The 72,089-nt window shown below is 37.4% G+C and overlaps 1 protein-coding gene across 1 annotated transcript; it reads left to right on the top strand.

The window, feature by feature from the left end:
* The first annotated feature begins 1,373 nt into the window (after nt 1–1,373).
* Nucleotides 1,374–1,813, top strand: LOC116642486 (60S ribosomal protein L31-like). Its single transcript, XM_032420938.1, has one exon. The coding sequence runs from the start codon at nt 1,395–1,397 to the stop codon at nt 1,770–1,772; it is 378 nt and encodes a 125-aa protein (XP_032276829.1). The 5' UTR covers nt 1,374–1,394; the 3' UTR covers nt 1,773–1,813.
* Nucleotides 1,814–72,089: the final 70,276 nt, after the last annotated feature.

Here is a 72,089-nt window from a genome sequence, read left to right as displayed (position 1 = left end):
CTCTGGTCTTGGCCCAACAGAATGCACAACCCCACTCAGCAGCAAGCCTATCCTGTCTCTCTAGGGGAAGAGTGGGAATTCAACCAACACCATGCTTTTAAATGACTTAAATAAATATTTCAAAGAACAACCTGAAATGCATCCATGTGATCAGAAGCATCAGGCAAAGGTAATGTCCGAGTGATGTTCTAAATGGCTAAGTGCATAAACTATATGGCATATTTAATCACTTTTGAAGAAAAAAAATGCATTGAGCCAGCTGAAAAGTAAAAATAATCACATCATAAAAAGTTTCATTATGTGGGAATGAAAATCTTACCTTATGTTCAAAACATAACTCATGAATGCATATTATACTAAAAGTGGTCATTATTTCTCTTTGGTTGTACAAAGTGGATACAGGTGAGCAGATTCATCAGGACATCTGCCACACTTAAATAATCACATTCATTAAAGTGCTTTAGAAAAGGAATGATTATTAATAAAACCTCCCCCACTTAATATTTACCCCCGGGGCTATTATTTCTAAAGGTATTGTGATTAAAAAAGAATAAAAAATTTTGGACAAAGACTAAGACGCTTTTCCAACTCTGCCCAGAGCTGGCAGAGCCTCTTTAAATAATGCAAATACCTGTGCCGAAACATCACCGTCTCCAGAAATTCTCTTTCTACCATCCATCACCGTCATGATGTTTTCATCAGCTGCTTCTAATGATTTTGTTGCTGATTCTGACTTGAAATTTTAAGGAGATGGATGAATTGATAAATGGATGAATGAATGCATGCTAACTTAAAACTGTCTTGTTCTCAGTGGATGGAAGTCACTCAGATAGCACTGATGGGAAATGTGAGGAAGGAGAGTGCTCTTCTTTGCCCAGATTAATGCAACTCTGTAGTGTTATAACTCAGTGATTCCAAGTGATGGGAGACAGACAGCTGCAGTGAATGCTAAGGAATTTAAAATAGTTCACAGTTTAAGTTACATGGCTAGAAAATGTAGTTAGGAGTGTTTGACTTTCTAGCCTTATGGTTTTATTTTCCCTGTAAGTATAACTTTAAACTTTATGTGAACAAAAGTAATGAATTGAAGTGGTTAAAAAAAATCTGAAAAGTTTTCATGTTTTCTTCTTTGGGCCCCATGACCCTGATAGCTAAGAGTGGAACTTGTAACTCTGGTCTTGGCCCAACAGAATGCACAACCCCACTCAGCAGCAAGCCTATCCTGTCTCTCTAGGGGAAGAGTGGGAATCAACCAACACCATGCTTTTGGTGTTTCCTAATCCAAACTTCTGATCAACAATTTCACTCGTCGATGATAACCATTACGAAAATCTTTTATGTATCTTTTTAAAAATATATGTAAGCAGCTTCCTTTCCAACCAGAGCCCGGCGGAATGGCTCCCGCGAAGAAGGGTGGCGAGAAGAAGAAGGGCCGTTCTGCCATCAACGAGGTAGTGACCAGAGAATACACCATCAACATTCACAAGCGCATCCATGGAGTGGGTTTCAAGAAGCGTGCCCCTCGGGCACTCAAAGAGATCCGGAAATTTGCCATGAAGGAGATGGGAACTCCAGATGTGCGCATTGACACCAGGCTCAACAAAGCTGTCTGGGCCAAAGGAATAAGGAATGTTCCATACCGTATCCATGTGCGGTTGTCCAGAAAACGTAACGAGGATGAAGATTCACCAAACAAGCTCTACACACTGGTTACCTATGTACCTGTCACTACTTTCAAAAATCTGCAGACAGTTAATGTGGATGAGAACTAATCGCTGATTGTCAAATAAAGGTATAAAACTGAAAAAAAAAATATATGTAAGCATAAAGAAGATTATTCTGTTTAGTGTGTGTGTGTGTAAATCCTTTCTTATTTACACTAATGAGATTGCATTAAATATACTGTTATGTACTTTGCTTTTTTCAGTAAATAACATATTTTTTAAAGATTTATTTTAGAGGGAGACAGAGAGAGAGAGAGAGAGAGAGCGTGTGCATGTATGTGCACACGAGTGTGGGGGAAGGGAGGGAGAAAGAGAATCCTCAAGCAGACTCCCCAGAGTACAGAGCCCCACGTGGGGCTTGATCCCCACGACACTAAGATCATGACCTGAACCAAAATCATGACTCAGACACTTAACTGACTGAGCCACCCAGGTGCCCCAATAACATATTTTAGAAATTATTTTATATCAGCCAATCAAGACTTATTTCATTTTTTATATTTTCAAAATGTATTTTAATTATGTTCAAAGCAATGTTAAAAATTAAATTTTACCCTCCTCTTCCCACACTCATATCTAAAAGCAGCAATTTTAAAAACCTTTTTGTTTGTTTTAAATTCCTTTGGTGGTTACTTTCAAGCCACTAAATTATATGAGTGAACTTCTATTATTACCTTTAGACAATCACTATCAACTCCCTTTCATGAAACATGAGTATTTGGTTTATTTATATTGATTTTCTTCCTTCTCCTCTTTTTTTTTTAACTGTCTACAGTTAAAATGTACCTTATGTCTTTTTTACTTTATTGAGATATAATTGACCTATAACATCATGTAAGTTTAAAGTGTACAAAATATTGATTTGAAATACATATGTTGCAATATGATCACTACAATAATTTTAGCTAACACCTCCATCACATCACATAATTACCATTCCTTTTTTGTGGTGAGAACATTTAAAATCTACTTTCTTAGCAATTTTCAAGTATACAATATGGTACTGTTAACTATAATCACAATGTTGTGGTTTATTCATCAGAATTTATTCATCTTCTAGCTGGAAGTTTGTACTCATTGACCAACATCTCCTCACTTTTACACCCCCCAGTTCCTGGTAACCACTGTTCTGCTCTCTATTTATACAGATTTGGCTTTTGTAGATTCCACATATAAGTGATATCACACAGTATTTCTTTTTCTGTCTGATTTATTGCACTTAGCATAATGCCTTCAAGGTCCATCCTTGTTGTCTCAATTGGCAAGATCTCCTTCTTTCTCGTGGCTGAATAATATTCCATTGTAGCTAGACACCACGTCTTCTTTATCCATTCATCAGTTGACAGATTGTTGCCATATCTTGGCTATTATGAACAAAGCTCCTATGAACATGGGAGTACAGATATATTTTTGATATCCTGTTTTCATTTTCTTTGGCTATACACCCAAGTGGGTCTGCAAAAAATAAAAAAAGAAGAAGAAGAAAAACAATCAACAAATGAAAAAACAACTTATGGATGGGGGAAAATATTTGCAAGTCATGTATCTGAGAAGTGGTTAATATCCAAAATACATTTTAAAAACTCATATAATAACAAAAAAATAATCTGATTGAAAAATGGGCAAAAACCTGAAAATATACTTTTCCAAAGAGGACATACAGACGGCCAGCTGGGACAAGAAAGGGTGCTCAACATTGATTGCAACATCAATCAACAGGGAAATACAAATCAAAACCATAATGAAGTATCACCTGACATGTCAGAATGGCTAGAATCAAAAAGACAAGAAAAAACGAGTGTTGGTGAAGATGTAGAGAAAAGGGAACCCTTGTGCACTGTTGGTGGGAATGTAAATTGGTGCAGCCACTGTAGAAAATGGTATGGAGTTTCTTCAAAAAGTTAAAAATAGAACTAGCATATAATCCTCTTTTTTTCCCCTAATTTTTGATACTTATATTAATTGTTTTTGCAACTTTGAATACTATATTTATAACAATTTCTTGTTCTCATGAACTTTAATCTGTATCTGCAATCCCCTTTAGTGCTCTTACCTTTTGAGCGAGAAACGACCCTACAATCTATCCTCCTTTACTTTCATGGAGAAAAAGTTTTGTTGGAATGTGGCTTCCCAGCTATGAACAACAATTGCCAGATAGCTTGGTTCCTAAGTGTTATCATGTGACAAAAATTTTGCTAATATTACATAAGCAGAAATGATGTCTGTTAGCTTCAATATCCTTGCGTGTGAGAAAATCTCTGCCTTCTGTCCTCTTTCCCTTTCCCTGGCTGAAAAGGTGATTTTCAGTGTGGCCTTGGAAACTACATATTGAATATTGCAGAACTGTCATAGGCTTGCCTTCTGAATGACTACATGGAGAAGAACCACTTAGTGACCAGGAACTTTGAGTGTGACATGAGAGGAAAATAAGCTATCTCTTTAAAGCCATGGCATGTGGAAGTGTCTATGCAATAATATCTTAGCTTTTTCTTCTAAGAAATAAAACCTTTCCTGTGCCCATAATTTCCCCACTTTCCATCAGCTATACTGTGTGGAGCATATATAATCAATGCTATCCATGCCCATATCCACTTGTCCCTCACTGTGCCCGCACATACCACAGCGCCCTCCTGCAGGTTCCTGCCACTTTAAATCTCAGGGCTTCTCAATTTACATTCAGGGCCTCTGGAAGTACCAGGGGAACTAGCAACACGGGAGCAGTCCCTAGCCAATGATGGATTGGAGATCAAAAATAAATACTCCAGCTTTCCTCTCCATTGGGAAGGACGAATTTGAGCCATGTTTTACATTGTCTCCAAAAGTTCTCTCCAGCGAGATTGCATTTTAGTTGCCCATCACAGTAACTTGCTTAATAACACACTCTTTATTTGGCTTCCTTTCCTTATTTCCCTCTTTCCCCTGCTAGTACTTTTTGGGCACAACTCTCAAATAAGCTGCTTATCCTCAGGTCCTTTCCTTAGGGTATATAGGGTTTGCTGTTGAGAAACTCAACATAGTACCAGAAGTTGACCCCTTGATGTGAGATTCTGGAATTGGAGAGCTTATCAGTCAGAAGGCAGTAAGAACTCTCTCACCAACTCTCCCTAAGCGCACAGTGATGGCCTCTTGCGGGGTTCCTTAGGCTTAGTTAGTGAAGGAGCAAACACCTGGGCCTGGTTCAGGGAACACTGATATGTTGGCACAAGTGGAAAAAGAACTGTTGTCACACTACCACTGAGAAGTAGCTCTGCAGGACAGCAGTGAGGGAAAGGCCTCCCAATGGGCACAACTTCATTCGGTACAGCTGGTCATAAACCTTTGAAAGGAAGAGAGTGATCTGGGGTAAGCAAACTTCTGGGAAGTGTGCTTCATAGCTTGGTAACTGATGGATGCATACCCCAATGTGCCTAGCATCATGATTACTAAAGCTCTTCCCTGTGACAAATTGTGATAAGGCACAGGGGGAAGGGGTTGCACTAGGGCTTATGTTATAGCTCTAGCTCTTGTGAGACACGAGGAAAAGAATTAGTATATGAATCCTGGAGTCAATTTGCTATTGCTAGCTTCCATAGAAGTCCTGAAGGAAGAATATACAATGCTCAGGTCAGCGACCATATAACAAAGGGATTGTACAAAAGCCAGAAGGTCTCCATGGTGATAAGAAAGAGAATCTCAAATCTTGACGGGGAGGGGCTAGGATCTGCTGAAAAAATCAGGTCCAATACCTGAGTTTCAGAGTGGCAATGTCACATAGGAGGTTGAGTTACCCGTCTTCTTACATCAAGACCTGAGATGGAAGGAGTGGGACCCTTAGAGCTGGATGAAGATATTTGGGTAAGTAGACTTGAGCTCAATTTCCCATATTTCCCTGGATATTCTAGGTTAGCTGCAGTTCCATATTCCCCTCTTTGCAAGAGGAGAAAGCCTCTCCTGGCCTTCCTCAGGATCTTGCCCTGCCTCCTGTCATTGCCTTTAGACCAGTAAATAGGGTTGTCTCAGCTTGGCCTCCGAAGTGAAGAACAGATCCTCCTCAATATGTTTATGTCCCCATAAGCCCACCATAAGTTGAAAATATCATAAGTTGAAAATGTATTCAATACACCTAACCTGCTGAGCATCATAGCTTAGCCTGACCCACCATAGAATAGCATGCATGGGGGAAAGGAGAAATATCTAGATCTTTTGAGATCACTTAGATACAGGTTCTGAACTGGCACTCATACCAGAAGACCCAGACATCAACTGGCCACCTTGTGGAGAGGGATATATAGAGGCCAGGTTATAAGTGAAGTCCTAGTCCATGTTCACTTTACACACCTGCAGTGTAGTCATTTCTCTGGCCCGGGAGGGAATATTCATGTTGGATAGACTTGTTAGATGGTCAAGACCTCACATTGGTTTCTTGACCACAGCTCTTGGTCGCCTACCATTGTAGCAATAACTCTAAACTCACAGGTACATCCTCTTTGAGAATTCCTTAAGGCCAGCAAATGGAGCTGCAAAACAGCTGGGCCTGGATCATGGATGGATTGTTTGATATGTTGGTGCAAAGGGAGAAAGGACTGACACCACATTATTACCACTAAGGGTGGCCCTGGAAGATAATGGTGATGGGAAAACTCTCCTAGTGGACGGAACTTCATTCGGTACACCTTGGCATCAACTTTATGTGAAGAAGGAACAGGTGGTTCAAGACACACAAACTCCTGGAAGTGGTGCATAGCTTTGCAGGGTGTTCAGGGATCTGAAAAGTGTAAGGGCAGAAGATTGGACAAGATATGGGGAAGAGGCATGCAGATGGAGACATGTGGGAGTGACACAAATGTTTGCAGTTCTTTTGTGTTTTATGACAATTCTTACTACAGAGTATCAGTTTCAGAGAAGCACTCGAATCAGATGGACATAATTATTTGTCTAGTATATGTTAGCCTCTATTTTTCCACCTTACTATTTGCATGATTGGCTCATGAACAGAGAAGCTGTGTTGGCAGGGGGTTATCTATGGGCCTAATAGCATGAATTCTTTTTCAGCAAGGTAATCTACTGTTGACTATCTGACCAGTCAGCCAGACTCATATTATCATGTCATCTGAGAACAAGGTCAATTTTATTTATTTTCAATCCTTATTCTTTTTATTTATTTTTTCTGTCTTATTGTATTAGCTAGGAGCACTAGTATGATAAATAGAAGTAATGATAGCCTGTAAAGGCAGCCTTGTCTTAGTCTGAATTTCTAGCAAAAAGATTCAATATTTTACCATGTTTGAAATACGCTTTTTTGTAGGTGCTCTTTTTCATTTAAAGAAGTCCCCTTCTATTCTTAGATTGCTAAGTATTTTTATCACTAATGGGTATTCAGTTTTATCAAGTTTTTTTTGCATCTATTAAGATTATTTTTTCTCTATTATGTTAATGTAGTGAATTACATTCATTTGCTTTTTTAAATTTAAGCAAACCTTATATTCTGAGAAAAAATAAAAAACTGGCTTTGGTATAGGATCTTGTCTGTATATAATGACATTTGATTGGCTAATATTGTGCTTAGAAATTTTTTTTTTCCTTTTGAGAAAGAGGTTGGCCTGTAACATTGTTTTTTTGTAATATCTTTGTCAGCTTCTGGTAACAAGGTTATTCTGTCCTTATCAAGCCAGTTGGAAAATGTAAATTCTTCCTTCCTCCCTGCCACTCCCCCGCCTTACCCTTGACAAACTTTGTGTGAGATTTGTTTTATTTATTCTTTAAATATCTATAAAAATTCTCTGGTGTGGCCATCTGAGCCTGGATTTTCTTGTGGGAAGATTTTTAATTACAAATTCTATTTTTTCATATTCAATTAATTATATCTTATAAGATCAGGCCCTGGTCACTGAAACTGCTCATTCAAATTATCAGTGAACATGGAAACAGTGAGAAGCAACTTGCTGAATGCCCTGAGTCCTAACAAACTCCTTACTGCCCCAGTGTCTACATAAGAATAAGATCAATTACTCCTGCCAATGTAGTCACACCTTTATCTGCCGGCTGTTCTGCTGGCATGAGGAGCCCAAAATGCCTGGGTAGGCAGCTTTAGGTTTAAATTCAGTTGAACATTACTGTGTCCTTGGTTGGAGTTTCCACCCCACTCCACACCCTACTCAGGTACCAAGATATTTAGTCTGTTAGAGACTAAATGGCAGGGACAGAAAGCACAAATTCTCTAAGTGGATAAATAGGAGTCATGATGAGTTGAAGACATTCTACTTCCACCATTTGTTTCACAGGCCCGTATCTTTTAGCTATTTACCCTACAGTCTCATTGATTTGAAGTATGTAGTACAACTTGAAGGACAATGCTCTAATACTATGGAGTGTCTTCTCCAAGCTGACACTCTATGTACACTTTTGAGAGTCCCTTCCAACATTCTTCTATAAGATCACCTGACCCATCAACTCCATGGTCAAATGCCCCTTGTTATACCTCCTTAATCCCAGAGTGAGTCCTGAATCCTAGAGAGTGGTATGTAGGCATCCCTCAACACTAAATCAGACACTCTGTGAACCCCTTGACAATTCTGCTAGCCGAGGCTCTATTGGCAGTGATACATATCAATCTCAGGAAAGATGAATTACTGTCAATATAATCAACTAGCCATCAAGTGACTGGTTGCATTCCCAAAAAGATGGTACTATATTGAGAATTTAGTGTTAAGTTCTATGGCTGACTGGTCAGATAGTCAGCAGTAGATTACCCTTGCTGAAAAAGAATTCATGCTATTAGGCCCATAGATGGCCGTAGCTTAGCATACTTAAGATGTTGCCAGCATAGCTTAAGAAAATCTTATAAGAATATTCTTCACACCAGTCAGAATGGCTAAAATTAACAAGACAGAAAACAACAAATGTTGGTGAGGATGTGGAGCAAGGGGAACTCTCTTACACTATTGGTGGGAATGCAAGCTGGTGCAGCCACTCTGGAAAACAGTATGGAGGTTCCTCAAAAAGTTGAAAATAGAGCTACCCTATGACCCATCAATTGCATTACTAGGTATTTACTCCAAAGATACAAATGTAGTGATCTGAAGGGGTATCTGTACCCCAATGTTTATAGCAGCAATGTCCACAATAGCCAAACTGTGGAAAGAGCTGAGATGTCCATTGACAGATGAATGGATAAAGAAGATGTGGTATATATATACAATGGAATATTACTCAGCCATCAGAAAGGATGAATATTTATCATTTACATTGACATGGATGGAACTGGAGGGTATTACGCTGAGCGAAATAAGTCAATTAGAGAAAGACAATTATCATATGGTTTCACTCATATGTGGACTATAAGAAACAGGACAGAGGACCATAGGGGAAGGGAGGGAAAACAGAATGAGAAGTCATCAGAGAAGGAGAAAATGCATGAGAGCCTCTTAACTATAGGAAACAAACTCATGGTTGGTGGAGGGGAGGTGGTGGGGGGATGGGATAATTGAGTGATGGGCATTAAGGAGGGCACGTGATGTGATGAGCACTGGGGGTTATATGCAACTGATAATTTATTGAACACTACATCTGAAACTAATGATGTACTATAAGTTGGCTAATTGAATTTAAACTAAAAAAAAGAATACGTCCATTTTTATCTAAACTTTCAAATTTTTGGTATGATTTTATAATATCTTTCTAATATTTGTAGAATCTATAATGATGTAATTATGAATTCCTGATTTCGTTATTTTTTTAGTTATTTTTAAATTGATTTTTACAAGTTTTTATTTAATTTTTAAATCTGCATTTTGAAATGCAACTTCTTCAGTTCCATTCATTTTTGCTATTATCCTTTTTCTAACTTCTTGAGAAAAATACCTAAGTCATTGTTTTGAGCCCTTCTTTTTCATGTATGAATTTAAGGCAAATTTTTTTTGAGCATGATTTTATCTTTTTTCTCCAAGTTTTGATGTTATATTTCCATTATTATTCATTTCAAAATGATTAAAAAGTTTCCTAGTGATGTCCTCCTTGACCCAAGGATTATTTAGAAGTATATTGCTTTATGTTTAAATATTTGGTTTCTGGGTATCTTTTTTAAATTGAATTTTAACAGTTTCACTATGGACTGGTCACAAAATTTGCATGATTTCAATCCTTTGAACTTAATTATATAGTCCAGTTTATGGTCAATTTTGGTAAATGTGCAGTTGAAAATAAAGTGTTTTCTTCAGTTCTGGATATAGTGACCCAAATATGATGCTTAGGTAATTTCTTAATTTCATTGTTCAAATGATCTATATCTCACCTGTTTTTGATTTTTGTTTTTGTTTTGCTTTGTTTTGTTTGATTAGCTTATTCTGTCAGTTTCTGAGAGAGGTGTATTAAAATTTCCCAGTTCAATTTTGGACTGTTCTTTTTCTTTCCATTTTTGCTCTGTGTTTTTCAGATTATATTATTACTTGCAAACAAATTGTTATATCTTCCTGATGAGTTGCCTCTTAATGTTATAAAAAAAAAAACCCTTTTATCTATCAATAGTTTTTGTCTTTTTTTTTTAAGATTTATTTATTTATTTTAGAGAGCAAGAGAGGGGGAGAGCGGGCAAGTGGGGGGACGGGCTGAGGGAGAAGGAGAGAATCTGAAGTGGGTTCCCCTCTGAGGGGGGTCCCCCTCCCCTACTCAGGGATCAATCTCATGACCCTGAGATCATGACCTAAGCCAAAATCAAGAGTCAGATGCTTAACTGGCTGAGCCACCCAGACATCCCATCAATATTTTTTGTCTTTATGTCTACTTTGTATGATACCGATATCACTACCCTCATTTCCTCTGGTAATGTTTTCATCCTCTTAATTTTCCCATCATTTTACTTGGAACTTTTATGCATTTTTATATTTGAATTTTATCTCTTACTGAGCATATAGTTTGCATGTTTTTAAAAATCAAGCCTAACAATCCTTGTCTTTTAATTTTTTAGTCAAATTCACTTAAACTATTGATTGATATGTTTCAAACCAAATCTATCAACATACAATTTGTTTGCTATTTGTCCCATCTTGTCTCTATCATTTTCTCTTATTTTCTGGATTAAATATTTTTTTAAATGTTCTACGTTCTACCCCTTATTTGATTGTTATATACTCTTTTACTATTCTTATATTGGTTAACCTGAAGATAACATCATGAATTCTTTATCTATTAAAGTATAAATTATTACTGTGACTACTTCCCAGATAATGTGATGATCATAGAAATCATTAACTACATTATTTCTCTCTCACCTTTTGTTCTACTATTTTCATGCATTTTAATTCTGCATGTATGTTAGTTCCCATTAGACATTATCATTGTAATTTTGTACAGTCAATATTTATTAGGTTATCTTCATAATCACCTTTTCTAGTATTCTTCATCCCTTCCTACCTCTCCATGCTTCTGTCTGAGATCATCATCTTTCCTAAAGATCTCCTTTTGGTATTTCTTTGGTGTAGGTCTATGGGAATGAATTCTTGTAGTGTTTGTTCTTAAAAATATTTTTTTATTTTCACTTTCCAGTGATGTGTGTGTGTATGTTTAGAATACAATATTGGCAGTTATTTTCTTTTAGCAATCTGAATATTTTCCAGTGTTCTGTTTTGTTTTCTTTTTTTAAAGATTTTATTTATTTATTTTGACAGAGAGAGAGACAGTGAGAGAAGGAACACAAGCAAGACGCCTAACGACTGAGCCACCCAGGCACCCCTTCTAGTGTTTTCTGCCTTCTTTTTGTTATCACTTTCACTGTTGTTCTTAGGATAGTTATTCATATATTTTTTGCTCTATATTCTTTTTTCTTTATTTTATGGAATATGAGAATTTTAAATAAAATTTACCCAAGTATTTTATTTTGTATTTTTAAAATGTATCATATTTACTATTTGTAAAACTTTTGAATACCCGGCTTGATGCCTGCAGCCATTAGTGTACCAAATATTGATTCTTCCTATTTTCTCTTTCATCTCCTTCTGTTAATCTTTGTCACCATTTCTATGTATCTCTCATATAATTTTCCAAATTTTCCATCCTTTTTTATTTGCTTAAGTATAGGTGTTTTTTTTTTTTCCAAATCTCTTTTCCATTTCATGAGTTCTCTCTTCTACCATGTCTGATAAGCAACTGAAATAAACATCCATAGAGTTCTTATTCAATGCTGTAATTTTCACTTTACTATATTCAGAAAAATTTAACACTTCTTCTTGGCTGGGAGTGGGGAAAATGTTAGTTTGAAACAAGGCACTCTGCTAGTAAAGAAATGAAAAAATTTAATGAATTTTCAGTATCTATTGAAATAATCATATTTTCCCTTTGACCAACAAATATAGTGAATTGTAAATTTAATCTCTTGATATTTGTGGAAGGATTTTTGCAATTGTGAAATTAATTTGATTTAATAATGGTATACTGTTGCTTAATTCATTGTTAAATTCCCTTTGTTATTAATTTTAAGGTTTTGTACCCATGCACAAAAGTACAATTTATAGTTCTGTGTACTATCATTTTTAGGTTTTGGTTAGCATCTTTACTCTGATTTTGTAAGATAAATTTCCAAGATTTCCTTTTTTTTTTCTTTATGCTTTTGGAAAGTATACATAATAAGGAAGACTAAATAATTTTGCTCATTATTGAAAGTAAGAACAGGGAGCTGTGTTTCTCTACAAGAGGCAATCTCCCCCAGCATGGGATGTTTGCCAATATCTGGAGAAATTTTTGGTTGTCAAAACTGGAGGCCAGGATGCTATTGGAATCAAATGTGTAGGGCTGAGGATGTCACTAAAACACCTTACACTGTACAAAACAGCCTCCCAACAAAGAATTATCCTTGTTGAAATATTGATAGTTCTGAAGTTAGTAAATCCTGCTCTAGAGATAGAGCACTTGGCCCAAATTGTGTGCGTAGTGTGTGTGTGTGTGTGTGTGTGTGTGTGTGTGTGTGTCTTGGGAAAGGTGAATCATGGAAACTTTCCACTTGAGTATAAAAGAAGTAGAGGTAGAGGAAATGAAACAAATGAGGAGACATACTAGAAATAGTATTCTCTGTGAGCAGCATGTGCCAAGATAAGAAAGAATATAATAGTGCACTCGAGAAACTATATAGTTTGATAGATTTTTTACTATTAAAATACTATTAAGATACTAAAATACTAGGGTATTAGGATAGGAGTTAATACTGACAAGAGGTTAGCTAGTGTCAGGTTATGAAAGACCTTGTATCCAATGCCTGAGAATTTGGCAGGAGACACAAAGTCCACATAAAATATTTAAAGGGTTGTAAGTTGGACAGTGACATGATGAGAAGACTTTTTTTCCCCTTTTCTTTTTTGATGTATAATTGATATTCAATATCCTATTAGTTCCAGGTGTATATCATAGTCATTCATTATGTTTATGCATTACAAAATGATCCCCATGATAAGCCCAATTATCATCTGTCACCATACAAAGTTATTACAAGCAACAAAAGCTAAAATAAACAGATGGAATTACAACAAACTAAAAAGCTTTGCATAATGAAGGAAACCATCAACAAAACAAAATGGCAACCTACTGGATGAGAATCACCATAAGCAAAGGGCAGCGACTTTACTGGAGGTGGGCAAGACCAGAATCAAGGAAAAAAAGAAAAGAGGATGTTGAAGTAATTTGAAAGAAAGAAGGTAAGAGAGGTGGTAAAGAGAGAGGGGATCAAAACTTTTGCACATATTAAAATTGTAGAACTGATATATATTCTTTTTTTGGGCATGGTAGGTGTTGGAGGTGAGGGTGGATTTTTGACTAAGAAAACTACATGAATAGTCATGACATTGGATAAGATACAGAACACAGGGGAGCCAGCAGATTGTTCAGCAATATGATCCCTTTCTTGTTTTGTTTATATGGAGGCTCAAGTGGAATTATCCAATGTGTGGTATGATTAAAAGGTCTAGAGTTTACCAGAGAAATCAAGACCGGAAATACGGTTTTAGAAATAGTAATTTAGAGTGGATAAATTCACAAAAAAGAATTGTCGAGGAGAGTTGAGAAGTAGATCTCATTGAACACCAAACCAACACTGAGCATTGACAAAGAAAGAAGGGGAAGCTTCAAGAGATTTTGTGAAGAAGCAATCAGAGGGGCAGGAAGAAAATCAGAGAAGAATGTTAAAACAGAACTCAAGGGAGGAAAATTTTAAAGGGACGTTAATGGTTAATAATATCAAATGTTTTAGAGAGGTCGAATTAGGTAAGAACTATCAAGTACTCCTTAAATATGTAGCACCTAGAAAATCTGAGAGAACAATCCCCGTGATTGACAGATTCAAATTGTAGTGGGTTGAATGGAGGTGAGAAAGTGCTCTGGAGATGTTAACACTGCTATAGAGGAAGAGTAAAGGGTAGTAGTTCCATTAAAGGATTTGGGAATCACCAGGGGAGATAAAAATTGAGCAGAAACAATTGCAAATCTTTGCTACATACATTAGTTTTTTATAACAAAACAATCTTCAGGTAAAATGTTACCTCCTGTCAAGATCTAAGAGGAAACATATCTTATTTCTTTAAGTCACTTGTTTTTTAAATTTACATCTTTAAATTGTGTGTAAAATTTGGCCTTTTGATTGTATTTCTTCTTGGGCTTTGCTAGAAAAATGTGCTTGGAAATAGGTGTTGCTGAATTAAATGCTGCATTTTCAGTTCAGAGATAGCCCATTGTTTTTAATCCATTACACACTGAGAAAAGGAGTAAAAAGGTGGAACATGTAAACTGATGTATTTTTCTACAGCTTTACAAAAAAATTACAAAGCCTGGTTCGATAGCACTTAATTGCAGTATCTCCACAGTAGAATTCAAAAGTTCAAATTTACGTTTTGTGTGTTTTTTTTCTTAAGCTCATAAGAGTGATTACGAGCATGAAGAAAATTCCAATAGGCGGTTTATCATCAATATACATTTAACACAAAATGAATACTGCATTGATAAAACAAAAGTAGAAAAATGCAGTCTTCTCTCAATTACCCATGTGGACATTGTTTTGTGGGTTATTGTCACAGATGTGCATTCCCACCAGCCAACATCACCATGCTCCTGCCTTCCGTCATTGCTTTTCATTGCTTGGAATGTGCTGCTGGGCAAAAAAGTGCATTATCATATTAATATAAGAAACTTAATTAGCAAGATAAATCAGTTCACCATATATGTTCTAAAGGCAGTTGTGAGTATATTTTGCATTATTGATAAAATGTTTTTTTCCCTCTGTGGGTGTGTGTGTCCTGTACGTTTAATCGGTGTGATGCCAGCAGCTTTTACTAGGAGATATAGCTACTGGGAAAGATCACGGGCTGTGAAATTAGGTCATTATTTGTTTTTGTCTGTACCCCTTACTAAACTGTGTGACTTGGGAAAAGTGAACTTAACTTCTCTGGGTATCATTATTCTCAGTTGTAAAATTGAGACCGTGAATAACATTGGGGGGGTTTCGTGAACTGAAAATTAGATAATGCATTCATACAAAATGCTTATCATAGTTCCTAGAACTTAATAGAATAACAATAAATTAAATTTCATCTGCCACGTGTTTTCCTAATTTTACAATATGTCTGCTCTTCCCCATGTAGAGGTTAGAAAAACAGCTCGTCTTCAGAACACTGCAGTGAGTCATGCTCCAGAACCACAGGAATTTTTTTGAAAGCTCTGCGTCCTTTCTTTCTTTCTGAGACTATTATTCTCTATCCCTTGGGGACTAGTTCTTGTCCTGATGCCTGGTTCCTGTTTTCTGCCTCACTACCTAGTTTAATGAAATTGATGCTTGAGTTTTAATACCAGTTTGGCTTAATTCCTGCTCTATCCTTGGTTGCCATCATCTAGATCTGCCTCAGTTCATGCCCTGTGTCTCTCATGTCAGCCCCATCATCACTGCCAGATTTAGTTCCTTGGACTCCAGCCTTAGGACAGCACTACATTTCACTTTTCCAGGAGGGGAGTTTGAATACGAGTATTAATGAAATTCCATAAAGCAACTTTTACCCAGAGAGTCTCATTGTACTGGCTTGCTTCGTATGAGTTTTCAGGAATATTGTACCTACTCATTATATAATTCTCAGAACATGACCTCCATCACCATTTACTTGTGCCTCTCTGTATTATTCAGAATCTCATGAGCAGGTGCTGATTAATAGGAGAAACTTTGAGGAGGACATACTCATTTTGCCTTCTCAATAAATATTTATTGTGCAATTTATATTATGCTAAGGGCACTACATAGTTGTTTATTGGTTCTTAGCTTCACACTTGTTCATTTATTCTCTTCTCTGTACTACTAAAACTAGAAGGCTGCAAACAACATTTTCCAGACTTCCTCAGCAGCTAAGCTCTAGTCAAGTTTTGCCAATGGATACCCTGACCAGAGAGTAAATGGCAGAAAGAAGAGAGATGACATTTTGGTTTTGACTCCAGCAGGAACATACTAGTCATATCTGAAGAGTTAAAGGAGTCCAGTATAGCTGGAATAGAGAATGAAATAGGGGAAGAGGTATGGAAAGACTTCTTATTGAGCAGGCACCAAATCATGTACTCAGGGCCATGAGGGTGTTGGTAATGGCTTTGGATTTTATTCAAAGTATAATGGGAAGGCATTAGAAGCTTTAGAACAGAAGACTGATATGGTATTTTATGCATTAAAAGAGCAATTGGCCGCTTTGTTAGAAAATAGTCTATAGGGATGTGGAAGCAAGAGCTTATCAAGGAGATCAATTTGGAGGTTGTATTGCTCAGGCTAGATAATGACACATGCAAAATGTGCTGTGGTTTGAGGCAACTCTCCATGTAGTATTATAGGTTCCTTCAATTTTATGGCATCTCCCCATCAGCAAGTACTTCTACAGTTGATAAAGGAAGGAACGTGAGATCGAGAGAGTCAGCGGATTACAAAGAAGTGACTTCATCTGAAAATGAAACAAATCATAATCTGCATATAGTTCTTTTGCTGGGCAAATCACAGCAGGTAGACAAAAGCACAGCTTCTTTGTACACACAGTAGACCAGAACAAGATATTGGCTAACATGTGTTTTCCACAGAGGGTATTTCAGTAATCTAGAGGAAGGATAATGATAGATGACAGTGGAAATGGTGGGAGATGGTCAGACTTGAGATGTATTTGGAATGCATTCTTACAACAGAATTGAAAGATATGCTGATGAATGGGAGGTGGGATGTTAGAAAAATGGAATAGTCAAAGATGACTATGAAGTTCTAGACAGGCATAATGAATGAACAGAGGTGCCTTTTACTGTGACAGGGAACCTTGAGGAATTGCAAGTTTGGATATGTCAAATTTGAAGTGATGATTAGGCATTCCAAGTGGAGATGTCATGAGTCTAGAACTCTTGGGAGAGGATTAGGCTTGAAACATAAATTTCTGAATCAACAGTGGTCCAGGGCCTTTAAACAAATAGACAAGAGGATGACTACTACAGGGCCAGACAAATAATTGGATTTGAGAGGTCAGTGAAAAGGAAAGATGTTGAAAATGATAGGACTTTTTTTATAGCCACCAAATAAGATGATAATGGTTTCAATTTTAATAGTGAAAAAAGTAGGAAGAACAATGTAGGGTTAAGAAAATGTATTCATATTTGAACATTCAGAATGAGGGCTCTCTGGATGTTGGGATCATTGAAGGAGAGAGAGTGAAACAAAATGTTGGAAAAAATCTACACTTAGAGAGGAAGAAAATTTAGAGAAATGTTCAGTGAGGCAGAGAAACCAGTCACAAGTTGTCATAGAATCAAGAGAGCTGAGAGCTTCATGAAGGAGGAGGTGGTTAACAGTGTCAAATGAAGCAAAGTTTGAAATCTATAGCAAAAATATAGAGTTTGGCTTATCTGATAACTCATGGTTTTGAATTATCTCTATTTCCTTGTCCCCAACTCAGCTGACTTTAGTCATCCCAAGTCAAGGTGATTTCTCTGTGTTCTGAAGATTTCTATTTCTATTCTCCTAGAATTGCCTAGTTATTCAGAGATTGAGAAGGAAAAGGACAGAGTTGACTTTTTGCTGTTTTATGGAAAAGAATTTTAGTGAATAATAAATAATAATATTTACTGAGTTCATACATGCCAGGCTGTATTCTATTTACCTTATATGTATTATCTTATTTAATATTTACAACAATCTCTGAATTAAAAAAATTTCTTGATCACACATCCTCTTTTAGTCACTATCCTTTTTCCTTTTTTCCTTTGTAGCAAAATTTCCTGAAAAAGTTGACTAAGAACTATTGTCTCTTGTTCCTCCTTTTCTGTTTTCTCTGGAACCCATCCCAACAGGGCTTTTGTCCCCACCATTTTACCAAAATTCCTCTTGCACAGGTCAACAGTCATCTCTTTGTTACCAAATTCAGTGGTTACTCCCCATTACTCATCTATTGATAGCATTTGAAACATTTTATTTCCTAATCCTCTGGAGTTCTCTAAGTGCTCCTCCTTCTTTACTAGCCATTTCTTCTCAGCATCCTTTCCTGGTTCCTATGATCTTCTCTAACTTCAGATGTTGGAATTCCTTAGAGCTCAGTTCTCAGACCCATTATCTATCAACACAACTACCCAGAGAATGTTATTCAGTGTCATGACCTCAGATAATAGCCATACACTGATTGATTCTAAGTTTATATTCCTCTGTGACAAACTTCAGACTTCTGTAGGAAACTACCTACCAATGGGCATCTTTAATATATCATGTTCTTAATATATAACTATATATTAAAAATAATTAGTATATTATATATAATATTACATATTAAAGACATAATATATTGATATGTAATATTATGTCCTTAATATATATTATGTCCCTTAACTTCTCCACCAACAGTACTCCTCTAATTGTCATTTCAGTAGATGGCAATTTCGTCCCTCCATACGCTAAGGCAAAATACCTTCTCTTTCCTATCTCATAGTCAATATGTTAGTAAATTCATTTAGGTCTTTCTAATTATATCTAGATTCTGATCATTTCTCAGCATGTCCACAGAGCTACTGAATTAGTTGGAGCTATAATTATTTCATTTCTTAATCTCTCTTACATTTCTATTCATTCTTTCCTATAGTCCTTTGCAACATATAAGTCATGGCTAGTCTATAAAGCAAAAATATTTATGTCATTGCTTTAGAGGACATACTCCAATGGCTTCTCATCTCACTTAAGGTAATAATCAAAATCCTTACCTTGACTCAAGGCTCTATATGATTTGTTACCATCCCACTCACTGTCTCCTACCTCTTGAAATTCACCTTCTCTTACTATCTCACATTGCTGAGTCCTCATTAGCTTCCCTGCTACTCTTCATACACACCACACATGTTCTTGGCTCAGGCCTTTTCTTTTCCTATTCTTTGCCTAGAATGATATTTTTTTTCCAGAAAATCTACATGGCTTGCTCTCTGACTTCCTTTAGATCCCATCTTCTTAGTGACATCTTCTTTGACCACCTTTTCTAAAATATTGACAACCTCCCCAACCTCCTGTACTTTCACTTTATTCTTTTATCCTATATTATTTGTTTTTATCACACCTTGACTAATTATATCTTTATTTATTTATTATCCTTCCCCCATGTGAGTTCTATGAACTCATAAATTATGCTTTGTTATTGCTATATCCCTGGTGCCAACAACAGTCCATGCTACCTAATATTACCCTCATTTACTGACTAGGCTCAGAAAGGTTTAAGGGCATTGCCCAATTTGTTAAGTGGTGGAGCTGGAACTCAAGTCCAGAAAGTTTGCATCTGGAGTCCATGCTTTCTTTAAGTATGCTGAACATTCACAGACACTTCCAACTTCTACCCAGCTCTCTGAATCCACCCACAGCATTTCTAGCAATTTGTGTTACCTTTCACGGGTACTTTTTGTCTGATTTTAGTCTGATTTATTTTAGTCTGATTTTATTTATACACATGAATTCATGGCAGCAAGACACACAGTGAAATCATCTCTTGTCCCCAGGAGCCACTCCAATCATCCCTGAGCAGTATTCTATTGCCTATAGGGAAGGATTCACTATCAACACAAATAATTAAGATTTGACAAATTTCCAATAGAACACAGAGAAGATACCCTTATCAGTTTGGCTTGTAAAAATGAGAAGTAATTAGATAATTGGAAACAACTATGATGAACCATAGCATCTGAGACCTCAAGAAAAATAAATTGAATAAATTGAATAAAAACTAGGAAAACTGATATAAACCATCTTGGCACTGTTATTATGAGGATTCTAGAAGAAGAAAAAGGGTCGTAAAAGAATTGAAAATAGACACATTTATCTCTTTAATTTTAGCTGAGGGACACCCAGGTGGCTCAGTCTGCCTTTGGTTCAGTTCATGATCCCAGGGTCCTGATATCAAGCCCTGAGTCTGGCTCCCTGCTCAGTGGGGAGTCTGCGTCTCTCTCTCTCCCTCTCCTTCTGCCCCTCCCCCTGCTCATGTTCGCGCTCTCTCAAATAAATAAATAAAATCTTTAGAAAACATAATTTTAGCTGTAAATTTGCTTAACCAGATTTTTTTTTAAATAAAATCATCTTAAAAGGCAGACATTCATGGGATAATTTGCTACTTAATATTTTGTATGTGCATCAGCTTTCTTGGTGAATTGAAAGATTGTATGAGAAAATGCCAATGTAAAATGCTTTAATAAAAAAATAAACCCCACCCTCTCATATATGTACACAAACAAATAACAAAGTAAGCACATCCAAGTCACTATATATCCAAGAATCTATATTAAAATTTTCTTTTTAAAGATGTTTTAAAATTTATTTATTTGACAGAGAGATAGCACAAGTAGGCAGAGCGGAAGCCAGAGGGAAAGGGAGAAGCAGGCTCTCTGCTGAGTAGGGAGCCCGATGCGGGGCTCAATCCCAGGACCCCGGGATCATGACCTGAGCCGAAGGCAGCCGCTTAACCGACTGAGCCACCCAGGTGCCCCAACAATCTATATTATTCTGGAGAAAAATCACATAAATTTTATGTCCCTGTCTACACATCTAAAACTAATCTGTAGTTGAAATGCACGCTTAGAATAAACTAAAAGACCATTTTGTTGGATTTTATATAAATTCCATGAGTAGATAACAGGATGAGTACAATATAAATCAATATGAATAAGAAAATGTTTATATTCACTGCCAACTAACCCTCCTGTCCTGTACTTTAACAACTATTTTCAAAATGCCCTCCATTAAAAAAATAATAATAAACCATCACCGTAATTCTAATGTATGTTTTCAGCCATAGCAAGTCTTTAAAGATTGCTTGGATCTCCAAAAGAAAATAGAAGGGAACATATATTTGTAATACATATTCTTTGCATATAGCAATTCTTATGCCTTAGAATATAAAATGATGGGCCAAAATAAATTCAGTTTACAGAATAGAGGGAAAACATTTCAAATAGATTTATCAAAAATGCATTCAAGGGACCCTAGGTGGCTCAGTCGGTTAAGTGTCTGCCTTCAGGTTAGGTCATGATCTCAGGGTCCTGGGATCAAGCCCACATCCAGCTCCCTGATCAGCAGGAACCTGCTTCTCCCTCTCCCTCTGTCTGCTGCTCCCCCTGCTTGTACTCTCTCTCTCTGTCAAATAATAAATAAAATCTTGAAACAAATTTTAAAAAATGCATTCAAAATATACACTTGCCATTAAAACTGAGAAAAAATTATCTTTACAATTATTTTTTATTTTTACTTGTTAATATATTTTGAATTTATTGTAAATCTGGAGCTTACCACTGAAGAAATTCCCATCTATTAATTCACAAAGGAACTTCTGAGGACAAGAATGTCAGGTCTATCTTTACCTATATGTATGCATATATAAAGATGCAGAGATAATCTGCTCCGATAACAAGAAAAGTTAGTCTTGAATACCACTGGACCATTAACTGCATGATGTTGCAATATCATTTAAAGAATTTCTCCATTTGGAACAATATAATTGCTCAGTCGGGGTACTGTGGTCAGCCAGGAGATATAAGCTATCTGAATACTTGTATTTTTTCAAATATTTCTATCTTGTTCATTGAAGTCTGCATCCATTAGAAAGTTAGCCACAAAATACATACTACCTGCTGTTAAGAAGCTTAAATTGCCTTGCCGTGCTATTCTATGACAAATAGATAAGCAAAAAAAAAAAAAAGGCAAAAAAGACCACTTATGAAAAGCAGATTAAATGAGTACATGACATAAAGGAAATTCAAAACATCTGTGGAAAGTGAATGCAAATATTCTTTTTACTAAAGCTTAGAAGAGGAGAAGACTTTTCCATATTCAAATACAAATTACGAGGGGAATCCAGAAGATTCTGCAAGAAGAAACTTTTTTTTTTTTTTTTTTTTTTTTAGCATTCCCAACATTATGGTTAGAGAAAAACAGATTTTTTTTAAACAAAACTATTAAGTATTTTTTGGCTAAACAATCCAAATATAATTCACTTCTGACCAAGTGAAAAGTCAAACAGTATTACTTAATAACATAAATTTCTTTTCAATTAATTTTCTCTTACTATTTTTAAGGCTGTGTTAAAGAACAGCAAGTTGAGTTGAAATTACATTTCTAATGGCCCTAAATCCTTTTTTGAGGAACAATGTGGGTATTAATCAACAAAACAATATACTTCTTGCCTTTTATAAAAACTCTTTTGGCCTTTACAAAGTAATTTAATAATAACTCAGTTTGCATACGTTATAAAGTTTTCATATCATGGCTTCCATTTGATCTATGAGCCACTGTAAGTAGCTTCCAGTAGGAAAGAATGGTAAGATGCCTTATGGGTAAGTCACAAAAACAAACCAGGGATCTACTTTTGTCACTCAGGGGCAGTATACTGCCAGGATTTTCCTAAGGCTAGATAGAGCTGGAAGCATTATTACCCAAGTGAGGCTATAAGCACATCAAGTTAAGTCAAAGTAAGGGTGGCTTGGAGGGACAAGAATACTCAGCGGCCCAGAAAGGAATGAGTGGGTAAGGCCATGGGCTTTAATGTCAGAATGTTCTGGGTGTAAGTCTTGGGTTCACTTCTCACAAGCTATGAGATCTTCTAGCCTCTAGGTCTCAGTTTTCTTCTTGGTAAAATGGGCTTAAAATTGTATTCAAGCCACAGAGTTGTTGAACGGATTCCATGAGATAATATGCGTTCAGCAACGATTACCATGCTTGGTACAGTGGTTGCTTGCTTGTGGTGGTCATTATTATATCATCATCGTGACATCATCATCATCATCATATCATCATTATCATCATAGAGTGAGAAGAGAAGCTAATAAGCAGAGAATTTGTGAGGAATGAGGTGTAGCAGCACCAAATAAATGCAGTTCAGGAAATGAAGTTGGTGAGCTCTGGGCAGGAAGTGGGTGTTTCTGTCATGCAGATCTCAGCGGGAGCTGCCAGAACAGGACATTTCCTTAAAGGCACTGCTCCAGGCTGAAAGCATACCAGGAGGAGTACACATAGTCCCAAATTGTCATCCACACTACCCAGCTGAAACTGATCATTACATACAGACCCTTTTGGGGCATGTGCTGACCATTGTGTGTCAGAAAATCTTGTGTGATTTAGACACTAGCTCAAAATATGACATCAAAACACTGTATTAAATTGGAACGCACAGGAAAGAATGATGGGGAGGGACAGCAGTTAATTTTGTTTCTATGTAGCAATCCAACCTACCTTCTTCTATGGCTGTTGTATTAAAACAGCTTATTCAGCTTCCTCAAGAAGTAGGGGCAGGATAAATTAAGAAGACCCCTCATTAATACGCTTGGAAATATAGCAAGTACTAAAGCTGTATGGGTTGATTTAAAACTTTCCTAAAAAGTAGGTTGTCAAGAGTAAGACAAGTAGCAACAGGTTAACTAAATTTTATTCACTTGAGAGGCCATATGGGCACACCACTAGTAGGGTACATAGAGAAAAGAGTGGTAAAAGAGTTTCCTAGGGATAGCTCCCGGCAATATGGCATGGCTGGCTATGAGATGCTGGGGCCAAAGCCACAGGGAACAGAGTAAATTAAATTATGTCACTTTTCTGCTCCAAAGCTTTCAAAGGCTTCCTCTTTCACTTAAAAATAAAATTCTACTCCTTACAATGGCTTGAATAGTGTTAAATAAACTGACCAGGTTTACTTTTCTAACCTCATCTTTTATAGGTTATTTCATGGCTGGCTCCTTTTCAATCTTTGGGTCTTAGCTCAAATTCCACCTTTTTGAGTTCTCTCCCTGCCAATCGCTCTTCATCACCCTGGCCAGTAACTATGCCATGCTGGTTGTTAAATATTTTGAATATCACACTTACTATGTTATATACATTAAACAAGTACTTCACAGAGTACTTAAGTCACAGAGATATTGGATGGGTTGAGTAAGAAAATGTATGTTAAGCAACTCACCATACTTGGCACAGAGAAAACACTAGATGCATACTTGTGATGGTTATTATTATTATATTATTATGTTATGCATTTTAATTATATAATTATAAAATAATATATTCTAATTATATAAGTACATAACAGTCATCATTGTAATCATCATCATCATCATTATAAAATGAGAAAAGCAGCCAAAAAAGCAGCTGTGACAAAATAGGGCAGTTCAGAAAACTGAGTTGGCAAAGTGGGCATGAAGAAGCTGTTTCTGTCATGTAGACCCTGTTAGTTTCCTTTATAGTATTTATCATTGTCAAAAATCTTATTTGTTAACTTGATTTTCTTTTTTTCTATCTCTTCCCTAGTTCACAGGTAATCCCTGTGAAGGTAAGGACTTCTCTTGTTCTATACTCTACAATCTCTGCTACTCTTTGAAATACCTTTTACATATATAATATAGTAATATATACTAAAAATATAATGTATAATTAAATAACATATACTGTATTAAGTGTTATATTAAAAATATTTAACAATCAGTACGGCCTGATGACTGGCCAATCAGAAGGGAAGCTGCCATATTGAGGAAACAGGGTCCTGGAGTTGCTGAACTGTGGGAATGTCCATTCATCTAAGAACAATGATAGCTTGGATGACCGAGTGGTGGTGGTAGGATTCTTAGGAGCTTGAGGAGAGGTTATTTCCAAACTGGTAGAAGTATTTAATATTTTACTAACCAATATAGCTGTACTAATTATCAATTGCTGCATAAAAAAATACCAAAAAGTTATTGGTTTGAAATAACATTTATTTATTCTCTCACAGTATCTTAAGTCAGACATCCAGGCATGACATAATAGGGTCCTCTGCTCAGAGTCTCACAAAGCAAATCTATAGTCTAATCAAAGTTTTGGTTAGACTACTTTCTGTTCTGGAGCTCGTGTAACTATTGGGAAAGCTCAATTCTTTTTGGGTGTAGACTGAGGTTCCTATTTTCTTGTTTCATTTATCACCCTCAGCAACCTGAAGACTCTCACAGTTCCTCATAATGTGATCCTTTCCCAAGTCCTTCATAGGCCTTCCCACAACATAGCAGTTTACTTCTAAGACAAGAGAATCTTTCTTATCTCAGGAAAAACATAAACCCTCTTGTACAGGGTTCGCCTGATTAGGTCAGTCCCACCTGGGATAATTTCTCTTTGGACTAATTCAAAATCAAACTGATTAGTGATTTAATTATATTTGCAAAACTCCTTCATCATTGAATATAATGAAAATTAATCACAGGAGTGACACCAACCATATTCACAAACCCTGTCCATACTCAAGGGGAAAGTCTTATACTGGGTATGTACACCGGGGGTTTGAATCTTGGAGGCCATCTTAGAATTCTGCCTACTGTAGCCTTAACAGTAAAAACTGGCCTATTATAAGCCATGAGCCCCATCATTCAATACAATTATTTTGGCTCTCAGATATAACTTAAAGACATGATGTAGTTGCTTAGTTGTTTTCTTTGAGCTAAGGAATCTAGCAACCAAAGAGACAATGAACTTGGTTCTGAGGTCAAGGAATATAAATGTAATAAAATGGAAAATGCTTTCTGATGATGCACTTAGAGTCTTTTTTTTTTTTTTTTTTTGCATTTAGAGTCTTAATAGCTTCTCTGTGAAAACTTTATAGCCATTCAGTTAGCTTTCTTTCTTCTTTCTTTTTTTTTTTTTTAAAGATTTTATTTATTTATTTGAGAGAGAGAGAATGAGAGAGAGCACGAGCGGGGAGAGGGTCAGAGGGAGAAGCAGACCCCCCGCTGAGCAGGGAGCCTGATGTGGGACTCGATCCCGGGACTCCAGGATCATGACCTGAGCTGAAGGCAGTCACCTAACCAACTGAGCCACCCAGGCGCCCCTCTTCTTTCTTTCTTCTTTCTTTCTTTCTTTCTTTTTTTTCTTTCTAGAATTGAAGAACAGCTAGAAAGGCAAACTAACATTTATTAGGGATTTTTTATATACTACAAGTCTAAACATAATCCTAAAATATATGCACGTCTTTGCTACAAGTGTATGAAAATATTTGTATAAAGTTGCATTTGACATTAAGTCACTTCAAACAATTGACCAGCTATGTATTTATGCACCAATGTAGAAAGCTTATGTTTTTCAAATGGAAACAAAAGGGCACTTTACATAAACACAAAGGTTAGCAAAATTCTAATGAATTGTTTTTGGGCACAAAGCCTTTGAAATCCATGAAAAAATAAGCATTTTAAATTATGTAACCTTTTAGGATTCCCACTCCTGTCTACCAAGGAAAGAAGATGGTATTTGGCCTCCTACCATTAACAACCAAAAAGGAGGGGGAAAAGACATTTGAAGCAACTATTTTCATTTACTTAGACAATAAGCAGAGGAAGCCGGTGATCCCTGAGAGAAGGAAACAAATGGTGGGAATCCTGCTATGCCTCCGGCTATATCCTAAAGCTGGTTTCCAGACAACAATGGAGAAAGTGAGATCCAGACAGAGCCATGTCTCATTAAGTTGAAGAGTCAGAGATAGGAGTTCAAGGAGGTAAAGACAGTTAAATTTTGTAAGGCAAACCACTGGAGAGAAGGGAGCCACGTCTATAAAGAGCTTTAGAAATCTGCAAAGGAGTTCCCTTGGGTCTTTGGCTAGGGATTAATTTGTGCACATATATGGGAGAACTTCACATGATCAGGGAGAAAATACCAGGTGCTGTGATTGTTCCACTTACAGAGCTTCCAGAAGGTAGGGAGAAGTTCAAGTTTCAGCCAATCAGAATGGTTCATGGGTGGCTTTCCACCACTTCGTGATTCAGGGATTGGATGCTGCCAGCCCCTGGCCATATCACCTGATTCAGAGTTTTTTGTGTTTAATCAGCGGAAAGGAGATGAAAAAGATGTATGTAGAGAAGGTTTTAATTAGCCAACCATATAGTGACATTTCTTAGTTCACTCCCTCATTTAGCTAGAATTTATTGACATGGCCTACAAAGTAGCCTTTTAAGTATAGTTCAGCTGCTTGCCCCGGGAAAAAAGAAAAGAGAGTTGGGTGAACATTTAACAGTCTCTCATACCAGAGTACCGATTCTATGTTTAAGAAAAAGGGTCAGTGCATGTACACCTTTAAAAATGTCATTCACTTACATTACAACAAGGATATTCAAGAACAACAAAAGAAAAGTAGTTTTTATTTTGAGTCAATGACTTGGACTTCTTTGTGAATACCCACCTTCGGAGAGTAGAAAGTAAATGAGTAAATGTCTAATTTGGTTTGGAGCTTGGCCATATCTAATTATAGACCTTTATGGTAGAGTTCAGGCTTTCTCAAACAACATTTTTCAGTGTCTCAGATTCTGAGACTCCCATTTGCCCTGCTTCTCTCCTTCAGGTGAGGTCTAATGTATGAGTGGAGATGTGTGGGGCTTAAGTGGCCTTGAGTTGGAAGAAGAGGCTCAAGCTCCTTTTTTCATTAGGTCTGGTGTTGTCTGATTGCTGAAGTGAACTCTGCAACTGAGTAATCTGAGCCCTGATATCCTTTGATGTTTAAATCTATAGCTGGTGAACTTGTTATTATAATTACTTTGGCCCTGGTAATGCCCTGTGTGGCATTCTTTCACCTTGATTTCTTCTGATTGCTGATTGGGCATCTGCCCGATTCTCTTATCTCTCATACTAGCCTGGAGATCCTCCCTGACTCTGGTCAGGGGAGGGGACACCCCCTCCTCATCCATAATCCATATCTTTTGGATCCATTGACTCTCAATGCATCCATGAGACATGGGAATCAAGGTTGTTTGGGAATGTTGCAACCTGGGGCTCTCTGTGCCGCCAGTTACCTTGACCTGTCAACACCTCAGATTGCTACAGGCATTTGGTGAGATAGTCTCCTTCTTGAACTCTAATCAGAGAGTGGGGACATTCTGCCCTCCTCCTTGGTTGTGTAATTGGACTAATGTGAATTGTCTCCTTGATGAGTTACCAATAGAGACTACACCAGGTGGAGTCGTCACACAAAAGTAATTTTTATTTGTAGCAAATGAGGAGATCTTGAAGAATAATATCCAAAGCCATGACTCTCAGAGCAGGGATAAGCAGGTTCTTGGTATTTAGGGTTTAGGGTAAATATTTAGAAAGGGAAGCTTTGCCATCGCATGTAAAGGCAGGCTGAAGTTTGTGCAGGTGTACTTAGAAACATGTCGATCCGTGCATCGTATGTTGTGTTAATGAGGCTTGTGCTCTTTTTAGGGTAGAGACTTTAACATTATAATAAAGTAGAAGTAACTGACGGACGCTTCTCAGCTCATCTGCACAGGCATTGACTTGGTGGCTGAGCTCAAGCTGGTATAGGCTGGCTTCTAAGACCATTCGGGCTGAGGAATGCAGAACCTTGCTTGTTTATAGGCTGGAACATATCAGTTGACCTTAAGTCCAGGCTTCTATAGAGACAGCTAGTATATTTGTTAGTGGGGTCTGAAAAGAAACAATAGCTGATTAGGGGAAAACGGTTCTTTGAAAAACAGTCTTTAAATTTTCTGCTAATTTTAACCTCATTAACGCTGTGAGGCACAATTTCAGTGGTAGCTAGAGATAGGACATAGTCACACTTGTCTCTCTTGTATATTCTACCTTTCTTCTTCTCTCTCCAATGCCCCAGGGCAAGAAGAGAAATTCTTTCACTTCCCCAGTATCATAGAAACTCTCTATCACAAAATAACTTAGTTCTTCAAGGTAGGTGGAAGATCAATTCTATGCTAGAGGTGAACTCTGTATTCTGTCTTTGAGTCTCTATTTCAGTGAACTACAATGGGAACAAAGCAATCTTGAGATTCCTTTCTCAAGAATATAGGCTCACTGGAAAAACAATCACTTCAAGGCATAATATTGACAATGGCAAAACTATTGTCCCAATAGCCCTGAGTTACATATATGAAGCCAAACATTACACTGTTTCTTCACCAAGAACCCCTTCTACTGCAAACCCCAAACTTTTTACTTCTCCCCAAAGAACTGCTCATTGGCCATGCCCCAGGTAGATGGATGCTTTGAGTAAACCAATGAAAAGTCTTGTGTTCAGAAAGTCAAAAAAGACAACTCATGAATACTATTCAAAATATTATTCCTAATATTACACGTCTTCTGAATAGAATATTTATAGCACAAGTTATCTTTTCTCTTGCAAATAGAGTGACCAACTATCCTGGTTTGCCTGAGACTTGGTTTTGTTGGTATGTGAGACTTGCAGTGCTAAAACTGGGACAGTCTTGGATAAATGGAGGCAGTTTCTAAACACACACACACACACCAATCTGCAAATGTTGAGCAACTGTGAGAATAATATTGTATTAATATGCTGAAAAAGTGGGCGCCTGGGTGGCTCAGTCGTTAAGCGTCTGCCTTCGGCTTGGGTCGTGGTCCCAGGGTCCTGGGATCAAGTCCCACATTGGCGTCCCTGCTCGGCGGGAAGCCTGCTTCTCCCTCTCCCACTCTCTCTGCTTGTGTTCCCTCTCTTGCTGTCTCTCTCTCTGTTAAAAAATAAATAAAATCTTTTAAAAAAAATACGCTGAAAAAGTCTCTGTGACTTTACTCAGCCTGAAAAAAACCTTCTGTTCCTACAAGAGGTGAGAGATTAGAGAAGACATGAGAAGGGGGACAGGGTGGTTGGGTCATGCCATAGTTAACTTGCATCTTCTTGCTAAATGCTCAAATCACGCATCTTTGGCCAATAGCGCAATGGCTAATTTCTATGGAGTTGTTAGATGCAGCAGCCCATACTTTATTCAGCCAGTAAACTGCCTTATTTTGTCTGCTAAACTGCTAGTTTAGGTTCTTAAATTTGTTTTAAAACAGTTGCTGTATATTCTTTTAGTCATATTTTCTCTTGTGATTTACTTGTAAAATAATTACTATTACAATGGATCTATATATTGAAGTAATGCTTGCATTCCACAATTGTTCGAATAACTTTTGTGTTACTTTCAGGATGGTGGATTTATGGTTGTAATTGCCTGGACAACAATAGATAAATTTAGGGGGCAATCCAATTGTTTAAACTTAACTATTTATATTCTCCTAAATATTGCAAGAGAGTATATCTTTCCTTAGAGACTGACTATAATACTACTACCTAATAACTATTTTGTGTATATGTAATCATTTTAATACTTGGTCATATACTTTAGTCTTTCTGTCTGCCTCTCTCTCTTTCCTTTTTACCTGTGACCAGCATTGCTAAGATGGCTTAACCAGGATCAAAATAGCCTAGACTCCATGTGAAAGCTTTAGATTCCTGGGGCACCTGGGTGGCTCAGTCGGTTAAGTGTCTGCCTTCAGCTCAGGTCATGATCCCTGGATCCTGAGATCAAGCTCCGCATCAGGCTCCCTGCTCAGTGGAGAGCCTGCTTCTCCCTCTCCCTCTGCCCCATCCCCCTTCTTGTGCTCTCTCTCTCTCTCTCAAAATAAAAATTTTTTAAAAATTTAAAAAAGCTTCAGATTCCTGCACTTTCCCAAAGACTTAGGGGATGAGAATTTCTGAGGTACAGGGCAATTTTTATAAGCCTGTTCTATACCTTCATGTTTGAGAACCACTTCACTACTGGACAAATAGCTAGGACCCACCATATACTTGGTAGCAGTTACTGTAACTGTGGTCACAGTGTCTGGGTGTGTGTTAGACTAATAGCGTAAGCTCTTTGATACATGTTATTATTTTGCTATATGGTACTCAAACCTAACTTGAAGAGTCAGTGAGAGCTGCATATGTAGGACACACAATATTTTCACAGGCTAAATAGCCAAGTGTTTGAAAAAGTAATTTTATTTTCTCATAACTGAACTTAATTTCTATTTTGGTCCCCAATTTTATCCAAGATCAGGATCTGCAAGCAATATATCCTAGGGAAACTTAGACATTTTGCAATCATTTTGAGATAAAAATCAAATATAGAATTGTTTCTCCTTACTCTTTTTATCCCTGGAGTTGATTCTAAGATTCAAGGCTTACCAAAAAAAAAAAAAAAATCTGTATTATTGGTAAGGAGAGAACTCCACTTCTTGGTCTTGATCTGTCCTGGGCTGGTATCCAAGGAGACACACAATTGTTTGTCTTCTACGTCCACCGGCTTTTGTTTCAGTGATCTCCTGCCACACAGTACAAGCTACTGTTTGTGAAAGCATATCTCCATTGAGTTAAAGATTGGTTCATTTTATGTCATGCTTCTAGCTTCAGGTAAGATTTGATGATTTTTCTCAACCTCGCTGAGACTGAGGGAAACTGAGCTCTCAGCAGATATTCTCTGCCACTGAAACCCCAGGCCGGCCTTGTCCTTCAGCTGCCCCCCCTCCCCACTGTGACGCACCTGCAGGCCTCTTAGAGCTCAGCTGGAAAGTGGGCCTCAAATAGCCTCTACTTTGGTTTTCCCAAATTTAAAGGTACATCAACAACCAGGCAGCCAAGCTCTATATTTCTTTACAATTTTTCTTAATTCTCCCCCTGCCCCCGAGTTTAATTGTGATTTAATTGATATATGTCGCTGTGTAAGCATGATGGTTTGCTTTGCATATTTTATGAAATGATTACCATAATAGGCTCAGCTAACATCCATCTTCTCCTATAGATACTGTTAAGAGAAAAGAAAGAAGAGAAGAAAAAAGGGAAAAAACATTCTCCTTGTGATGAGAACTCATAGGGTTTACTCCCTTCACAACCCTCCTATCATACAGCAGTGCTGGTTATAGCACCGTGTTGTACATTACCCCCCTCGTGCTTCCTCATTTTCTAACTGGAAATTTGTCCTTCTGACCACCTTCCTCCAATTCCCCCTCCACGATCCATTAATTGATTTCTCCATTCTAGCCATTGTCTTCACAATTGCTAGCCTGAATTCCATCTCCGACATCTTGGTTATATCTGCATCCATTTGTAAATCTGGCATAAGTCATAATCTCTGAGTCTTTCCTATTTTGGGGGTTCCTCCTCTTAGTCATTCTGTTGAGGGGTGGTTGAAGGAATGTATAAAGTCCAAATTATTGACCAGAACCCAAGCAAGATGCACCTGTTTTCTAGGGACTTTAGGGTTGCTGGCCTCTTGTTTTCCCAGCCTGTCTTCTGGGGGAGGGGCCTGCCGTGCTGTTACTCAGGCAACCCTGTTTGGGCAGAGTTGCCCTGCCCCCTGTGGCAGGGGATGGGCTCAGTGAAAACCGGTTTTTTTGGGCTTTTGTTCTCTGGTGGCTTTCCTTGGTGGCTTTCTGCATCTCTTCCAAGAGTCAGAGCAGAAGAGACCGTTTCCAACCCTCTGCCTCAGAGCAGAGAGATCGCCGTCTGTTTTTCAGTGAGCTCTCCAGGCCACACTATCTCATTTTCTGTCTGTGCTGCTATAAACTGCAGTGTCCTGGGTTGTGCGCCCCTCAGCAGCACTCTTGGTCCTCGCCTCCAGGTCCGGGCCCATCTCTGCCCTTTGTGCTTCTAAAACCACCAGCTGCCCCCAGTTCGTACGTGTGGCCCCACTGCTCTGGGTTTCAGTCCTGGGGTCTGCCCTAAAATCCTTTCCCTGACGCTACCGGTCTGCGAATCTGTGCCCCGTCCCCAGCGCGCGAGGCTGTTGCTCACCGGCGGTGTAGGATCCCCATGGCCAGGCTCCCTCCCGCTGCCATTTATCCTCTGATATTTGCCCAGGTGATCATGGCTCCCCACTTCGTACCTCAAAACCAACTGCCTGTGATATTTTGTTTGTAGAGATCCAGAGCTTCTTACATCTCAGGCTGATTTTGTGGGTGCTCAGAGTGGTCTGGTAGATATCCAGCTCAATTCTGGGGACCGGTTGGAATAGGGTCCCCTACACCTCTGCCATCTTTTTTCCCCTCAAAAGTGGAGTTTTTATGAAAACATATTTAAATGAGAATTGAAAGTAAAATAAAAATATATGCAAATGCAAAGCCTTGTTCCTGTGATTATTAGAAGTATACATGCTGAAAATTTAACTATGTATCTTTATTTAGCATTACTGATGCTTCTGGGTTTTCCATATGAGATGCTTTCTCAGCAGATGTGGTTTCATATTTTCCTTAGGTCAACCTTGCCAATGAATTTGTTGCTTTCGGCTTCCTTTTTATATTAAATGTCAACCCTTAAACAGAAAGCCCATATCTTGACCAATGTACGTTTCACTGAAGCATTAGTTCATCCATCCTGTATCTTGGAATTAATCAATTTGAGTCTTAAGAATATCAGGCCTTTTCCTGGCTACCTGTAAGTGTGGGAAAGCTAATTTTATCTCTACAACTCTAATTTATTTTGTCTCATTTTAACTTTGTTTCTGCCTCAGTATTATTTGGCAAATGTTCAGTGAAAGTCTGAATTGAATAATAAAAGAGCTGGGGTATCTGGGCATAATCGTGTGGAGAATCTTTTTCCTAAACTACAGTTACATCTGACTCTAGAGACCATTTTAGTTAGGTCTGGATTCAGAAACATTAAAAATAAATCTCTGAAGTTTTTTTTTTTTTTCTTGTTGGGGGGACTCTAATGACATATACAAGGAAAATAAACAAAATGAAATATTTGTTAAAATTTCTAATTATGGGATAATGTAGAGTTATGTTTAAATGTACATTTTTATTCACATTATGTTGACATCATGTTAAATTTGTTGATCACTAAAATAAAATGAACAAAGTACAGTACATTAAATTTATTGAAGCCACTTACATTGTGTGGAAGTTCAATGGTTATTAGGATTGGAGCCAAATTTTCCATGATTAGCCAAGCTGATATCATATAAGAATGACTCATGTTCAGCTATATCTCAGCATAGTTTTAAACATTTTGGTACTTTCCTCCCCTGATAAAGAGGGCCACAATATTTATCAGGTCTCAAAGTCTCCAGGTGATTGGGAGGTGGCATTTCTAGATAATTTCTACAAATTGGTGAAAGTTCAAACCTAGTCTACTTGGTGCTACTGGATCAGACTCCATTTTATGTCTGGGAGATGCCCTGGTCCTTTCAGTGGCAAGATGAGGAAAGTAGGGGTCTATACGTATTTGTTTTTCTGACTCTGCTTAGGTGGCCTTTCCCTTTCTCAAAACAAGCTATTTAACAAATAATACCATGTGACATGAGAATTCCTCTTGCACCCTTGCAGGATGGTGGCAGCCTTGAAAACTTATTTTGGCTTGGCAGCTAGGTTACTAGCCCTACAGTGAAGCATGACTTTTAGCAAAGATCTTCTTGGAGCATGGTAGAGAAGAAACAGAAACAAGCATCCGATTTTGAGTCAGGTCCATTCATTCCACTATCATTTAATGGATGCTCATTATGTGCTAGTCACAGAATCTGATCACGGGTCCCTCCTCCAGCGAGTTTGAATTGTAATTGATATGGTTTTGATTCTTGTTTCTATGAACTTTGGCAGCTTTAGAAATATCACTTAGTACATTTGATCTGTGGGGTACTCAACTGTAAAATGGAAATAATATACCGTTGCCACAAGTATTTGTTTTTTAATTGAGTGAAATATTGCATGTAAATTCCTAGCTTTGTGCACAGTTAAGTGGTCAATACATGTGGGGATTATAGGTATTTGGAGATAGATAGTCTTGGGTTTAAATTTTAGATTTTCCTCTTATGGTCTGTGGAACCTGGGCCACGTTACATAGGAAGCAATTTGCTTCTTCATTTGTTACCAGGTTTTTGATTCATAGGTTGTATATAACTAACAGAGAGAGCTTTCTATGTAAGGACTGTGCCAAGCAATTTAGAGAAATAATTTCCTTCATCTTTATGAGTCATGTACAATTGTTCTCTATTGTTTACAAATAAGGAAACTTAATCTTAATCAGAGAAGTAACCCTCCAGAAGCAGAGTTTCTTACCATTACACTAAACTATTGTAATGATTGAGTGAGCTGGACCTCACCTGGCACGACACTTGGAATAAAGCGGGAGCTGGAAACATATTCCCATATCACTAACTATCTAGTAATAGATTCTCAGAATGTTCTTCATCCACAAGAGTTTGGTGTGTGCCCAGAGAAGCAATAAATACACATGAGGTTTGCATGACATTTGGCTTCAAATAATGAAATCTATGACCAAAAAAAAAAAGCCCCAAAAAACAAACCACTTTTACTTTGGTGTGATATTTAAATATGTGCATGGTTTTCATGGATCAATCTTCTGAACCCTTAGCTAATGCTATATTCCCAATCTTCTGAACCCTTAGCTAATGCACGCTTAAAGATGTGCGTCCTTTGTGTCAGATACAAAATAAAATGGCAAAATTTACTGCAAAATGTATTTCAACTACATTTTCCACTAGAGCAAAGTTATAGGTAATTACACAGTTCTACTTTCTCCAGGCAGTAGGTCTGTAAGCAAGAGTTTTTTTTAGAGCAACCAGAAAAAAAATCATATTTTAGTGGCATTTCAAGTTAACGTCCCCCCTTCCCAACACTGTAACAAAGGACTATAATTTAAAGGAGAAATTTTAAGTGCCACTGGAGACTTTTGAAATAGTGAAAAACATATGAAGAGTGCTTTACCATAGAGTCTTTAAACACAGGTCTTCAATGGTGACCGCAGTATATAAATGGAGAGATAGAGAATTAATTCACCGTACAGTGGAGCAGAAAACTCACATCTGTTCTTTCTACAACCCAGTACACCCCATTTATTAATACTGTTCTCTGCACTGTCAGGTCCAAGCAATTAACTTGCACAGACTGGCTTCTGTGGGGATAGATAGTGTGTTTATCAGGGGAATATACTAGTTTTGGCTCTTTTAACATCAGAGAAAACGGAATACAATATCCTCTGTGCTCTATGTAGACTAAGACACTAAGTTTTAGCATGAAGATAATATTCAAAAAAAATTTTTAAAGATTTTATTTATTTATTTGTCAGAGAGATAGAGATAGAGATAGAGAGAGCACAAGCAGGGGGAGCAGCAGGCAGAGGGAGAAGCAGGGAGCCCGATGCAGGACTCGATCCCAGGACCTGAGCCGAAGGCAGATGCTTAACTGACTGAGCGTCCCAATATTCAAAATTTTAAGTAATAGATAAAAGTTCAAAGTTTTTTCCCCTTTAATCAGCTAAGAATAGCACATTTGGAAATGAGTCCAATACAGTTATTTTAGTTTCTTAGTGAGAATGATTCATTTCTAAATATATTGGATTACCCACATCACTGATAATCTGGAAATGGAAAAAGAAAGGAAAATGATTCTGTTATTGTCATTAAACACAGCAACTAATACAAATATATATTCACGTGTGTTGCTCATCTGAGGTGCTATTATTTTAGGAGCTCTGATGACCTGATAAGAAGATGGGTGTTTCTGTGTGGATTCCAGGTGTTATGACATGGAAATATGATGGGTAACACTATATTTTTCATGAATTTTCTATTTTTACTTCAATTTAATCTTCTAGCTCTTCCACAGATAAAATGTGCTTATTAGTTCTTCCTCATATTGATTTTGATTGAAATAAAATAAGAGAAAGTATTAAGAAGCAAATGCAGAGTTAATCACTTCCTCTTTCTTCTGAAACGCGTTTGTTCTTAGGCTTCCAGGAGACCACATTCTCTTGTTTTCATTCTACTTCAGTAGACAATTTTTCATCTCTGTGATGGAGTACTCCAGGTACAAAAATTGACTAACCCAAAGCTCCAACCTCAGATCTCTTTTTTCTACACATTCTCATGGATTTAAATACTATTTATATGCTGGTGACTCCCAAATTTGTCTTAATGGATTTGGCATCTATTCTTGAATTCCAGAATTCTATAAATTGCCTGATCAACATCTCATTTCGGTAAGCATATCACTTTTGATATATTGAGTTCAGTAATTGGCCCAACAATTCACCCAGCACTAACCCAGTAACCCTGGAGACATAGACTCCTCCTTCTCTCACACATCTGACCCATTAGGAAAAGCTCTTCAAAAAAGATCCAAAATCATACTACTTCTCATTTATTTTACTTACAGCCTGCCCTAAGCCACAACCCTCCCTCACTGGATCTATGCCTTGTCTTCCTAGCTGGATTCTCTGCTTCCCCTTTTGTGCCTATATTCATATAGTCTGTTTTCTTTTCCACTCAGCAGCCCAAGGGATCCTTTCAAAACATCAAATGACTGCCTGATTAAATAACTCCCCTGCTCAAATTCTCCAGTGATCTTCTGTCACACTTGGAATAGAATGAAAAAGGCACTGTGTGATGTGACCCTCCCATTTACCTTCAGGTACCTTGGAGCTCACCTCTTAGTCCTCTCCTTATTTACTTTCTTTTCATGAGGCACATTGGCCTCCTTGCTTGGCTCTTGTCTCAAGGATTCTGTACCACCTATTCTTCTTCCCTAGGATGAATTTTTTTTCCTCGGATAACTGCCTTGTGCACTCCCTTGTGTTATTCATACCTCTATTAAAATGTCACCTCCTCGGAGGAAATTTTCCTGACCATCTTTCAAAAGTATATCTTCATAATTTTTAACCCTTTAGCACTTAACACTGACATATGTTCATCTGCTCATTGACTATATTTACATTAGAATGTAAAATAAGCCACATCTAATTTAATTTAATTTAATTTTCTATCCCAGTTTCCAGAATTGTGCCTGGTACATAATGAGAGCTCAGTAAATATTTGTTAGATAAATAAATATACAATGGGATTATTCTATCTGCATAAAATTTATTCAGGGCAAGGCCTCTCATAAATCTACTTTGGTCACATAACATCATTAAAAGTCAAAATGTGGTTAATATTTAATTACTAGGATTATTATCAATTAATAAATATTAATTAGAACATATTCCAAGTCAAATTCTCTCATTTGGTAACCAAAAATAAGTAGAGCATTATGAAATCTTTGCTTCTTTTTGCTGCTGTGTAGACATAGCCTGGGACTGATATTTACCAAGTGTTATGAAGTTTTACTGCTGGAGCAGATGGTGAACCAACCTCCTGGGAATAAATTTGGCCAGGTTGCTTTTGAAGCTTTCCAAACAATAAATAAAATACTGTTTGGCAGAGAAGGATCTATATATGCCAAAAAAGGAGAAGAGAGATTATTTGTAAAGGTTAGAAATATTAGTTCAGAATTTACTCATCAATTCCTTTCTTTAGTGCTTTCTAGTGTCTCAGATTTGAGAAGATAATTTATATATAGTTTTTCTTTATGCAAGTGTTGTTTCCAGCCATCTCCTCTATGCCAGGCACATGGTTATGAACAGTAAAGTCAGTTTATGCAAGGAGAATTCCTGTATGAAGCATGCCTAAGAAGGAAATCCATCTAGAGGTATCTTTAAAAACTTCACTACTACTTTCTCTGCACCCTTTCTGTACCACTCATAACTTAGTGGGAGTTTACTTGTTAAATGAATTGTAACCTGACAATTAAAATGCATTTCTGTCTGGATGATTTGATAGAATATTGAACTAGAAATTATTTTAAGGAAATCTTTTTTTAAAAAAACTCCTGCCAAATAAGTTCCATGTCTGTCTCAACATTTTCTGCTTCTTTTGTCTCAATCTTGATTGCATTAATTAAAAAAACAAAAACAATCCTAAGCGTAAATGCACCTAATAACAGCTTTGAAATACATGAAGCAAAAACTGACTGGATTATAGGGAGAAGTGGAAAAATCCACAATGACAATAGGATATAACTTTAGTAATTGACAGAACAAGTAGATTTAAAATATCAGTGGGATTATAGAAGCCAAATCAAGTAAACTGACAACTAACATTAATAGAACATGCTATCATTTTTTTTATTATTATGTTATGTTAGTCACCATACAGTACGTCATTAGTTTTTGATGTAGTGTTCCATGATTCATTGTTTGCGTATAATGCCCAGTGCTCCATGCAATACATGCCCTACTTAATACCCATCACTGGGCTAACCCATCCCCTCCTTTCTAAAACCATCAGTTTGTTTCTTGGAGTCCATAGTCTCTCATGGTTCGTGTCCCTCTCCAATTTTCCTCCCCTTCATTTATCCCTTCCTTTTATTCCTTATGTTCCACAAATAAGTGAAACCATATGATAATTGATTTCTCTGCTTGACTTATTTCACTTAGCATAATCTCCTCCAGTCCCAACCATGTTGATGTAAATGTTGGGTATTCATCCTTTCTGATGGCTGAGTAATATTCCATTGTATATATGGACCACATCTTCTTTATCCTTTCATCTGCTGAAGGGCATCTCGGCTCTTTCCAGTTTGGTTATTGTGGACATTGCTGCTATGAACATTGGGGTGCATATGGTCCTTCTTTTCACTACATCTGTGTCTTTGGGATAAATACCCAGGAGTGCAATTGCTGGGTCATAGGGTTGCTCTATTTTTAATTTTTTGAGGCACCTCCATACTGTTTTCCAAAGTGGCTGTATCAACTTGCATTTCCACCAACAGTGTAAGAGGGTTCCCCTTTCTCCACAACTTCTCCAACACTTGTTGTTTCTTGCCTTGTCAATTTCTGTCATTCTAACTGGTGTAAGGTGGTATCTCAATGTGGTTTTGATTTGAATTTCCCTGATGGCTAATGATAATGAGCATTTTTTCTTGTGTCTGTTAGCTATTTGTATGTCTTCTTTTGAGAAGTGCCATCTAACAATGGCAGAAAACATTCCTTTCAAATGTTCAAGGGACATTCACCAAGATATAATATATTCTGGGATATATAACAAATATCAACAGATTTAAAAAGAACTAAAATCATATAAAGCATGTTCTCTGACCACATTAGAACTGAACAAGAATCAGTAACAGGAAGATATCTGGGAAGAAAACCCCAAATATTTAGAAAATCACTAACACACTTCTTAGTAACCCATGGGTCAAAAAAGAAATTACAGGTAAATTTTGTTATTTTTTAAAGATTTATTTGTTTATTTTAGAGAGAGAGAGAGAGAGAGCAGGGGTGGGGATAGGGGGAGGGAGAGGGACAAGCAGAGTCCATGCTGAGTGCCGAGCTCAACTCAGGGCTTGACCCCATTACACTGAGATCATGACCTTAGCAGAAATCAAGAGTCAGATGCCTAACTGCCTAACTGACTGAGCCACCCAGGTGCCCCTAAAGGTAAATTAAAAAACAAACAAACAAACAAACCCTCTGTGACCAAATAAAAATTAAGGGAAAAAAAATCTGAAGTGGAGGCAGTGCTTACAGAAAAGCTTATAGCTTTTACGCATATATAAGAAAATAAGAAAGGTTGAAAATCACTGACAGGAGTTTCCAGCTTGACAAACTATGAAAAAAGGAGGAAATTAAAGCCAAGGTAAGCAGAAGGCTAAAGAATAGAAAGCAATTAAATGGAAAAACATAGAACAATAAAGAAAATTAATAAAGTCAAAAGCCAATTGTTTTGAAAAGAATAAAATTGGTAAAACTGTAGCCAGACTAATCAAGAAAAGGAGATCATAAAAATTATCAATATCAGGAATGAAAGAAGTGATACCGTTACAGATCTTATAATTTTAAAAAGGATAATAAGGGGATATTATTAACAATTTTATGCCAATACAGTTGACAAATTGTATGAAATGGGTAAATTCCTTAGAGGGGAAAAACTACTAAACTATTTAGGAAGAAATATCTCTACTTCTATCAAAGAACTTGAAGTTTTAGATAAAACTCTTCTCATAAAACTCCAGGCCTGTATGGCTTTACTGGTGAATTCTATTAAACATTCAAGGGAGAAATAGTACAATTCTACACAAAATGTCCTAGAAAATAGATTATAAGTAATCACTTTCCTACTCATTCCATTAGGCCAAACCAGACATTACTAAAAGAAATCCTTCAGATTTATATCTTACATGAGCATAGACACAAAAACTCCTGACAAAATGACAAAATATTAGCAATACAATCCTACCAATATATAAAATAATAATGTATCATGACCACATGTAGTTTATCCAGGAATGCAAGTTTGGTTTATCACTGAAAAGCAATCATGCAATTCATCATATTAACAGACTAAAAGAAAAAAAATTAAATCATAGGATGAAGGTAGATGAAGAAAAAGCATATAACAAAATTCAAGATTTATTTAGAAGGGAACTCACTCAACTTAATAAAAGGTATCCAATAAAAAGCTAGTATATTATTTAATGGCAAAAGTTCAAATTATTTTTTTTCCTAAGATTGAGAATGAGGCATGATGGTCTGAATTCACTATTTCTTTTCAGTTTTTTACTAGAGGTCTTAGGCAGTAATATAATACAAAATAATTTAAATTAAATTAAATTAAAATAAGATAAAATGCATATATATTGCAAAGGACAAGGTAAAACAGTCTTTATTTACAGAGTATATCATTAAGGAAACTATGAAGAAGCTACTAGAACTAAAAAGTGATTTTATCAAGTTTCTAGGATACAAAGTAACTATTTTTAAAAACAACTGTTTTCTACATATTATGGAGTAAGTACTTGTACATCCAGAATTTTTATCATCTGCCATGTTCTAATGCTGTGCCATGTAATTAGAAGAGATATCATGACTGCAGGGAAGAGACTTGACTTTGTGTCGTAGATCTCTATTGCTCATGTGGGATGGACATTCATTTTTATTTTTGTTTTAGTTTCAGTCTTCAGGGAAAAATCATGTTTATATTTCTAAGCAACAAATAAAACTGACAATTTGCTAACTATGTTTTAGTTTCCTATTGCTACTGTAATAAATTATCACAAAGTTAGTGGCTTAAAACAACATAAATTTATTACCTGATAGTTCTAGAAGTTAGAAATCCAAAATCAGTTTCACTAGGCTAAAATGAAGACATTGGCAAGCCTTTATTTTTCCTGGAGTCTCTATGGGACAATCTGTTTCTTTGCCTTTTCTAGCTTCTAGGGGCTGCCTACATTCCTTGGCTTATGTCCCCTTCCTCCAACTTCAAAGTCAGCAGTGTAGCATCTTTTCTTCTCTCTATTATACCTCCCTTTTGGACTCTGATCCTCTTTCCTTTCTCTCATGATTCTTATGATTACATTGAGTCCACCTAAATAATCTAGGATAATCCTCCTATATCAAGTTCCTTACTTAATCAAATCTCCAAAGACCCTTCTATCATGTAAGGTACCATTTTCACAACACCCAGGGATTAGAATGGGGACATCTTGAAAAGTCATTATTCAGCCTACTACAGTTAACTCTCTGGACTCCAGAGATTCATATCCATCCCACATGAAAATATGTTCACCCCATCCCAAGGTCTCAAAAATCTCAACACATTCAACATAAGCTCAAGTCCAAACTCTCATCTAAGACTCATCAGCTCAGAAGTTCCAAATCTCATCATCTAAATCAGGTATGTATGAGATTCTGGGAGAAATCCATCCTGGGGCACAATTCCTCTCTATCTTTAAACCTGTGAAACTAGAAAACAAGTTGTCTATTTCCAAAATACAATGGTTGGGTAGGATACGATTGTAGTTGTAGACATTCCCATTCAAAAAAAAAAAGAGAAAGAAAAGGAAAGGAAAAGAAAGGAAAAGAAAGAAAAGAAAAAAAAAAGAAAAGATCTGTACCTTCCTTAAGAGCAGGTGAAACTAAACCTGCTCTAGTAATAATAATAATAATAAACTTAATTTTAAAAAAAGAGTTATTAGTTCCAAGCCATTTTGAAATCCCAGGAGATGGACTCTATTACGTTCCAAGGACTGGGGATAATCCTCTGTAGTTTGTGGCTCCATCCTCTGGGCTCACAGTTCATCTCTTGGAGTCATCTTCCCTTTTGCATGAAGAGTAATATGTGTTTACAGGTGAGTAGTTTTATGATCCTGTTTCCTGCCTGTAACTTTTTAGGAGTCTGGCAGGCTTCTTTCATTTTGTCCTCCCTCTGTCCTTTTCGGTACAAATGGTCAGTGTTTCTGCCGGTATAACATTTCCAGAAACTCATGAGTCTCAAGTATCTGTCACAGGAATTCCCTCTATTAGACAAGAGGTTCCTCCTGGAAAATTGCATCTCCTATTTTGGCTTCTGCTGAGAAGGCTAAGGGAATCTGTGAGTCACATGCCTAATCACTTCAAAGAAACTTCTGTGTGAGTTGATACTCTGAGCTATTGATATTTCTGAGGTGCTAGGTGCTAGCAAAAGTTTGTCCAGCTACACTTGGTTTTCACTCCAGAGCACATTTTTGTGATAGTGAATTTCCTAATGTTAGCTTCTTTGCAATCTGGATAAGCTGAGAATGTCCCTCATCATAAAGTCTTCATTCTCTCTCTCTCTCTCTTTTTTCTTAACAGTTCTTCCATCTCTTTCATGTAGCATTTTGGAATAAGCAGCAAAAAGAAACCAGATCACACCTTCAACACTCTAGAAATTTCAGCTTAATATCTAAATTCATTGTTTTCCAGTTCTGCATTCCACACAGCTGAAAGCCACAAATCAGCTAAATTTTCTGCCATTGTATAGCAAGCATGTCTTTTCCTTCAACTTCCAATAATCTAGTCCTCATTTCCCTCTGAGCACTCACCAGCAGTGCCTTTAACATATATGTTTATACCAACTTTCTTTTTACAGTAATATACTCATTCTCTAAGAAAATAGAGGCTCCCTCTACTGCTCTCTCCATTTCTTCTAAGCCCTCGCCTGCAGCATCTACCAAAAGTCTATTCAAAGCAACAGAAACAGATGCCAGACAGGAGAGGAGGTGCTACACTGCCGGCTTTGAAGGTAGAGGAAGGGGCCACAAACCAAGGAATAAAGGTAGCCTCTAGAAGCTGGAAAATGCAAGGAAATGGACTCTTCCCCAGAGTGTCCAGAAGGAATATAGCCCTGTTGACACCTTGATTTTAGCCCAGTGAAACTGATTCCAGATGTATGACCTACATAAGTTTAAGATAATAAATTCATACTGTTTTAAGTCTCTAAGTCTGTGGTGATTCATTATAGTAGTAATAAGCAACTAATACAGCCCAAGTGTGTGTTCTATGATGTATTATGTTCAAACAGAGGTTTTGCCTCTGCTAAGCCATGGTTCTCTTTAAGTGTCCCCTCATAGGATTTGAGGTGAGGGTGGGGAAAGAGAAAGAAAATATAATAGTCCTTAATACAATAATAGCATAGGCTAAGGAGCAGACTGCCTGTGCTTGACTCTCACATGCATTTCATCATACCCATGAGGCAACATTCTGTTACTTCATTTTTCTGTGCTTTGGTTGTCATATTTGTAAAATGGCAATAATAATTATTCTTACCTCATGAGCTTTGTTTAAATGAGATAATCTATGTAAAGTACTTAGCACAGATTCAATACACAGTAAGCACTCAATAAGTTTAGGTAATTTATTCTTCCACCTAGTACTGTTTTTTGTTTAAATATTTATGTAACAGAAAGTTGCTATATAACAAGTATGCCTGCACCACACTAGAGATAAGGGGGAGGAAAGCTTACAATCCACATGGATATGAGAGATAATTGGTATAACTGTTTGCATAGGTATAGAAAATATTAGTGCAGACATGTAGTAGTTGGAGGAGATTGGAAAAGAGGAAGCATCTCAACATCCAAAGGTAGGGGAAGGCATGAAACAGATAGAGAAAAGCATCCCGGGGAGATTTAAATGATGAAAATAAATTTGAGAGATTTCCCAGAACTATTCCATCCTTGTTTTGGTGGAAAACACAGAGCAAAGTTATTTCACTTGTAAAATTGTGCTCCAAATTTATAACATATCACAGTAGGATAGGGATAAATGTAACAAGTCCTCCTATATGAATGCTAAGAAAAAAAAGTGAACATTTATTAAATTCCAGCTACTTTATTTATTTATTTATTTTTTTGAAAGATTTTATTTATTTATTTGACAGAGAGAGACACAGCGAGAGAGGGAACACAAGCAGGGGGAGTGGGAGAGGGAGAAGCAGGCTTCCCGGCGAGAAGGGAGCCCGATGCAGGGCTCGATCCCAGGACCTGGAATCATGACCTGAGCCGAAGGCAGACGCTTAACGACTGAGCCACCCAGGCGCCCCTACTTTATTTTTTAGAAATTATATTTAAGTAATCTCTACACCCAACGTGGGGCTTGAACTCACAATCCTGAGATCAAGAGTCACACACTCCACCGACTGAGCCAGCCAGGCACCACTGTTATGTTGCAGGTACTTTAAATTTGATATCTTGTTGGTCACTCTATCTTTCTGAAGTAAGAATTATTGCTATAATTGAGGAAATGAAGGTGCTAAAGTAGATATTTGAACTCAGATCTCTCAGTTTCCATGGTACCACGGTAGTATCTGTCATCTTTTTTGCAGCATCAGGATTTTCTTTGAGGAATTCTTTATCATTCTAAATAGCAGATATCTAGCTGTAGACATCACTGAACACAATAAAGGACTTGACATTCAACTTGTGTCAAGAACTGTGCTCCTTAAAATCCTCAGACATTCAGTTAGGATTTATTTATTTAATTATAAAGAGAATGGATTATGGAGCACTTGCATTTTAAAAGTAATCCAGATAGGAAGAAATTAGAATCACATAATTAGAGACACAGTGGCTGTAAGCCTGTTCCTGGGTGTGCTTGAGTTCACCGAAGGACTCTCTCAGCCCATTTAAACCTCTTAACCTTGACTGACTACTAACCAGAAAAGAAAAATCAGAGTAAGGAGTTTATTTCAAATGGAGGATAGATAATTAGCTATATTTTTTGATGAAAGAAACCCAGAAGTTATCAATGAAATGGAGATTTATTTTTAAGTGAAGTAGAAACTGGAGTTGCACCTGGCATGGAGATGAAAGACAAGAATATGAGAAGTAAACGAGGTACAGGAACTGTCTCTGAGTGAAGATGATGCTTATGGTAAAAACACATTTTAAATTATGCAATAAATAACCACTTATGAATGTTATGATTTTTGTCTTTTGCATGCCATGTACCCTTTCTAGGTATATGAGTCCTCAGTCTTGACTTTCATGCTGAAGCTGTCTCCAAACCGTGTCAAATGTTAAGTCTCAGGGGCCCTATTGGCTCAAGTTTTTATGATTCCATGTTACTTGTTCATCAAAGAATCTAATTTTAGTGGAGGTATAAATAAGAAGTGGTGTTGGTTGTTCCTACAGTCACTTTATTTAACCATAATTTGCTGTTCCTCCTATTCCTGTTACTAAACATTTTATATGGATTTCCCAGCTCTTTTGCTCTGTTAGGTTCTGGAAAGCACAGTTCAATTTAGTCCAGGCTACAGTTTTGATTTCAAACCTATTTTAAAGCTTTTTTTCCCTCCTTTTTTACTAACTCTGGATGGTGTTATCATCCTTTTTTAGTTGTTATCTGTTGCGGCGTGCCCCATGATTATTGTCTAGTGCAGGACATGAGTGGGTGGATTCCTAAGGACCCCCTGAATGAGGTGTCTGCTGCACAAGCACCAGACTAAGGAAGAGTACTTTTAGATACCTGTTCTGGCACTCTCCATCAACTGCTCAGTCTTTTTTTTTTTTTGCTAGGACCATCTTTCACAAAAGCTTTCTTGGGTACAAGCCCTGCTACTTTCTGTAGATACTCTTTTACCCAAAGGAAATACCCTACATCTAGTGTGCATGCCACTCCACCACTGTTTTGTATTGAATCCTTATGATAAATAATCAGAGCAGATCAACAAGTCTGCTGCCTGAGTGGCATCCACCATGGGTGTGTGGGGAATGAGACAGCAGTGTCTGTCCTTGCAGCAGCCTCCTATCTTTATAAATGGTTCCTCAGGAAGGACCAACCCTTGACTTGTACTTGTGATAAAGGAAGAAGCTCTTTCTTTTCAAGGATGGGAGTTGGGTAGTCATAAATTGTAGGCAAGTACCAGGAGAAAACCATAGAAAATTGAAATTTAGGGGAAGTGTGATATGGGAAGATCTGTTTTAGATCTAAATAGACCTGGATTGAAATCTCTGGTCCTTCCCCTTCTGTGTTAGGATGATCAGGTCATGCAACCTCCAGAAGCCTTCACTTCTCCATGTGTAGAATGGGATTTCCTGCTTCAGAAAGAGCTGATTAGAGATTTCAATGTAGTAACACCTATGAAAAGGCTGAGGGTGGTTCCTGGCAACACAAATAAGCTTCCTCTTTGAGGAGTACCCTTACCCTTCCTTCACAGTCTTTGTATGTGTCCTCAGCCTGCTCTCTCCCCAGATGTCCCAAAGGAGCTATTCTGTACCTTGTTCATTTTCCTAAATCTTCTATTCTGCTACCTATACCATCCGAGCAGAGAGAAGAGCTTATCAGGCATTTAACTCTCAACTTCCCATCTTGTCACATAAAAAAAGCATCGAGTGTATATTTTTTAAAATTGTTTTTCTTTTTTTTCAAAAGCCAATCCTCTCCCCAACCCTCTCACCACCTGTATATTTAATTTCTCCTTTTTCTCCAAACCTATAAAAATGCTGAAGCCTTTCCCATCCTAAAAACAAAAGCAAGAAAACACTAAAACAGCAAATGATTTTTTTTTCAACCTTTCATTTTCCTCTGGCTACATCCTACAACTTTCATTTCTTTTCAGAGAAGCGTCATAAAAGAGTTATTTGCATAAGATGTCTCTGCTTAATTTCCCATTCTTGCCTCAATTTATAGTTTGACTTCTACTTCTCCTATGTCATTGAAATGCAGCATTATCGGAGGCATGGAAACTTAACATTTGCAAAACTCTACTAATTCTCAACAGTCCCTCTTACTCCCCCCACACACAAAAAGAAGAAACCAATTATCCTATAATGTTCTTCAGTGCATTGTGCTATATCAACCAGTTGTCTATGCTTAAACCCTTTAGTTCCTCTTCTGCATTCATTGACCTTCACTCATATATGCCAACATCCAATCTATCAACCATTCACCTCTGAATAACTGTTCAATCTAATTGCTACTCTCTATTTTCTCTCATTTAACTATTTATTTTTATTTTTTTAGAGAGAGAGAGAGAGCATGTACATGTAAGAGCAGGGTAGTGGGGAAGGACAGAGGGAGAGAGAGAGAATCCCAAGCAGGCTCCACACCCAGTGTGGAGCTCAATGTGGGGCTCCATTTCACGACCCTGAGATCATGACCTGAGCTGAAAACAACAGTTGGGTGCTTAACCGACTGAGCCACCCAGGTGCCCCTCTCACTTAGCTAATTTAATAGCTTCCTAGTAATATGTCTGTATTTCCTCTTCTCAGCCTTGCCCCTGCTGCTGTCTTATTGTAGACTCTATGTTTCTTATAGGATATAAGCAAACCATCTTAGCTTGCTATCTCTTCCTCACTCAGCCCTCTCTTTAGCCATTCCATTAGAAACTAAGTTCTAACCACTGAATGTCACTCCCTTTCAGGCCTGCATGACTTAACACTTACATAATCCCCTGTCCTTTGCCCTTCCAATATAATTTTTGCAGCCACTCACATATAGGGGTGGAGTTTATGTTCTCTCTCCTTACATCTAGAATAGCCTGTGTCTTGCTTTAGCCAATGGAATGTAACAGAAATATCTTTATCTTCTACACCTAGGCCATAAGAGATCTTGCATGCTTCAGTTCTCTCTAGTACCACTGCTAACACCTGTGAATAAACTTGGCCTAACCTGCTGGAAGGTGAGAGGTCCCATAGAATACAGACTAATAATCCCAACTGAGGCCCTCCTGTGCCAGTCAGCTGACTTATCAGCTGAATACAGCTGCATGGGGGCTTTAATCGGCCTATTCTGGCCCAGATCGATACAAATGATCAGCTGACCCATAAACTTTTTGAGCTACAGGAATACTTCTTGTTTTTAACCACTAAATTGTGCAGTGGCTAATTATGCCAGAATAGCTAATTTATACACCTTGTCAAATTCATACTGGTGCTGAAAATTATCTAATTAAAGGCTATATATTCCATATAAGAAATATCTTTTATTTAACTTTTGCATACTATTGGTGATTTCTCTTTTTAAAAAACTACTTTATTTAGATATGATTGACATACAATAATCTGTACGTATTTAATGTGTACCACTTGAGGAGTTTGGAGATAAGTATACATTGGTGAAACTATCATCACAATATACCATAAAAATATCCATCGTGTCCAAAAGTTTCCTCCTGCCCTCTTTAATTATTATTATTATTATTAGTGATAAGAGCACTTAACATAAGATTTCCTGTCATAGCAAGTTTTTACATATCTATACACACACACACACACACAGTATTATTACTTATAGGCCTTATGATATTTTCTTGACAAACGTTTTCCATTGCTGAAATATTATTTTTTATCACTTCAAAATACAACTTTTGGGTTGATATGACCTTCTGTTTTCATTCAGATCATTGTAGAATCCTGTTAGCTATTTCTTCTTTTATCCTACAGTTAAAACCATTTGTTCAACATTAGGATAACTTTACATCCTGGCAAACATAATGTTTTGCCTCTTTGATTTTAATCACCCTCTTTTCTGTTGTAAAGACTCTCAGACTCTCATCACCTTCCTCTCTTCCTCTTCTTCCTGGCCACTTAAGCTTTGCTAAGCCTCTAAACTGTGTTCAAATTCTTGCCTTGTATGTCTTATCTTGTTTACTTCACAGATCTTATTTCTATTTATTTTCCTTTGCCAATGTCATGGTAAATAATATCCTAAGTCTATTCCATCTTTCCCTTTCCTGGATCCCTTCCTCTATGTTTTCAACACACATTATCTCTTTCTCTCTGGAGCTGCTTGCTAAGAGACCAGACAGATCTTTTTCTAATGTTTTTTGAAAAATGTGTCTTCAATGAAAATATTTATCCTATACAGAATGCCTGAGATCTGATTTGTATCTTTTAGCTATATTAGTTCTCTTGTGCATTTTGTATGAATTGCATTATCTGAGTACTTACTTGCAGCTACATAACTCAGATTCTATTTCCCCATACATTTCATGACTCTGCTTTAAGGCTCACAATCAATCACTGAAAAGGAAAGCTACATTACACAGCTACAACTTGTACATGCAGAGTCAGGTTCATAAGAATTAAGGAGCTCTGTGGAATTGATGATATACAGTATAAAGCAGGGAAAACACGTGTGGGGCATAATGGTCCATGTTGTCATTCCCTATTAAACTTTGTTCATATTTTCCCCCTGCTGAAGGTAACATTAGATGCAGTGTGAGTCATATTTATTAGCCAGCACACACCCAAAATTGCTAAGGACTCATAAGCTATGATCTTTACAGTAACCAGAAAAATTAGACAGGATAATTAGATAATTCTTCATGTAATACTATGCTAAGAGATTAGACACCCAAGAGGACAGTTTGGATGCTACAAAATGTAGAGGGACCTAGAGAAAAATACAGAAAAGAACAAAGTTTCTGGGGACAATTACTGTTGCCAAGGAGATCCTAGGAATAATTGTTATTGTAACATCTTTTCAACAGGAGGAATTATGTCCGTGAGTTTTGGGTCTCAGAGGCTGAGGAGGAGATAACTCTTGCTTCTGATTACCAGGACATTATGATGGAAGGTACTATAGGGATTTTGGTTGAAAAATGACTAGCAGAGGTTCTGATTCTTTTTAGCTGATGATGGGCATCTCAACAAATACCTTGCAAGTCTGGCTTTCAGTTGCACTCTAGAGAGTGGGTTAGGGGTGAGGGTAAAAGGAAATAGATGAGTGCTGGAATGGACTCCGTGATTCTCAGATAAGAATTGCTCTTACAATTTAGAGCTTTTATATTAAATTATTATACACAAAGTGATTTATTTTGAGAACACGGTATGGGTGGACAATATCTTTGACTTATACTTACCTGCCTCTTACTGGTACCTAAGAATGGAAAGTAAATATGTATTAAACAGGGGAAGTTAAAATTCAATGGAAAAAATAATGAATTTAAATCAAATTTATGTAAAAAAAAATCATTATTTTATTTTCATGAAAAGAGCTTAAGTCAAATTGTAGGAGGAGGGGAAATGATAGGAAATAATAAAGAATTTATTTTGGTTGATATCAGAGTTGAAAATATCATTAAAATCAGTATTCGTTTGTAGGCAAAAAGAAGGCTTTTATTAAGTTTTAAATCATAGTGTGTTTGCCCAAATTCTCAAACTAAAATAACTCTGCAGTAGATGAGCTGAGATTTAGCACTATCCCTAGCAGTGAAAAGATGAAGCCAATGTCATCCCAGTAATCTAAAACTGAGGAAACAAAATTAGGAATAAAGATTCTATTGCTCTAAGTGATAATTAAGGTTTCTGCGTTTTGATTACTTGGTGAAAAATTGAAAATAAGTGGTAGCACAGCTTTGGAAGGACCTAAAAAATTACAAATAATGAAAATGCTTCTGGTAGGACAGCAAATTATGTTTTCTAGTTCTTGTTCCTCTTGACCTCAGAGCTCCTTAGGTCTTCATTCTCCTTCCTGTTCACCTCTTCATACCTGGATCCTTCGATTCCCTGAATCTTACCAGCCTCCTGCTCTACTTCCTTCTGGTCTATAGCAGAATAGTCTTGACCTTTGCATATTCCCTTTCCCCTTACCTAATGGATGGGAGAGAGTTCATCTATTTCTCTGCCCAAGGAAATATATTGCAATTTTAGCAAGGGCCTTCAAATGAGAAAATTTTGTAACTAAAAAAAAAAAAAATGGGAAGTGTGGCAATGGGAAAAGAGGGTTTCCAGCAGGGTCATGCATGTCAGTGATTTTTTTTTTTTTTGTCATTGTTGAAAAGTGAGGCCTGGAGATGTCTCTCTATTTAGACCTCCCTGAAGCAGTTGCTGTCCTGCAACCTGATGAGCCTTACTTCTACAATGTCCCAGGGTGCACTTCTCTGAGAGGTACAACTGCAAGTCTGTGGACTTCAGATAATGTCAGGGCAGAACGATCATCTAGAACTTAGTATAGAATATGATGTCATTTAAAACCTAACAAAAAAATAAAAAGTAAAGCCTAACAAAAAATAATTCCATAAAGAGCATATTCAAGCTAACCAGCAACACAAATATGGCATCTTTTAGAAACATAGGAAGTGATTCATTGCGATGAATTCGACCAGGGAAGAGGTCTTTTCTAAGCCTAAAGTAATGTGAAATAATGTGAAATATGATTTGTGCTGCCTTAACTTTATGAAGTGACCTTACATCCAACAGAGCAGTTTGATGTAGGGGCTGGTCTTTGACAGAACGACTTTTAAAAGTACTAGGATAAGCTGTTGTGTTAACAGTAGGTCACTCGTGATAGTCAGAAGACATTACTGCTTCTTGAATGGTTGTTTAATCTGTTTCTTCTGGCTTCCGTTTTCAGTATTTTAAAAATATTTTAATTTATCATTTATGTTCACTTTTGTAGAGGCAGACAAGGTAGTGAAACTTGACAATAATACCTAAATTCTAGCAAAGAGCAAAATTTCAGTATCCTTATTTATATAGGCATAGGATTCACATTAATACAGATTCATAATTTTTACTTCAATCTAAAATTATCCTTACTTTGAAAAACAAATTAAGTATTGTCTGATCTCTCTCTTCCTCCTGAGTTACATGTTCAAAGGCCATGTTACATCCCCAGGAAAGGTAAATGCTTAAGAGTTTGTAGGTGTTACTACTGGTGTTAAAACAGGACCCCAAGAAATTAACTACATTGTTAAAATGCCTTAGTGATTAGAGCAAACATCTAAGTGAAAGTATTTATAGGTCCTGCTGATGAGTTTAACACTGTTTCAAATATTCATATTTAACACCTGTGATGTTAAGTAAAGTTCACTAAATAAAAGTCTTACAAAATCATTCTCAATCACTGTGATCTAAACTAAGTCTTCATTTTGTGTCAATTAAAACATCCTCATTCTTCATATCACAATTATTTTGATATATTCTGCTTTAAGAAAGCTAATATAAACATATATATTTCAGGATAATTGTCCACATTTTTAAAAGCTATTTCATAAAAAGATTCATGATCACATTCTTTGAAATAACATGCTCTCTCAGCACACCTAAGTGCTGGTTTACACATCATTAACTACCTGACAGAGAGGAAAAGGTTGGGAACAGAAGAGAGAAATTTAGAACTAATGTAATGGAGTCACCAATAATTGAATATAAAAACAAATCTTACCTGAAATTTATAAAGTAAGTCAACGAGAAAGTATGTTTTTAGTAGCTGCATAATTTTAGAACCACATCAATGATATGAAGTGAAATAGGCTTTCAATTTATCTTATTAAACTAATTTGAGGTAGATAGGTTTTGAGATTTTTCTTATATATCCTCAAGTCAGCACAAAACCTGAGTATAATTTTTTCATTGCATAATTGTCAGCAGCATTAAATTCAGAGGTATGAGTTGTTATAGATGCCTACGGCAGCTTAATACTCCTATAACCACAGGGCTGGGAAATACAGATCGATAGCACACACTGGCCTTAATCAACATGCAGACTAATGAACAGGGTCATATCCACCAGGGAACACTAGAACAAAGACCAGTTGAGCATTTTAATTGCTAAGTTGCTGCTAAGTCTCAATTCCCCATCAATCTCCATCCGCTATGACCATTGATGCATAGCAGACATTAAGAGAAAAACAATAACATAATGATTCATAAGTGCTAGGGTGCAAACGAATGGTTAGCTTTGGGAAAATCATGGCTGTGATTATTTCGTGGCTCAAAAGATCTGACACATTATTTCTAATTTTCATTGTTCCCTGGACCTGCCCTGCCCATATTTAATAAGTTGGTTTTACTGGAACTAATAGTACAACAAAAGTTGAACAGGCTTTTCCCTAGCTACCTCAACATAGGTTTGGATCGTTCTTTTAACTCACTTACTTAGAAAAATCACAGCCAGAGAAATTAAAAATGAAAAAGGACTTATGAAATCATCTAACATATTGTTGTTTTGTGAGGGCGAGATTTTCTCACAATATGATCATGTATCACTTGTGGAGTTATAACTAGGTACATTCGATGCCCGTTGTCTTTATTTTCATTAACGTTGACAGCTCGGTTCAATCTTGGGGTTTTAAATAAAGCTCCTAGAAGTTGACCTGTATGCAATCCATAAGAGTGTTTCCATAGCTGCTTTATAAGGTATAAAAAGGATTATGATGTAGGTGCAGTACTTCACTGGAGAATGTGCCTGCACTCCTCTAATCCTTACAACAACTTTTTGACATTAATAATATTATCATTCCTTTATTAAGAGAAACAGCTAGAGCTTGGTGACTTTCCCAAGTCACATTGCCCTTGAACAGTGAAGCTAGGGTACAAACACAGATCGTTCTGATTCTAAAATTTTGCCATTTCCTTACATCTTACTAGATCCTAGACATTAAGTCTGGTCTGACTTCTCTGGGACAGTCTTATTAATCAGTGAACTTAGAAATCTTTAGTATTCTTATAGATTATACATACAGAATATCAACTTTCTATCTTCTGAGTGATGTTACATGCAGGAATCTTTCACTCCAGCAAAGCCATCTCTCTCTCTCTCTAAGAGAGAGAGTGAGTGGGGAGGAGCAGAAGGAGAAGGAGAGAGAGAATCTTAAGCAGGCTCCATGATCAGTCAGAGCCCAACGCAGGGCTTGATCTCACGACCATGAGATCATGACCTAAACCAAACCAAGAGTCTGATGCTTAACCTACTGAGCCACCCAGGTGCCTTGGAGGAGCTATCTCTTTAGGTTTGTTTTAATTTACTTCTCCTGACTATCCATTCCTTTACTGAATGGACTTTCTAAACAAGCTACTGCACCCTGCTTGGAAAGTTAGAGCATGTCATGAAGTCAGGATTCAGGAAAATTATATCTTAATTTACATGAGTTTTCTCTCTTATAGAATCCTTTCTACAATTTTTAAATTTGATCTTAACCATATACTTATTAAATGGTTAATACAGGTATCAAACTTAATTGGCAATTTTGATTAGTTAATTAATTTTATTGGGATTTAATTTGCAAATTTTTAAGCTGAATATCACAATACTAAAATGTTCAAGATTCTAAAGAAAATTCTTCTGATTCCTAGTATGATGCTCTTTGCCACTATTCACAAATCAGCTTGGAAACTCTCACTACTAAATGGTCTGCAGAGAAGAAATGATACCAACAACCAACTATTCTTGAATTCATCCAATATTGATCCTCTCTCTGCTTCCTTTATTCCTCTAGACAGTTGGGGAATTTTAACTTTCTACTAAAGCTTCCTTACCAGGAATCCCCTATAGTAGAATCAGGACATTGTCACACCCGTGATGCTATGTTCAGGTTGGACCTGGCAATGGTGCAGGGATCCAGGACAGAAATTAGTAGTCTGGAGACTTAAACTTTAGCTCTGGTTCTGTCAGATTTTTGCTCTAGGAGCCTAAATTAATACCTTAAGCTTTCATGGTGTCATATTGTTCACCTATAAATTGAGAGTATTTTTAAAGTTCATGTGATCTCACCCTTGCAAGTTTTTTTTTTTTTTTTTTTTTTTTAAATTTTTTTTTTTTTTCCCTTTCCAATTTTTTTTTTTTTTTTTTTTTTGGCAAGTTTGACTTAATTATGAGGCTCCACATGTGTTTTTATTTTTACAAGTCATTATTTTTTTCAGCTATCTCTTCTTCCTACTTTTTAAGTGTGACCATCTATATTCTAACTAGAGATTTGCATATCTTTTAAGGAACTACTTGCATCTCTGCGTGCTGTATGATGTCCTTCTATGTGCCTCTCTCCTACGCTGGATTGCTGGTCACTTAAAATGGATAATAGTATTATCATATCCTGTACTCCCATCTTCAGCCCGAGAATTACCGAACTACGAACACCATCTCAAGTATCTTCAAGCCATGGGATCTGGTTTTTAGATTATTTTCCAGCCTGGGTCTATATATTTTTTATACTCCTGTTTTTAACCTCAGAATCTCTGTCCTTAGCTGGCAGGTGCTACACCTTTCAATTAAGAAAAAACTGTGAATTTAATTAATGTGCTGTTGGCTCCCACCCTTTTCCAGGTCATTGATGAGGAGGTTAAATTAGATCAGACTAGGCTTTATCTCAAATTTCAGGGGGACATTTTGGAGAAACCTCCCCCATTGCCTTTCCATTCATTTACATTGCCTTAGAGAATTCATGATGTATGGTACTGGTATGTATTTTGGATTATGGCATTTGAGAAGTTAAAGAAATATTTGATGAGATCACATGTTTGTAGTTATGTTGTATTTTTTAGAGATCTCTCTTCCATGGTTCAGAGGAATATGTATTTGGGAAGAAATCAATGGGTCATCATGTGGTGTAGGTAGAATATATAGCCAGTGGTATCACCCCCAACATTCTACGAATCATTAGTTCTGTGGAATGTTGAATAGTCTGAGATATTCACCACGAATGTGTGGGAGCCAGGAAGGAACTCTGGTGATAAGCATGCAGTGAACCATTAACGCTAAAGTGTATGCTCTTAGAATTGCTATGTTAGCCACACAGGAATTTTATAAGATCAAGAATTTGTGTTTATGGTATTTAAGTTTATGTTTAATAACACATGTACATACAAACAGATAAATGCTGACCAAGACTGACAATGGGGAGAGAAGTTAGTCAATATATCAACTATCTTCTTAGATTGCAAGAGCAAAACAAAGTACTGCAAAAAAGACATGACTATAAGTGCGGGTTTGTAACTCTTTTCCTTCCTAAAACACAACTGAGGATTTTCAAATGGGGAAAAAAATCCTTAACCTCAAAATTAAAGAATTTTCTTTTCTTCCACTTACATTGCTTGGACAAGCTGCTAAATACATTATAATTTGCAACAAAATGAAGGTGGAGTCCGGGACGTATTATGGACCTTTCCACAAACACGACTGCCTACACAGACAACATATAGAATACACTTTTCAAAAGAGCACTGTGCTGTTTCAGCAAATGAAGGATGAATTGGGTGTGGGGCATGGCAGACAAGGGAAAGTAGGGAATACTCTGTTTGGAAACTGCCTTCCTGAGGGCATATTAATGTCATGCTGACATTTCTATGCAAGGACTTCAAAAGAATACATGTGACCAGAGCTTTCCATTGGTTTTCTTTCTGCCTTCACTCTCTAATAATGACAGTGTTCATTCAAATCAAAGAGAGAATTGTCCCCTTACCTGGAAGGGTGATATCTAGCATCAAGGGCTACCACAATAAATTACCACAAATTGGGTTGCTTAAGACCAACAGAAACTTATTCTGTCACAGTTCCTGGAGGCCAGAAATCTGAAAACCAGGTATTGGCAGGTAGGGCTCTGTTCCCTCTGAGGGCTCTAGAGGACAATCTTTCCTTGCCTCTTGTAGCTACTGGTGGCTACAAGTGTTTTTCAATTGTAGTTGCCTAAAATCCAATCTTTGCCTCCTTCTTCACATGGCCTTTTTCTTCCCTCTCTCTTTGTGTCTCTTATCAAGACATTTATCATTGGATTTAGGCTCCATCTGGATAATTTCATCTCAAGGATGATTTTATCTCAAGATTCATTTTTTTTTTAAAGATTTTATTTATTGATTTGTCAGAGAGAGAGAGTGAGTGAGAGGGAGAGCACAAGCAGGGGGATCGGTAGGCAGAGGAAGAAGCAGGCTCTCCCCTGAGCAAGGATCCCAATGCAGGACTTGATCCCAGACCCTGGGATCATGATCTGAGCTGCAGGCAGATGCTTAACTGAGTGAGCCACTCAGGCATCCCTCATCTCAAGATTCTTAAACCTAGTTACATATGCAAAGATCCTCTTTCCAAATAAGATGACATTCATAAGTTCATGGACTTATCATTTTGGGAACAGCATTCGACCCATTACAAGGGGAGAATGATAAAGAACTTCCTAAAGCCATTTTTAAAACTAAAGACCAATAGCAACAAACTGCCAGGGCAAAACTGCACATCCATACTAAATTAAAAGAATCCACATCTTTCAAAATGAACTTATCACTGAAGTGATCAGTTTGTCCCAAGGCAGGAATCACATTTATAAGGTACTTTAATTGGATAGCATATGCTCACAATTCAATAGGCAAAGCAGGACACTTAGGCAGAATTTTAAGGAACATAGAGGGTAAAAAAAAAATGCAGATATAAAATTCCCTAACTATGGCTGCCAGCCGTCTTAGCGTTCTCTGCTCCTCCTTCAAGTTACTGAACAGGTGAAACCTTAGGAGCTAGGACTCCAACTCAAAGTTGAAGGGGAAGAGGCGGGTGATATTCAGGTAGAACAGGCCATGGAAGTAAGTGAGATATATCTACTCTATTCTGAGTTAGAGCAGATGCTTATAAATTTGCCCCACATTCAGAGATATGTAAATGAAGATAAATTCACCCCAAGATAGAATCTATTAAAAACTATTACAACAAAGAAGGAAAGCAACATAACTGGCAGAAGAAAAATACAAAGCTCACATTAGAAGAGCATGTACCTCTGGGAATTTTTAGTAAGTTAGAGTCATCCACTTCAACAAAAATGGCTTGGGCACCTCATGTGTAACAGGCAGCCCACAGTGTTGGTATGACAGCTGTGAACAAAAACAGACAAAGAATCCTACTAAATTTGAATAGGAAAGTTAGATAATACATAGGAATAGAGTAGGTTTGGCAGAGATAAGTGCTAAGAAGAAAAATAAAACAGAATAAGGAGAAAGAGAGAAAGAGGGTATAATTTGAGATGGCACCATCAAGGCAGATAACAAGTGGCTCATGCTCTCAATGGATTGAGGGAAAGAAGAAATGAAAGTTTGGGGAAAGTAAGAAACAAAGACTTAAGAGAACTAAGGAAAAACTTAAAAAGGCAAATAAAATAAGACATTATATTATTTAAAATACAATTAGGCATAGGAATCTGCTAAGTCAGTATAAGGACAACTGAATAAGGAAGGTAGGAGAGAGGTTTAAAAAATAAGCCAGAATGCAGAGGGAAAAAAAAATAGTGAGAAAAAAAAAAGGGTGTCCATTTTTCTTCTATGAGTTAAGCAAGCAACTGAAAAGCAAAAATGCAAGCCATGAATAAGACATCCCAGTCACCAACACTAAATCTAAGTGTAGGTTATTCATCTCAAGTGCTGTGCTACTCACTTATTCATTTATACATTCCACGAATAGTTACTGGTCACAGTATATATCAGACATTAAAGGGCATGGGCGCAAACTCTGAGCATGTGCAGTGCAGTTCCAACAAGTGGACACTAATGGACCTGAAATGTTGATTCTTAAGGTTGTTTCCAACTTTAATGCTCCTCGTGGCAATGAAGACTTGCACCAGCGCCGTGGCCAGGGAAATGCTAGGATCAACGTGAACTTCAGCACAAAAAACACACTATCCTTAAGACTTACTTACATACCTATTTATATATGCAACCTTCACGCTCTACTCCATCCCTAACTGAAATGTCTCTTGCAAAATACGGTAAAGATTCATTTAAAAGTTTGGCGCTAGTTGGGGGCAAGATCAGGGTCTTCCCTATCTTTATCCCCAGGACAGACACGGATCGGAATGTTAGAATAAGTACTGAATGAGTTAGAGTTACCAAGTATGTCAAGTAATGGATGAAGAAGATAATACTTTGATTTTTATTTCAAAGCATACTCTCGTACACATCATTTTGAAGGATAACATACATATTATATGCCTCACCTCTGCAGTGAGAAAATTGTTTTCAAACCCCCATCCGCCCCATACTAGATGTTTAAGGCAAATTAATTTGCCAACCTGTTTCTCCGTTTCTTTATCTGTAAATTGATTGTTCGTGAGGAATGTGGCACATCATAAATAATAATCCTGACAACAACTGCCTATTATTTCTGTCTTAAGCTGAGAAAACAGAAAGGTTGAGTGACCTGCTAAATGCCATTCAGCAAATAGGTTACCGAGTAAGGATTAGAATCTAGGGACTCATATGTCTATTTTAGCTTTCTTTACACGTGGAGTAGGGAGGTAAGGAAGAAGAAGGAATCAGCAGCAACCATAGTATTTCATATGTGCATGAAGGACAGGATCTTGATTTTTAAATGTCACAGAGGGATTAGCAGGTATAAAAGCTTTTGGGGGATGGGATGGGAAAAATAATGAGCTCAGTTTCAGGAACGCTGAATTTGAAATGTTCCTACAAGATAATAATGAAGATGACCATGTCGTGCTCAATGACTTTTCATCGCACTGACATTAAAATCTAAAACTCTCTCAATGGCCTACAAAATCTTGTATTAACTGTGTTACATTTGTCTATATTGTGTTATATGTTCCTCCTCTGACCTCCTTTCTCCCTGTCCTATACACCTCCGTCTTTCTTACAATTCTATGACTATGTCAAACCTATTTTTTTGTTACAGTTTGTGCTCTGGCTGCTCCCTCTTTCTAGAATTTTCTTTCCCCCAATCTTTGTATGGTTTGCACTTTTTTTAATGCATTCTCTTCAAAGACTATCTCCTCAGAGAAGCTTTCCATTATAACCTCTCTATAATAGCCACCACCACGTCCCCATCACTATTTTTTCCCTTACCTTGTTTTCTTTGTCTTCAAAGTAGTTAGCACTAACTGAACCATACATTAGTCTGTGCATGTGTGTGTGAGTGCACACACAGGCATGCATGTGTCTGTCTCTTCCATTAGACTATAAACTCTATGAGGACAAGGGCTCCGTCTTCGCATTACCATCTTCCCGTACCTTTAATGTCTGATATATACTGTGACCAGTAACTATTCGTGGAATATATAAATGAATAAGTGAGTAGCACAGCACTTGAGATGAATAACCTACACTTAGATTTAGTGTTGGTGACTGGGATGTCTTATTCATGGCTTGCATTTTTGCTTTTCAGTTGCTTGCTTAACTCATAGAAGAAAAATGGACACCTTCTCTGTTCTTAGTGGTCTTTGAAAGTATTCAAATTTAGGGCGCCTGGGTGGCTCAGTTGGTTAAGCGACTGCCTTCGGCTCAGGTCATGATCCTGGAGTCCCGGGATCGAGTCCCACATTGGGCTCCCTGCTCGGCAGGGAGTCTGCTTCTCCCTCTGACCCTCTCATGCTCTCTCTGTCTCATTCTCTCTCTCAAATAAATAAATAAAATCTTTAAAAAAAAAAAAAAAAGAAAGTATTCAAATTTGGACCCCATGTAGGAAGGAAACAGAGTAGCATAACATAACACATAAAAAGCTAACAATTCAATTCCTTTTTTTAATTTCCTGTGTGTGTGTGTTTGTGTGTGCACGCACATGCACGCGTGAACCTCTGTTAAAAAAATTAGGACACTTCCATGTTAAAAACAAATAAGAAATATTTTAAGTGAGATTGGGTTAAAAATCTGTTTGTGAATGTGAAGTTGCATATTATGTTTTGTCTGCTCTCTTTAAACAGGACTCAGCTCAATTAAGTTATCAAACACTAGAGCATCCCCAAGGTATCTAAATATAAGCTGCAGCATTTCCTGCATACTTAATTCCTAAAAATAACTCAATAATAGTCATGGCATTCATACTCCCTAATCTACTGTGTGCTGGAAATCTTGCCATCAATGATATAGCAATAGAAAAAAAAGTACTCTTGACTTCCAGACATGTTTCAACATTCACAAAATATATTCCCTAGATTTTCATTTTCCTTCTTTCACTCTGGGCTCACATTTTTTCAGAATATAGATATTTGTTTTAAGAAAAAAAAAATTTCAAATACTCTAAGAGGCAAGTACAGCATCTGTCTTGTTCAGAATTTATCAAAAGACCTGGCATAAAATAGGTCTTAATGAATGTATATCTGATGAATAAATGAGTAAATGTACAACACATGAATAAAAAGAATTCAAAGTTTAAAAATCATTTTTTTAAAATATTTTCAAGTTTGTTATTGTCCCCTTGGTCTTTTAAGTCTCCTTTCTTTTATTTTCCTTCTTTTAGCCACACATTTAAAATTTTATTGGACGTGTGTTTTTATTGTACCACATCACAAATTTTTTAGAAGCAAAAAAGTTATACCTCAATCAAATCTTTCCCTTTTCTGCCTCTACCCATATTTCTATGTTATCAATTATTTTGGTTATATTTAGTATCTTGTGCTTTTTAATACTTTAACAGGATCAAGTTTAAAATTAGCCTATTACACAATTTTTATCTTTCTAAACCTAACTGCATTTTGATTTAATTATCTAGCAACTTTTTCATTGCTCTTACATGTTATTACAAATAATTATAAATAAATATTTTAATAGGTATGATAGCTTCTCAAGGATTACCTGGAGGTATTCAAAGTGATGGGTTCAAATCTCTTACCTGTGGGGTGGAGAAGGCCATATTTCCTCCTTAATTTTATTATTATTTCCACCTAAACCACCTAAGGAGTATTTGGCTCTGAAATACAGATCAGGAGTGATTGGTATTCCTTTGTATTAAATATTTTCAAAAGTGGCAATAATTTCTGACTTCAAAAAAGAGTTTCCTCAGGCATGTGAAAAGCAATTAAAAAACCGCATAGATGAATGATCCAACATGACTTAAAATTCATGATAGAAATTGTTAGGTTGGAGAAATATTGAAATTTCAACATAATGTATATTTGGAGATGTTTGTCATGTCAATTGTAAAAACATGCCTTTAAGAAACTCAAAATGAAATCTCTTTTAGTATCTATGCTCAGGCTGTGTGTGCTTAGATTTTCAGGCCCTCCCTTAACTGCCACCTCCCCACCCATGAGCAATGGTAGCTGTGGGGGTGCACAGTGGCATTCTGCCCCTTTGACCATATTTCATATTACCTGAGAAGACAACTGACTGAAGAGTGGCCAGTTAATTCCCCAGGAATTTGGGCCCCAAGGGCATCTATGTTTTCTACCATGACAGACACAGAGAAATACAGAGAACCAGATAATAGAAATGAAGTGGATGTTCAGATAGAGTTATGCTTCCTGGTTGTTGATTCTTTATATTAATTACCTATTAGAGTATAACAAATTACTTTCAAACACAGCAACTTAATAAAATAAATATTTATTATCTTACAGTTTTTATGTATTTGGAATCCAAATAAGACTTACCTGAAAAAAAAATGAAACAAAAAACAAACCAACCAACCAACCAAACAAACAAAATGGCTTACTTGGTTGCTTCTGAGGATCTCTCACAAAATAGCAATCAAGGTGTGGGCTGTAATTATAGTCATCTCAAGACTTGCCTGTTGGAAGATCCACTTCTCAGGTCACTCCTATGGCTATTCACAGGCCCAAGGTCCTTTCTGGATGTGGCCTGAGATCCAATTCCTTGCCACATGGACCTCTATAAGGCTACTTGCTTTCTTCAAAGCTGCTTTCCCAGAGTTAGGGTTTAGAAGGAGAGGGAAAAATGGGGGAAACAGGCATAAGTCGCAGTTTTTTGTTACCTAATCTTGAAATTTATAGCCCATCACTTTTGCTGTATTCTCATCATTAAAAAAAAGAGGACCAGCTCACATTCATGAAGAGGAGATTATCCAAGGGTCTGAACACCAGGAAGTGAAGATCAGTGAAGGCTATTTTAGTGGCTACTCACTATAGTCTACCCTCGAGCCCCCAGTGATTCATGTCCCTACCATAGTCAGAAGATACTCAGCATCTCCTAAGGTCCCCAAAAGTCTCATTTTATTACAACAACTCTCAAAGCCCAGAAGCACTTCATATAAATCAGGTTCAGGTGCAAATGAGGATCCCCAGATAGCTTCTTAAGTGTAGTTCCTTGGATACAGTTCCTTTTATCCACAGATCTATGAAGCTAAAGAAACAAGTCATCCATCTCCATACACCAAACTTAGAGCTACTTATATCCCCCAGAGCAAAAGCTGGGAGAGAGAGAAGGAGAGGGAGGGAGGATGATCAAGACAGGAGTCATAGTATTTTTGTAACCTAATATTGGGAATGACATTTTGGCACTTTTGTCATATTTTATTCATTAGAAGTGAATCACTAGGTCTAACCTACACTCAAGGGGATAGGATTAAAAAGGGCATGAATACTGGGAGGCAAGGATCAGGGGGAGGCATTTGGAGGCTGCCTACTCCATCCTTTAGAGGAGGACATTTCTGTCCTGGATGAGCCTTTTTAAAAAGTTTCCATTTTGTTTTTCAGTTACCTAAAGTTGATTCCCTCTGCTTGAAACAGAAAAGTTATTTAAGTCCAATTTCTCTGTTTTTAAACTGCACTTTTAAAAGCCCAACTTTTTGGAGCATCCAGTATAGGTTGAATTTTCTCACTGTCAGGAATATTCTACCCCCCCAATTTTTTTCTTTTCACAGTCCTAAGTCACCTCTTTGCTGTTAAAGTCTACCGGAGAGATTCAGACCATTTTAACGGACATCTCCTCAGTATTTGATATTTGATATTCTCGGCATTCTTTTGTTTGTTTGTTTAAAAAGAGAAATTGATTTTATTCTGATACTATTGCTGAGAACAGGAGAGAGAGAGAGCAAAGACCAACTTTAGATACTCAGCTCCACTTTGACAAAAACTAGGAGAACTTTTAAAGACAGAGGGCAAGTGGATCTTAGGAAATCTGATTTCCAATTGGCTTTACCCAAAGGAAAAGTAAACTTTCTCCTATCTCTATGAGAGGAGGTGTTGTACAACTTGGAACACCAAAGCTAGGCTCCTAACTTCCCACAGAAATTGTAAGATAAGGGTACTTCTTCTATGATCATTACATTGCAACGTGTTGCCTCCCAGATCCTTTAACAAGTTTTGGCAAGAGGCTTTTAAAAAAAAATTGGGGGACTCAAAGGGACAGGGAAATAATTTACAATGACAAGTTTTGTAAAGGAAATAGTCAAAAAAATGGAAGTCAGAAGCCTAGAGTCAGGAAGAAGCTTGTGTAATGTTTTGTCCAGCTGAGGGGAATGTCGAGGCTATCTTGGTCATAGTCTTCACTAGAGTTTCTGTCCCTCTTCCAGTGATTAGCTTTTTTTTTTTTTTTTTTTTTGCCCCTTGCCTCCTACTCATTTCCCTCACTGTCACATTTCCAGTCTATTTTTGTGAAGCCATGTCCTTCCTGACTATGTTCTTTTCCACCCTGAGATAGGAAGGGTAGAGAGGGATGACATGGAGGATTCCATTTCCTAAGCTCAGCCAGTAGTCCTTCCCTTGGAGAGTAAATCTTTGTTATGGAGAAAAACTGAGATGCTTTACATGGTTACTCTTCCCTTCCCCATGCCAGAGCCTCGAGGGGATCTTTTTGGAGTCCCACTATGAGAACCTAGTGGGGTTCCTGGAGGGAAAGCCCCCAAAAGTTTGGGGATCTCCAAAGGCTGTGGCTCCAAATTTTTCAGTCTCATATTAGTCCATATTGAGCCTCCGGCAATTCATCAAAACTGCCATTTAAGTGTTCCTGTCATTCTGTGACTTCTGGCAACTTCCTTTTGGGGCAATCAGGTCTTTGTTTCTGAATCTCCACTTCCTCATTCTTGGAACACTTGATTCTTCTGGCTTCTATGACATCACGCTCTCCTGGATTAACTCTTTATTTTACTATTATTTTTTAATGAGACACTTCCTTTCGATGTCCCTTTAATTTTCACATACATTGGGATTCCATCCTTTCTCCTCTTCTCTCACTCCATAGTCTTTGAATGAGTGTGCCCTACCTGGCTTTAATGACCATCCTACAGTGAAGACTCAAATCTAAATCTCCACTCTATTGATCTATGTGTCTGTTTTTGTGCCAGTACCATACTGTCTTGATGATGACAGCTTTGTAATAGAGCTGGAAGTCTGGAATTGTGATGCCGCCAGCTTTGCTTTTCTTTTTCAACATTCCTCTGGCTATGCGGGGTCTTTTCTGGTTCCACACAAATTTTAGGATTATTTGTTCCATTTCTTTGAAAAAAGTGGATGGTATTTTGATGGGGATTGCATTGAATGTGTAGATTGCTCTAGGTAGCATTGACATCTTCACAATATTTGTTCTTCCAATCCATGAGCATGGAACATTTTTCCATTTCTTTGTCTCTTCCTCAATATCTCTCATGAGTATGCTATAGTTTTCTGAGTACAGATCCTTTGCCTCTTTGGTTAGATTTATTCCTAGGTATCTTATGGTTTTGGGTGCAATTGTAAATGGGCTCGACTCCTTAATTTCTCTTTCTTCTGTCTTGTTGGTGGTGTATAGGAATGCCACTGATTTCTGTGCATTGATTTTATATCCTGCCACTTTACTGAATTCCTGTATGAGTTCTAGCAGTTTTGGGGTGGAGTCTTTTGGGTTTTCCACATAAAGTATCATATCATCTGCAAAGAGTGAGAATTTGACTTCTTCTTTGCTGATTTGGATGCCTTTTATTTCTTTTTGTTGTCTGATTGCTGTGGCTAGCACTTCTAATACTATGTTGAATAGCAGTGGTGATAGTGGACATCCCTGCCACGCTCCTGACCTTAGGGGGAAAGCTCTCAGTTTTTCCCCAATGAGAATGATATTCGCTGTAGGTTTTTCATAGATGGCTTTTATGATATTGAGGTATGTACCCTCTATCCTTATACTCTGAAGAGTTTTGATCAAGAAAGGATGCTGTACTTTGTCAAATGCTTTTTCTGCATCTATTGAGAGGATCATATGGTTCTTGTTCTTTCTTTTGTTAATGTATTGTATCACATTGATTGATTTGCGGATGTTGAACCAACCTTGCAGCCCAGGGATAAATCCCACTTGGTCATGGTGAGTAAACAGAATAGAGAGCCCAGAAATGGACCCTCATCTCTATGGTCAACTAATCTTTGACAAAGCAGGAAAGAATGTCCAATGGAAAAAAGACAGTCTCTTCAACAAATGGTGTTGGGAAAATTGGACAGCCACATGCAGAAGAATGAAACTGGACCATTTCCTTACACCACACACAAAAATAGACTCAAAATGGTTGAAAGACCTCAATGTGAGACAGGATTCCATCAAAATCCTAAAGGAGAACACAGGCAGCAACCTCTTCGACCTCAGCCACAGCAACTTCTTCCTAGAAACATTGCCAAAGGCAAGAGAAGCAAGTCCAAAAATGAACTATTGGGACTTCATCAGGATAAAAAGCTTTTGCACAGCAAAAGAAACAGTCAACAAAACCAAAAGACAACTGACAGAATGGGGGAAGATATTTGCAAATGACATATCAGATAAAGGGCTAGTATCGAAAATCTGTAAAGAACTTATCAAACTCAACACCCAAAGAACAAATGATCCAATCAAGAAATGGGCAGAAGACATGAACAGACGTTTTTCCAAAGAAGACACCCAAATGGCCAACAGACACATGAAAAAGTGCTCAACATCACTCGGCATCAGGGAAATCCAAATCAAAAGCTCAATGAGATACCACCTCACACCAGTCAGAATGGCTAAAATTAACAAGTCAGGAAATGACAGATGTTGGTGGGGATGAAGAGAAAGGGGAACCCTTCTACACTGTTGGTGGGAATGCAAACTGGTGCAGCCACTCTGGAAAACAGGATGGAGGTTCCTCCAAAAGTTGAAAATAGAGCTACCGTATGACCCAGCAATTGCACTACTGGGTATTTACCCCAAAGATACAAATGTAGGGATCCGAAGAGGTACGTGCACCCCAATGTTTATAGCAGCAATGTCCACAATAGCCAAAGTATGGAAAGAGCCAAGATGTCCATCGACAGATGAATGGATAAAGAAGAAGTGGTATATATATACAATGGAATATTATGCAGCCATCAAAAGGAATGAGATCTTGCCATTGACAACGACGTGGATGGAACTGGAGGGTGTTATGCTGGGTGAAATAAGTCAATCAGAGAAAGACATGTATCATATGACCCCACTGATATGAGGAATTCTTAATCTCAGGAAACAAACTGAGGGTTGCTGGAGTGGGGGTGGGTAGGAGGGATGGGGTGGCTGGGTGATAGACACTGGGGAGGGTATGTGCTATGGTGAGTGCTGTGAATTGTGCAAGACTGTTGAATCACAGACCTGTACCTCTGAAACAAATAATGCAATATATGTTAAGAAAAAACAAAAGAAGAAGATAGCAGGAGGGGAAGAATGAAGGGGGGGAAATCGGAGGGGGAGATGAACCATGAGAGACGATGGACTCTGAAAAACAAACTGAGGGTTCTAGAGGGGAGGGGGGTGGGAGGATGGGTTAGCCTGGTGACGGGTATTAAAGGGGGCACATTCTTCATGGAGCACTGGGTGTTATGCACAATGAATCATGGAACACTACATCAAAAACTAATGATGTAATGTACGGTGATTAACATAACAATAAAAAATTAAAAAAAAAATCTCCACTCTCTACTGCCATCCACACCAATAGTTACAACTACCTGCTCAACCTCTCCACTTGATATGTCACAAGCATTTACAGTAAAATGTGTCTTATACCAATTTATCCCCATTCTCAAAATCCTTCTTTTGTACTTGCTCACTTGCCCAAGCTAGAGACTTGGATGCCATCCATGATTCTATCTTCCTTATCCCCATAGCACACATCAACTCCTGTTCCCAATCTTGTCAATTTTTCCTCCTTAACTTCCCTCTTTCCATAAAACTTTCCTCCAATATAATACTTTTTTACCCTTTTTCAAATAAATCACTATCATCTTTCTTGTAATGTAGAATATAAGGAAGAGATTAAGAGTATAAGATCCAGAAAGAGTCTAAGTGGTTTTGAATCTTGGTTTTGCTTCTTACCTCTTTACTAGGCATGTGACCTTGAGCAGGTTGCTTAACTTTTCTGTGATTCAGGTTCCTCCTCTGTAAAAGATGTGAAATAATGTTACCTACCTCACTGGGTTTTTGACAAGATTAAATGAGATAATGCAAGTAAAACATTTAAAATAGGGTTAGGCTCACAATAGACAAAATAAATATTAGTTATTACCAGAATGAGCTGATGACTGCAAAGACCTCCTAAGTAGAAACTCTTTCTTAACTCGTAGTCATCAATCTAAACCATTCTAACACTGCAGATGCCGTGTAATCACATCCTTCTTTACACTAACCTTCTCATGGTTATTGATTGCTCTCTGATCCAAAATACTTAAGCTACCTCACAAACACCTTCATGATCTTGTTCCCACTTGACTTCCTAGCGTATATCTCATCAGTTTTTCTGATCCTCACAATCTGAGATTCTTACTGAGTGGTTACTGTGTATCAGGTGGGAGATGCAGTGACACTCTCCGGCCCTCATAACACTTATGCTCTTCGTGGAGCCAGCCGTGTTGTCTGACTTTCAGTTCTCCAAACTGATCACACTCTTTCAGTTCTAAGCCTTTGCAAATACTCTTCTCTCTGCCTCCCTTGCTTTTCTTTCTGTTACTCGATGGTGTAATTCCTCTCATGCCTTGGGTTTGAAATTAGACATGCTTTTCCCCAGGAGATCCTTCCCTGACCACTCATTAGCCTCCTGTAGCATGCTAGAGGCAGTCTTATAACAATTTTCTTATTTACTTTTCAGTTCTTCCCACAGATTTTAAGCTTCTGAAGGGCCAAGACTCTGTTCTCATTCATTATTGGATCTCCAGTACTTAACATCATGCCCAGTGTGGAATGGGCCTTCAAAACACATCAACTGATTGAATTTCCAGGCATATTCCACTGGAGGGTTGTTGGGGCAGGGATCTAGGAATTTGGGCACTGTGGACTCACCTGGGAGAGAATGTGCCCTATTGTGAAGTTAAAGATATTGGGTTTAATGGCAATGGAGAGAAGGGACCACTTTGAATACAGAGTAAAGTTAGTGAAAAAGTCATCTGGCCCAGTATCACAAACCAAAGCAAAAGAGGGAAATAGAGAGAAAGACAGAAAGAGTGGTAGGGGAAAGGGGTGGGTAAAGAAAATGAGCTGTTTACTAAAATTTCTGAGGGACATGACAGAATAAGGGCTCAACAGAATTGGTGATAGAAGTTTAGTTAACAATCGACACTTTAGCAGGGACATCGACCATGCTGCTTTGCAGACGTCAGCTCCCTGGCTATCCGGCATCAGAAGCCTCAGCACAAACTCCAGGAGATACCGACAGCAATGCCAGGGCCTCTGGTGTGCACTAGCTATGGAAATAATCTTTCTCATGTTGGCAGACACAGAAGACATCTGTGCAGCAAGCTGAGCCAGAAAGGAGGGAAGTGGTAGTTGCTGCAAGATAACCAACAAGACTGATCTTGCATCTACCTTGATATGTCCCAAAGGTATTTCTTGGAAATGTCTGGAAGGAATCTGTGCATGAAGATCAAGAGGATAAAGAGCAGCTGGGGGCAGAGGAAAATAAATTTTTATTTTTGATTATTAATATGAATTTAATTTTATCTCCAGTGTGCTATAATCTATGATTATATACACAGTTCCAGCTCTTTTGTATGTGTCTCTTTTTTTGACCCTTACATGGATTTTCCTTCAATTAGTTAAAATCTCTTGTCTAAATCCCATATGTATACACATTGTTTGAATGCTTTGTGTTAGTGTGTACAAGGTCATGCTGTAATAACAAACAACCACAAAGCTTTCTGGCTTAAGGCAAAAAAGGCTTATTTCTTTTTTTTTTTTTTTTTTTTAAGATTTTATTTATTTATTTTTTTAAATTTTTTTTTATTGTTATGTTAATCCCCATACATTACATCATTAGTTTTAGATATAGTGTTGCATGATTCATTGTTTGTGCATAACACCCAGTGCTCCATGCAGAACGTGCCCTCCTCAATACCCATCACCAGGCTAACCCATCCTCCCACCCCCCTCCCCTCTAGAACCCTCAGTTTGTTTTTCAGAGTCCATCGTCTCTCATGGTTCTTCTCCCCCTCCGATTTCCCCCCCCTTCATTCTTCCCCTCCTGCTACATTCTTCTTCTTCTTTTTTTCTTTCTTAACATATATTGTGTTATTTGTTTCAGAGGTACAGATCTGAGATTCAACAGTCTTGCACAATTCACAGCACTTACCAGAACACATACCCTCCCCAGTGTCCATCACCCAGTCACCCCATCCCTCCCACCCCACCCCCCACTCCAGCAACCCTCAGTTTGTTTCCTGAGATTAAGAATTCCTCATATCAGTGAGGTCATATGATACATGTCTTTCTCTGTTTGACTTATTTCGCTCAGCATAATACCCTCCAGTTCCATCCACGTCGTTGCAAATGGCAAGATCTCATTCCTTTTGATGGCTGCATAATATTCCATTGTATATATATACCACATCTTCTTTATCCATTCATCTGTTGATGGCTTATTTCTTATTTATGTGTCTGTTGTGGGTTATCTTTGACTTTATTCTACATGTCATCTTCATTCTAAGATCCAGGTAAAGAATAAGCCCCTGTGGGGGATGTACTGTCCTTGTGACAGAGCAAAAGGAAAAGATGCAAAACCTAGCAATGATCCCTAAAATTTCTGCAATGAGCTTCACCTGTTCATATTCCATTGTCATACCTGACATCTGTAGTAAGGGACATGTGGCAATATGTAGGGATGATTAGTCTTCTCACTGCACCTGCAAGGAATAACTGATATGGGTAATCCAATAATCTATGTGCTCCTTAACTATACAAAAACAAAATATGTTTTATTTCCCAAAAGTTATTTTCCCCTTCCTATACATCTTGGTTGAGTAGGTGTACTTTAGTACTAACACTATCATGTTTGGCTTCCTGTTCAGTATGGCTATTTTTCTACCTTATTTTAATGTTCACTTAGGTATAATGGTAAATTTGTAACCATCAGTCTTATGTTAGAATATGGTGTCTTCTTGACACCAGTTTTTCTTGATACCTTGAGAACTTCATGACCAAAAATCTATTTTTAATTGATTTCTTATTTTTTAAGTAAGATAAGCGTCTATGTCCACAATAGACGAACTATGGAAAGAGCCCAGATGTCCATGGATAGATGAATGGATAAAGAAGATGTGGTATATATATATACAATGGAATATTACGCAGCCATCAAAAAATGAAATCTTGCCCTTTGCAATGACGTGGATGGAACTAGAGGCTCTTTTTCTTATTACTGTGGATGCCATCTCCGCTCTGAGCAAAGGTCAACTTTTACACTGGTG

This window comes from Phoca vitulina, unplaced genomic scaffold, assembly GCF_004348235.1.
Source record: "Phoca vitulina isolate PV1807 unplaced genomic scaffold, GSC_HSeal_1.0 scaffold23, whole genome shotgun sequence".
NCBI classification, from domain to species: domain Eukaryota; kingdom Metazoa; phylum Chordata; class Mammalia; order Carnivora; family Phocidae; genus Phoca; species Phoca vitulina.
The sequence above is the reverse complement of the archived record's forward strand: the minus strand, read 5'-3'. Positions and strand labels throughout refer to the sequence as shown.

What these genes read in the sequence shown, in the direction of transcription:
- LOC116642486 (XM_032420938.1), top strand. Translation starts at nt 1,395, where the DNA reads ATGGCTCCCGCGAAGAAGGGTGGCGAGAAGAAGAAGGGCCGTTCTGCC.